The sequence below is a fragment of the Delphinus delphis genome, chromosome 18 (genome assembly GCF_949987515.2).
Source record: "Delphinus delphis chromosome 18, mDelDel1.2, whole genome shotgun sequence".
NCBI classification, from domain to species: Eukaryota; Metazoa; Chordata; class Mammalia; order Artiodactyla; family Delphinidae; genus Delphinus; species Delphinus delphis.
In genome coordinates, this window is record NC_082700.1 from 66206861 (window position 1) to 66278949 (window position 72089).

A 72089-nucleotide genomic window follows, 5' to 3' on the forward strand; every position below is an offset into this window, starting at 1 on the left:
AACAAAGCCAACCTTTTTTCTTTGTACCATGTTAACTATTAATACAAACATCTGTAAATAATACCATCACCTTAAATCTGTGTACAGTTACAGATTATAATAGTTTCATTTTATACCATGTAAACTGACCCTCATAATAAGTAGTGATACAGAAAGTACATGTGCTCACAACTACCAGGACAAGTAACTGTAGTTCTTTGGAGTCCTGGAGCAACTTAAAAAAAATTACAGAGTGTTCATTTGGGAGAACCTTACTTTATTTACATTCAGCACCCGATAAACCAGAAATGACAGGCGAGACCAAATTCTACCACAGCTGAGAGAAGCTTTCACAGAAGTTTTATAGGCCTGATTTCTCCAGCCTCCTCCCATTTCTAGAACATGCCCATCAACATGGAAGCCCATAAAGCCAAGAGCAGTAGCCAGAGAGGATTCTGATGCTCTCTCATTAAGGAGTCTTGCCTCCTGTAGTATTATATCATGATCAGACAGACAGTGCAGTGCCTTGTAACAAACTTCAAATATCCTAAACTACCTAGATTTCAGGTCCCAGTTGAGAGAAACTTGCAGTTTTCCATTTTTCCAACCTCACCCTTTTGTACAGGGAGTTGTAACCTAGCAAATATACCTCCAGAACTTAATAGAGGTCTCTTAAGCTAAAGAGAAAGGCATCAAGAGCTGGCTGTTTTCCCAGTTAATCCGCCCAAAGCAAAGGCAGCTAATCGGGAGTGAGCAGGATTAAAAAGTTTTCTGCGCCTCCATTTCATTTCCAATTATAATGTGATGTTAGAACTTTCGTGACTAGTAATATCATACCTTAACAACCATTATTATTCCATCTTATAGATGAGAAATTGAGCTTTAAAGACATTAAGTGCCTACTCAAGTTCACATAACTAGTAAGAAACTAAAGACCCAAATCCATTCAACCCAAGTTCAAGGTTCTTTACCTTATACCATCTAATCTGCTTTGGAAATAAATGTCTATTCTTGTGAACTGCCTTTATACAATATCTGAGCTATTTTCTTTTGGGAAGAGAACACTCATAAAACAAACAGGACTCTCTCCATGGGAAATCAGTTTCAAGTGCAATAAATTCCGAGAAGGCTGAGCATTACAGACTCTCCAAAAATGGCAGGCAGGCCTGCTGCTGAAAGGACAGTTCCCACCTAATAGGTTTTCTGGATACCAAAACTGGTCTCAATTGTCAGGATGTCTGTTATCCACCCCAAGTTTATAGGAATTTCTCCCATTAGGGAATCTCTTTATTCATTACCCTTAAAAATCTCCTCCTTCCCTTTTGATTAGATGCTTACAATATTAAAAATAAGGATGGGCTGTCACTGCATATTCTAGCAGTTGATGTCACCACTAATACTAACTTGTTTTGTCTCTAGCCTGAAATAATTTTATGCTTTTTTGCCTCATCAAAAAACAAGCTTCCTATTTAGACAAATCCATAGAATTATGTCAGAATTTCTATTATTTAAGAATTATTTAACAAATATATGTAATCTACACAGTCATTGCCTATAAAAACACATATTACAACAGGTGTTAGATCAGGCCATCCTCTGAGCAAGTGTGTAGGCAACTCATCTTACTTCACTGGTAACTAGTCACTAAAATGGGTGTTTTAGTATGTAATCCCCCAAATCTTAATAACCTTGGGTGAGGTAATAAAGCCTCCTCAAACGCCAGACATGCCCACTGCAAAAAAACAAAACAAACAAAAAAACCAAAATCTACCCCAAATTAATGTACATAATGGTCTGTCTTTGAAGAAATGTATTATAAGAATGACAAATTGTCACATCTAAGAAACATCAAATCTACCAAGCTAGGTCGGCAGACCTCTTATAGAGAACCCTATCACTGTCACAGATAAAACTTTCTAAGGGAGTTTTTTCCACGAATCAGTTAGAATCCTTTACAATATCTTGGTTGGCAATCACAATTTCATGTGGATCCCAGGCCTCAGCCCAGGGATTCTGGACACAGTGGCCTGGATTCTAACGTACAGGCAAGGTTTATCATTCATTCAAAAGCAAACGTTTTAAGTGGACCTTCAAAGACCAGAACCTCAACAGAATAATCAACAGGAAATTGAATTCCCTAAGTTAAATACTATGAGCGGCCAGAAGTGTAGTAGTCTCTGTGGCACTCAGAGCGGAAACTTCTCACTAGAAACTGTCTTTTTGAGGCAGAAATGAATTGTGTTATTTTCTCCACCGTCAACCTTAACCCAATGCGTTGGACATAGTAGGGGCTCAAGAGAAGTGCCCTTTGATTGGAACACTACTGCTCCCTCAGCCTTTGGCAGCTCCAGAAAAGGCAGATTGGGGTATTATCTATGCATTAGTCTACTTCAGTTGAAACGAGGTCTCTGAGCCCCTAAGGACGGATGTGAATCAAACATTTATTGAGAAATCAACGCAACAAGCCTGTGTTTCTTTAGGAAAGGCGGGGGGGTCTTAACTTTCCTCTATCATTGAAAGAATGGGACCCCAAAACAAGGAATTCAAAGGAATAGTCTAGGATCCTGGGGTGGGAAGAGGGGGAGGCAAGTGTGCTACGTGGCCACTGAGGACGACAGCGGGCTGGGAGTGGGTAGGCCTGGCGGGGGGGCCTGGGCCTGAGTAACCCCTCTTCCGGGTGAGTCACTGGTGAGCCTGGTGGGAGGAAGGGGCGGCCTGAGGCATAGCCCTTGGGGAGGTCGGAGGGTCTGACTGATGGAGGGATCTCTGGAGCTGGGGGTGGAATTAAAGTAGGAAGTGGATTTTGAAATCCACTCTGAGGTGGGGGGTCTAGGGCTCCAGGGGCCGGGGGACTGGGGCTGGGGGCGCTCCTCGGGTCGCAGGGAGGGGCTGCCGGGCAGCAGGGGAGGAGACTTGCCAGCCCGCGGCGCCGAAATCTCCCGCGCTCCGGAGCTGGCCCCTCCTCCCCAGCCGGGCCTCACGCCCCTCACCGCCGCCAGGCCCGCCAGCCGGCTCCTCCCGCTTTCCCCGCGACGCAAGCCGCGGCCACAGGAGCCACCACGTCCCCGCCCCGCCACCGCCCGCGCCAAGCCGGGCGGTCGGTCGCGCCCCGCCAGTGACGGCACTGCAGGGTGCGTGGCCAATCGGCTCGGCCCGCGAGCAGACGGTCTCGGCCCCGCCCCTCGCACCCAGGGCCAATGGGGCACCGGCGCTGGCGGCCCCGGTGGGGTGAGGGGTCGCGAGGCCCCGCCCTGTCCTCCCCTTTCCCCTTTGCCCCGCCCTTTCCCGCCCGGCCCCCCAGCCCCGTGTAGCTGCTGGTGCCGGTCCTCGCGCTGGGCCCGCCCCCGCCCCTCCCGCCGGCCCGCCAGCGCGCCTCACGGCTCCTGTCTCCCCTCCCTCCTTCTCTCTCTCACGCCTAGCGCAATGGCGGCCGGCGCGGCGGAGCAGCAACAGTTCTACCTACTCCTGGGAAACCTGCTCAGCCCCGACAATGTGGTCCGGAAACAGGCAGAGGTAACCGAGCTCGCCCCCTCCGGCCCCCGACTCCGCGCCCCGGCCGGCGCGCCGATCCTTCCCGCGACGCCGCCCGCTGGGCCTTGGCCGCTCAGCCGCGGCGGCGCAGGCCGGGCCGGGCGGGCGGCGGCCGCGCAGCCCACGTGTGAGTCGGCCGTCGGCTCCCAGCGGTGCCCCCCGGGCCCTTTCGGCCCTTGCAGCCGCGGCGCCAGTTGCCTCCCCGTCGCCGCTCGCGCACACGTGCGGCCGCTGCTGACAAGCTGCCCCCGCCCAGATGGGGAAGCCGGGCGGCGGGGTGGGGTGTGGGGTGTGGGGCGGGCCCCGGGGCTCCCCTCGCCCCTTTCCCGCTTTATCCCTCTGGGCGCCTCCCCCGGCCTTCCAGCTGCGGTCCCACCCTGCCCAGCGCTGTGGTCCCCCAAACCCTGGCTGCTCCCTGACCCGTCACCCCTGCTTCTCTCCTGCTCCTCACTCTTAACACACCGTCTGCCCCTCGCTTCCCCATCCTTTCCTATTGAAATGTGCCTTGCCTTCTCGCCTTCTTTCCACCTGTTTACATTTAGTCCTCTTTCTCGTTCTGGTTCCTAACATCAGAAGCCGGATTTCCCTCCCCCCTCCGCCCCCAGTTTTGTGAAGTTGCCGTTAGGATTTCTTTCTAAGCAGCTTGCACCGTTAGTTTGCCCATCCTTCGGATACATTTTGTTTGATCTCTAGAGATTTGTGGTCTCATAAATGGGATGTTCTGGGACTTCCGTTGTCTAACTGGGCCAATGCCATATATTTAAGCCTTTAATTTCACTAAATCTAGCCTGAATCTCTCTCTCTTTTTTTTTTTTAACAACCTCTGGCTCCTGACCTCCAAAATGTGGAGCTGTAGATAAAGTTTCAAGAGACAGTATTTCAAATGTCTCTGCAAGTTCATTTACCAGTGTAGCTGTAAGGCACACTTGGTTCTGTAGAAGACTGTTGTTATACTAAGCCCTGAGATGCGATTTGAGACACTTCAAGGGAAGGGCAGAAATTTTCCAGTTCCTGTAAAGTGCGTTATCAGACCCTATCCTCAAAGTTGATTATATATGGAGTTCTTTGCAACCATGTGATTGAAGATTTTTTATAAGAGTCAGTGAAGGATGTTCAGCCAGATACTCTTACGGATCAAAAATTTATTTGGTACATAGGTAATGAAATTGGGGGACAAATCCTCTTCTAGATTCACGAGCTTTTATAGTTATTTTTAAAATCACAACATCATTCTTACTTTAAATAGATGGAGGGTCTGCTGCTTATGCTTAGTGGTTTTATGATCCGTGAAGTAAATACACTGGAAGTTCAGTTATGAATGAAAAGCGCTTTAAACAACTATTAACTTTATCCTAATGACTTTCAATTCATTTCTTATACACATTCAGGGTAAAGGTTCAAACTGCAAATAGTTTGGGTTTCTTTTTGGCTGCGCAGCGCGGCTTGTGGGATCTTAGTTCCCCAGCCAGGGATTGAACCCCGGCCATGGCAGTGAAAGTGCTGAGTCCTAACCACTGGACTGCCGGGGAGTTCCCTGCAAATAGTTTTTTTATGCCATTCCCCAAAGGTAACCACTTTTAAGTGTCTTGTGAATCTTCCTTGCAAATATCCTTATAGGCGTGTATGTATACGTTGATTTTTTTTTACATGAATGGGCTTATAGTACGCATCCTGTTGTGCAGACTTGGAATTTTCACTCAGTATATTTCAATTGCCACATAAGAGGGTTTTTTTTTAAAGCAGCAATGGATGCTCAACCAACCACCTATGAATGGATGTTGAGGTTTCCATTGTCCTGCTCGTAAAAATAATTCTGTACATTGGAGTACATGTATATTATCTTTTCAGACTTTAACAGGTTTATTTGTAGAATATTTAAAAGTTGTATTTGTCCTTACCTTAGAAGTGATGTGCATTTTTAGTTGCATCAGCTTGCACTGCTATCAGAGGGATGTGATGAGCCTATAAAATATTTGTACTTAGAAGTGATGTGTATTTATTAGTTGCATCAGTTTTCACTGCTATCAGAGGGATGTGATGAGCCTATAAAAACATTTTAATGCTTTCTGCTAACTCTAGAGGTAATTTTTCACCAAAATAAGTTCTTAATCCCAACCCATGATAGAAATTCCCATGTGTTACAAAGCAGAACAGCATTGTAATTAGTAAGCTAGTTTAATTCTCCCTCTTCCCTCCAGTTGCTTAAGTCTCTATTGTCAAGCCTAGTGGGGAATCTCTCTTCTATTGAACTAAATACCAATGTCTGGTTTAGCTTGAATTCCGGTTGGTGCCTGTTGTAAATCTTTTATCACTCCCATCAATTTGGGGATGGTTAGCAGCATTCAGCACATTTTCTCATAAAGAACAATTGAAAATAAGTACTGTTATTCTTAGTCTTTTTATTCTGAGTGAAAACATTGTTACTATATTTTTACTTTCATTGTATATCCTGGGACTGTATTAATATGTAAACTAAGTACTATAATATAGAATTTTCTTAATTTGACAGAAAAAAAGGTAAATGTTTGAGGGGAAGCTCCCTAGCACCATGTAATATAGTACTAATCTGGCCTGTAAATAGAGCTCAGGAAAGCAAAATATTTGAAAAAGAAATGGCCGCACATAACAATACCTTAATACCACATTTTTCCCTTTTGCCGTACGAAATGAGCCCTTTATAAGTGATCAAACTAAATAAAATTGAGTATTACAGTCTGATATAGCAAATACAGAATTTTTTTTTTGAAGTAAAGAATTGGCAAGGGCTCAGTAAATATCTTTGTAATTTACTCAGTCAAAATAAAAATACTTAGTTGACACATAAATACCAAACTGTTGACTAAGGTGACTTGTTTTATATTCAAATATGAAGTCAAGTACAGTAAAAGACTTATTGTTATATATTGTTGAAATCATTGAATGGCTTCAAAACTTGAAAAAGTTATAAAACTTTTTCCATTGTATAAACCATTTGATAGGCTTTATATTTTATTTCTATTAAATCTTAAAGGATTTTTCTCTTTAACTTTACAAAAAAAAAATGAGGCGCCCCTGGTGGCTCAGTGGTTGAGAGTCCGCCTGCCGATGCAGGGGACACGGGTTCGTGCCCAGGTCCGGGAAGATCCCACATGCCGCAGAGCAGCTGGGCCCGTGAACCAGGGCCGCAGCGTGTCTGTCCGGAGCCTGTGCTCCTCCACGGGAGGGGCCGCAACGGTGAGAGACCCACGTACCACAAAAAAAGAAAAAAAATTTTTTTCTGGTATTTGAAGAAATGATTTAAATGCCCGTAAGTCTTAAAAATTTAATAATTAACATGAATACGTTGATAATTGACAGGTATTCCAGAGTTGAATGTCCATGGCATTCATGACTAGACATTTTTATATGACATAAACTTGAGTAATCACTAATCATGTGCATGGATTTTATATTCCCAGTTTTTTCCATTGACTTGTTCCTCATTGATTGTAGTACAGCACTTCATTAATGAGATTTGAATTGAAAGAGGTCAATGTATTGAAAATTTTACCTGATTTTTGAGGAACCAGGGTGTTTCCTAGGTAAAAGTTGTTTGTCCCATCTTTACATTTCCATATACATGGAGGCTTGCCATAAATATTTATGGAATGAGTGAGATGAGTGCATTTTGGCATTTTTCCTTTCTGGGGCTGGGGGGTGAACTCTGCTTTCCATTGTGGGATTGTGTATGGTGGTATCAAACGGAATGAACTTTTATTTGCAATAACACTGGTAGCATTCATTGAACCTGCCTGGGCTAGAGCTAGGAATATTCTTAGAAAAATTCTTTGCATTTGCTGTACTCTAGTGTGCCAGGTGCTGGAAATACCATGAGGAAGAGATACCATCTCTGTCTTTGTGGAACTCAGTCTATTTAGGCTAAGAGAAAGTTGTTCTTTTGACTTAATGGCTGTGTTCTTTTTGCCAGACTTTATCCTTGACTAGTGTCGTGGTGTAAATGTAATACTAGATCTGGATTGCCATGCTGGGACATATCAAATGGGGAGAACCCTCTCAGGAGTCAGATGTCATACTAAACTCTCCTTCCATTGACTTTTAATTTGTTGTGGAATAGAGTTTACTATTTGACTTACTCTTTATAACAAGTTTTCTGAGACTGGTATCTTAGTGAAGAGTTTCTTATCCCCAAAACTTGATTTAGACCACTGGAAATTTAAGTGTTAAACATATATAGCATCTACAGGGCATTAGGGGCTAAGCTAGTACAAGGAATAAAAAGACATTTTTATTATACTGTAAGAGACTTTGTTTAAATGAAAAAAAACTGCTGGTTTTTGAGTTGCTTTGATAAAGATTAAGTGAAAAATCTCAAGGTACAACCATTTTTGCAATCATCTTGTAGGTATCTTTACATAAATTATTATTTCTGGATAAGTAAATTCAGACCATCTTCTCAGCTGTGAAAACTTTTTGTCACAGTTTTCAGCATTATGTTCCTGTGTGCTTATGTACTAGAGGGGAACTTGAGGTCATCAGAAGATTTTGAATTGTCCTTTCCCCAAAATGTGTTCTTCCTCAGATTCAGATATGTTTGAGAAGTTTGAAAACTGTATAGCGCTGCCTAAATAGAACTGGTTGTTTAGTGGAGTCAGGCCCCAGAGGTGAAATCCAGAGAGAGCATTCAGTGTCAGGGAGATTTTGGGTACAGCTGGCCTCGGAAGAACAGAATTCTTTCTACTATTTATTGTCTGTGACCTTGAGCAAGTCATTTAACTTCTGAGCCTTTATTTTCTTATCTGTCAGTATCCCAGGGATACCACGGAGCACTAGGTAAATGGGAGATAGGGATTCTGAGAAGCACAGTTGTCCTTTCCTTGTCCTCATCACCTCTGTCTAGAGGGAAACTAGGTAGATTATAGAGGATGGTAGCAGAGCAGACAAGCTCTTTGAATTTAGACGGCTGAGAAATTAACATGTTATCTACATTATTAACCTTCAAGTGGATAGATGAGAATAGAATATTTACTAAGAGGCTTCTTGGAAAACAATTCCAAGTGTACTTAAAATAATGATTACTTTTCCACCTTAAAAGACTGACGTTAGAAATTGTATGCATGCACATGAATCTACACTTGAGTTTACTTTTGTAGACATCATATACTTCGGGCTTATTTTTGGATCCGCTCTATCTACCTTTCAATTGGCGTCAATTTTTTTTACTGTTAAACAATTTGCTCTCATTTTACGTTATTATTGGAGAAGGAAAGAAGTGTCCTGAGTCACAAAACCTAGATATCTAGATTTATTGAAATGATATTAAGTTTCCTGGCCAACTTTCTCCTGACCATATTCATTTGTTTACGTATATAATATGGTTTCGGTATAATCTTTGCTTGAAAGAAAATGTAGCATAAAGAAGTTGAATATTTGCCTTTTCTCTGACTTGCTTCATCTGAGGGTATTTCTCTGGTGGTTGTTAAGTAGTAACTTGAACCAATTCTACATCATTTGGTCTAAAAAATGTTGACAAGATAAGCAGTTTCCATGATGTAAGAGGATATTGAGTGAGCACTTCACAGCATGGTAGCTCAACGCTGGTCAAGTTTTTGGTTCTCTTAGGTCTTGAGTTCTGTTAATCACAGAAGAGCCTAAGGTAAGAAAATGTGCACATACATTAGAAAAATCTAGTTAAGAGACAAAGGTGGAAAGGAACTTGGTAAGTAACTTCTTCAGCATCCTCTTTCCTGACTTGTCTAAAGTATGTTCTTTTCACAGGAGAAAACTTTCACACCATACCTAGGTTGTTTGACTCCCCATGCATGGATCTTTCCTGCTCTTCCTTTCAGTTCTATTAATGGTGTACTCAGGACATTTTCTAACATGATATTCTAACCTTTACTGTTTTTCTTTTTCATGTAGGAAACCTATGAGAATATCCCAGGCCAGTCAAAGATCACATTCCTTTTACAAGCCATCAGAAATACAACAGCTGCTGAGGAGGTACTACTTTAATTCTTTGAATGTTACTTTCTTACAAACAGTCGTCAGAGTGGGTAATGAGAACTGTTGTTTACTGCATAGATATTACCAGAACTCTGAACTTAATTCTTTGCTAAAAGCTACTTTGGAGTTACAATTTTTTTGAAATACTCTGTATTAAAAATGAGAATTTCTTTTTTTCCATATAAGATGATTACATAAAAATTATTAAATGTAAGTTATTTTTTTGGTAGCTATAAAAATTTTTCTTCCTTGGAACAATTCATTCTAGAGGAGGAAATTGAATTCATTCAGTGTTTTAATGTATTGCCAAATGAAAAAATACTTTTTGTCTTTAAAACTTTTATGCATATAGCTATTTCTGGGTGGTGAAGAAAACGTGCTACAGATGTGTAAGGACAAAGACACACTTTGTTACAATCCTTTAAAAATCATGGTTTTCAGCAAATTACTATACTAAATTCAAATATATAGTTTGTTACTGCTTCTCTGCATTTAGCTGCTTTTTCTCAAAAGTAATATCCTTGTATATAGTTAATGTTAATTGAAAATCCTCTCTTATGGAAAAGGCATCAAAATACCCAAGTGCAGAAAACTTACTCCACCTACGAAACATTGCATTAGAATTTGTAAAGTGAGACTTCATTGCTAACAGTCACACTATGTGTAAAATGCTTATATTAACACATGATGGAAATGAAGTCACACTAAATCCTATATAATGTTACACCTGCCTTCTTTTAGTCAGTTTAAACTGGCAATTTAGTGTTTTCTGATAACACTTAGAAAACACTATAATAAAGTGCCCTAGTTTTTTTTGAAACAGGTGACAAAAGGCACTTCTTCACCTTTGTAACATACTCTTTTTCTTTAATTCAAAATAAATGTCAAATATGAGGATAAACATAGAAGTCACTTAAATCTTTAAAATAGTTGGCTATTTTAATTCTTGAAGATTGATGCAGGTTAGCTGCAAAACAAGTTTTAAAGCCAAGAATAATGTGAAAATTATTGAATTTTATTTCTAAAAACCTATTTTGAACCCTATTTAGATCCTGCTTTGACTTAGGAATTAGATGATTATGAACTAGCCTCAGCATCTTCATGATTCAGTGTATGTGTGAGAAGAATTGCACCAATTTTAACCACTGTTTAACCTCTCTGAATCCTTTGTAGAGCATAAATTAAAATTTTTTAAAAGTTTGCTATCAGCCAGAAGTGATTCAAATAAGATTTCTCAGTGTGAAGTAAATGGAGGGAAAAAATGGCAAATTTTATTTGTATGGTTTAATTCTTTTTGTTCTTGTTGGTCATAGTCTCAAAGTAATTATAGTGATAATGAGTACCTGCAGTCCAGAAAAAAAGAACATGAAAAATCGGGTTTAATATTTTCAATGGTTTATTGACTTTTTATGATAAAATTTTAGAATGGCATTTGTCTCAGCTTTTCTTTTGATACTCTGAATGAATATTACACAGAAAGTGCCAAATTTAAATACATTTTACAAATCTGAAAATGGGATAAGAATATACACATTGAGATTAGGGCTTTTTAGATATGGGGAACTTGTGATGTTTGTTTGCATGAATGAAGTATAAAGATAAATGGATTTTTTAAATTAATTTATTTTTGGCTGCGTTGGGTCTTTGTTGCTGTGCACAGGCTTTCTCTAGTTGTGGCGAGCGGGAGCTACTCTTCGTTGTGGTCCGTGGGCTTATTGCAGTGGCTTCTCTTGTTGTGGAGCACAGGCTCTAGGTACACGGACTTCAGTAGTTGTGGCGCACAGGCTCTAGAGCACAGGCTCAGTGGTTGTGGCGCATGGGCTTAGTTGCTCCACGGCATGTGGGATCTTCCTGGACCAGGGCTCGAACACGTGTCCCCTGCATTGGCAGGAGGATTCTTAACCACTGCGCCACCAGGGAAGTCCCAGATAAATGGATTTGATAGCGCTTTATCTAAGAGGCTAATGAAAGGGCGATGATACAGTAAGATTGGCCAGGCTGGGAGCATAAGATTAAGTAGGAAAGGTACTTTATTCACTAGAATGAGAGCCAGATGGGGAAGTAAGAAAAGAGCATTTTATAGGGTTTGCGATTTATATTAAGATTTGTTTTTCTCCAAAGAATATATTTAAAATAAGAATTAAAGACAGGTTTGTCATTGCTAAGATATGTGTTCCTATTCAAGATCTAATATGTTCAAGGCTTTTCCTCAGCTCTAAACAAATAGCTTTTGTGTGGCATTTTCTGTACAGTAGACTGATGTGATTAGGAAGATTTTTATGTATTTTACCTATTATTTGTTTTAAAACTCTTAACAAAATACTTCTGAAATGAATTGTAAAACTAGAATAGTAAAGTACATCAATGGCAGAGTGAATGTAGCTTGTTGGAAATTTTTTCTCCAGTAAGACACCAAGTTATTAACAATGTTACCTATATATAGGCTAGACAAATGGCTGCCGTTCTCCTAAGACGTCTTTTGTCCTCTGCGTTTGATGAAGTCTATCCAACTCTTCCCACTGATGTTCAGACTGCCATCAAGAGTGAACTACTAATGATTATTCAAATGGAAACACAGTCTAGCATGAGGAAAAAAATTTGTGATATTGCTGCAGAGCTGGCCAGGAATTTGATAGGTATGTGTGCAAATACGTTTATCATTATGTTATTGAACAAAATGAGTACATATATCTTTCTTTTTTTTTTTTTTTGCGGTATGCGGGCCTCTCACTGTTGTGACCTCCTCCGTTGCGGAGCACAGGCTCCGGACGTGCAGGCCCAGCGACCATGGCCCACGGGCCCAGCTGCTCCGCGGCATGTGGGAACCTCCTGGACCGGGGCACGAACCCATGTCCCCTGCATCGGCAGGCGGACTCTCAACCACTGAGCCACCAGGGAAGCCCTATTTTTTTTTTAAGTGGAATCTTGGAGGAAGACTCACAAGTACTTGAGTATCATTTATTCTGTTCGAAATGAGAGTGATTATGGATTCTGCATTTAAAGCCAAAAATAACAGATGTTTGTGAAATGCAGATGTAATTAATACTTACCTATTGATCTTCAAAACTATTTCTCTGTGTGGAGAAATAATTTTCTAGTTTTATTTTCTAGTTTTATTTTCCCCTTAATCTGTAGTTTTGAAAGCATAGTTTAACTTATAAACCTGCCAGTAGAAATAGAATTCAGTGGACTCCAGGCGGGTTTTTTTTTTTTTTTTTTTTGCGGTATGCGGGCCTCTCACTGTTGTGGCCTCTGCCGTTGTGGAGTACAGGCTCTGGACGCGCAGGCTCAGCGGCCATGGCTCAAGGGCCCAGCCGCTCCACGGCATGTGGGATCTTCCCGGACCGGGGCATGAACCCGTGTCCCCTGCATCGGCAGGCGGACTCTCAACCACTGCGCCACCAGGGAAGCCCTCCAGGTGGTTTTTTGCTGTTGAAGTTGTGTTTATGAATTAAGCACATGTGCTTATTATACTACTATAGTTCATTATTAAATACCCAGAAATATTTTTAGAGGATAAGGTAAATGAAAACACCTAAAAATGCATTTTATCTGCAGCCAGAACTCTTTTTGGTCTCACTAAAAACATTAATGATATAATTGGATATGCTGTGTTATTTTTTTTCACAGATTCATACATGTGATTTTAAACTTGGTTCATTTAGGTGGCATTTTTAAAGGTTGAAAAGAATACCTCACTGAGATAAGGCTAACTGGGAGAATTTTGCTAGTTGTGCTTAGTAAATTATGACACAATTTTTTAATCTCCACTACTAGTAATGCAGATGTTCAATTCAACTTACTGATACAACAAATTCTTAAAAACTAATAGGAAACATTAAATTTTTATATTTTAAGTAAGTTCTAAACCCACAGAACCTTGAATTTTTTTAACTAGGGAAGTTCTATTTTCAAGTTTTTTAAATGTGCAGATAGGAATTTTTATAGATTACATCATTTCTAACTCAAAATCACTTAATAATGGAAGCATTTCCAGAATGTTTCAAAGTGCTCTCTCCATAAATTTTTTTGTCAGCACACTACTCACTTCAGAGAAGTTCAGCAAATGGGGGGGAAATTTTTTTTTTTTTAATGCATAACTCATCTGTATTTTCTATAACTCTTAAGTTCTTTGTGACAGTAAAACCAGTGAGTCTCTTAACTTGTACAGTAGAATTTTGTGGTGGTTCATTTTTGTCACAAAGTATCACAAAAATCTATATTTTAAAATCTTGTTAAAACACAAACACATTGATAACATCCTATAGTACTTAAAACTGCACAGTGTGAGCACAGCTCTGGGATTCCCATTCCCATTCTCCAGTTTGCAAGTAATAAATATTTTGGTTTTAAGACTTGTTACCAAATATTGGCTTTGCCTGCTTTTTAAACTCTTTAATAACAAATAGTACGTATGAAAGATTCAACCAGTCCAGTAGTCAAAGTGTGCTTCCTTTTCTCCAGATCCCACTCCTGAGAAATAACCACTGCTGATGGTCTGTGCTTATGTAACCCAGATGCACACAATTGCTTTTACTAGCTTATAATGCCAGTTTATGGTGGAAGGACTTGATTTTATTGGAATTTTTGTAAAAACAGAACGGGTGACATTTTCTACAGCCACATATTTTGAATGAGCCTTACGAAATGAAAGGATTCACTCTTGATATTTTGAAGTTTTGATTTACACAGGTTATGCCTGGATTTCTTTCCTTTTAGATGAGGATGGCAACAACCAATGGCCTGAAGGTCTGAAGTTCCTTTTTGATTCAGTCAGCTCTCAAAATGTGGGACTGCGGGAAGCTGCCCTTCATATTTTCTGGTATACACATTGATCTAATTTGGGGGGGAAATTTAATGTTATGAGTGCCCAAAGCACATTTCAATTGATTATTTTAGTCTAGCTTAACTTTTTAGCCTTAAATAATGCCTTTAGATAAGCTTTGTATTTGTGTTGGAAGCAAAATTGAAAAGAACAAAGCTTTTCGTTTTCCATTATGATCCTTTTTTGTATACGGGGATTCTCTGCAATTTTATTTCTTTCCTTTGTCTTTTATGATTCTGAAAAAATTTCTGGGACAGTTTCTTCCTTAGGAGATTGACACAGTACCAGCTGTAGCTTTTAGAAAGCCACTTTAATAATGGCATCTGGAAGCAGAGAAAGAATGCTGGTGAATCCCCACTGTCTTCTGGGTCTTCTGTGACCAAGCTTTAGAAAAACATAATATTTTATTAACCTCATTTATAAGTAAATGATCTAAGTTTAGAATTAAATGATTAACTGCATTTTAAAAAGTTTGGCCTACTGTACAGTTCTACTGCATTTAAAATATACAGTTGAATTTATAACTTATCAAGACCATATACATTTTTTCTGAGATCTACCTTAAGACTAGATATTACACCATTTTCTATTTTAGTTGTGAAGTGTATCTTTATATCAGTAGTCCAAATTGGAGAATTAAGTAAAAGTATTCAGTTTAATTATTTACCACCTTTAAAGTAGAGCAGAACTTGGACTGCCTGGATCACCAAGGCTGGGAGTTGATTGTGCGCATGGTCATTACAGTTACCACCTGAACCCCTGTGCTTGCTCTTGTCCCATCCTGCACTTCAAGGTCAGCTTCCCCCTGAGACAGTGATAAGGATAAAGCAGAGAGCTGGGATGGGTGTGCACCTGGGTCGCCTCTACTCCCAGTCTGATTCCACTGTGTTTGTTTTCTGTTCACCTGACCCCAAAATAGGATTGCTTGGAAAATGGGTAGATGAAGTCCAGCCTTAAGGATTAATGTAAACTTTTAAGTCAGTTAGACACGTAATTAGATGTATAATGTAGTTTTTTTTTTAATAAATTTATTTTATTTTTGGCTGCGTTTGGTCTTCATTGCTGTGCACGAACTTTCTCTAGTTGTGGCGAGCGGGGGCTACTCTTTGTTGCGGTGTGCGGGCTTCTCATTGCAGTGGCTTCTCTTGTTGCAGAGCACAGGCTCTAGGCAAGTGGGCTTCAGTAGTTGTGGCTCGCAGGCTCTAGAGCACAGGCTCAGTAGTTGTGGCGCACAGGCTTAGTTGCTCCGCGGCATGTGGGATCTCACCGGACCAGGGCTCGAACCCATGTCCCCTGCACTGGCAGGTGGATTCTTAACCACTGCGCCACCAGGGAAGCCCCTATAATGTGGTTTTTAAAGCATGCCTTGGATCATTTTTTCAGGAACTTTCCTGGAATTTTTGGAAATCAACAGCAGCACTATTTAGACGTCATCAAACGGATGTTAGTTCAGTGTATGCAAGATCAGGAACATCCATCGGTAAATAATTTCAATTCCGTTAATATTAACACCTAATTTAATATAGCACCTAACTTGTGAAAGAAATCTATGTGTTTGGAGATCGTCTTTGCTTTTATACTTTAAAATATAACTACTAGTTTTACTGATAAAGAAAATTTTCATCTTGAGTAAGAAAACTTGAACTTGCATCTATTAAGAATTTCTCGTGTTTGGCATTTTTACTCTCTTCATTTTAGATCAGGACATTATCTGCTAGAGCTACCGCTGCATTTATACTTGCAAACGAACATAATGTTGCCCTGTTCAAACATTTTGCAGACTTGTTACCCGGATTCTTACAGGTAAGAAAACAGTTTAGAATAGGTGATAATTATATCCTTAGTGGTTTTCTGTTGCTTACATTCTCATCAGAGTTCTGTAATGCATTCATTTATTCAATAAATATTTGTTGCCTACTATGTGCCAGCTGGGGATACGGCAATGAACAAAACACGCAAATCTCTGTCCCCATTGAGTTAATATCTTTTGTCTTTGACAGACCTTTGGTCTCTTGGTTTCAGATTTTTTCTATAAGGCAAATGATATGAGCAATATCATTTGCCTTATAGAAAAGGTATATTTATGTTTATTATTTATGTTTAATTTATGTTTATTATTGAATATGTAATATTCAATAATATTTATGTTTATTATTGAATATGTAATCACATAGGTTATTTCCATTAGAACAACCAAATAACCTATGAAATGTAATGCCCATTTTTACATAAGAAGAAACTAAGGAGGAGAGGGTAAGAAACTTGCCCAAGGTCACAGTGTTGGTAAGTGGTGAAATCATGCACAATTGAAACCCCAATTGGACTGCAGTCCTTACTGTTAAATACAGGGCTTGTAACAGTTTGTCTTATAAAGTAAGTAGTTTATGGTTAGTTGACATTATTGGATTCCATTATTTTAAGGACATCTGCCTCAATCAGAAAGTGAAGTAAGCTTGGGTGAGTTAGAGTAGTTATGCTCAACCTAGTCAGCCCTCAAACCCCCTTTATAACAAGTATTTTATAACTTTCCATAGTCTTTCTTAAAATGAAATGCATAGTAGCAATTCATGTACACATACAAGTTTTTAAAATATCAATGTATGGCCTTAAGTGGATACAAAGAAGAAATAGAAAGTAATGTCTAATAAAATGGCATGCTTTTCCACATATAAATGCTAGGGCCTGACCACAACAAAGACACAGTAGACTGGGTGATTTCTAAGTGATCTATACAAATGCAGTAGCTAAAAATGTGGACTGATACAGAGGTATCATCGGTGGTTCGAACACCATGATTTCTGTTACTGTTGGTGATTTGAACTGGTGATTTCCAGAAATGGTGAAGTTCTGGACAAAACAAAATATGTATTCCTTCTCAATTTATACAGTATTTACATTTTGCGGGGGGTGGGGACATCATGGTACATTAAAACCAGGCAAAAAATAATTTGTGAGTTAGGTTCTAGGTTCAGATCATTATAAATGAGTTTTTCATTTATGTAAGTGTCTGGCATAATCATGCAAGATGCATGATAAGAAAGTCAGATGAGTTCTTCGTAAGCATTTGTGTCACAGATGTAGGACATATAGTACCCCTGGCCTTTGTATTTCCTCAATCTGTGACAACCAAGAAGCACCTCCTGAGAGGAATAGTGCCCCTGCTGAGGACCAGGTTAGAGAGGATTTAGGGGAGCTAAAACTAAAGGTTCATATGTGATAGAGTTATTACCAGAACTTAGTAGAAACTTTTTTCCCTGTGCTATTAAGCTGAAAAGATAGTTTAGGTCAATGACAAAACATTAACTGATGAAACATTCTATTGTTTTAGTAGTTGATTATCTACAAATCTTTTTGTAAAAATTTTATTTATTTATTTTTGGCTGCGTTGGGTCTTCATTGCTGCATGCGGGCTTTCTCTAGTTGCAGCAAGCGGGGGCTACTCTTCGTTGTGGTGCGCGGGCTTCTCATTGTGGTGGCTTCTCTTGTTGCAGAGCACGGGCTCTAGGCACACAGGCTCAGTAGTTGTGGCTCACGGGCTTAGTTACTTCGCGGCATGTGGGATCATCCCAGACCAGGGCTCGAACCCACGTCCCTTGCATTGGCAGGTGGATTCTTAACCACTGCGCCACCAGGGAAGTCCCTTATCTACAAGTCTTGAGTTACACATTATTTAAGTCTAATTTCAGATTTTCTTCCTCTGAATTTAGAATAAGGTAAAATGTTAGAACTTTTAGGAGTTGTGACTCTGAAATAGGCAAAGGTAGATACAAAATGCATACTTAAATTCCACAGTGACCAAACTTGACATCAAAGAGAAATAAATCGGGTGATATTGGACACTTTAAATGTATCATAGGATCTAGTATTTACTATATGTGTGGGTATTGGAAGGACAGAGAAAAAGGGATTCCTTCTGGTTATGAAAAAATTCTTTGCCAGTCTTAAGTGTTGTTGTGGTTATTATAGTTGCACTGGTTTTAATTTTTACTTAGGTTTCAATCTTTATGTGTTTATAGTTAACATTAGGCAAAAGGAAAATATATATGTGGTTGTAGGTAGAATATCTGCATAATGTTGATTGCTAAGTTATTACTCAGTGAAAAAGAATACTAGTATTTCTTTGTTGTCTGCCTCTTGATGTTCTGGCCAGTGAGGCATCATAAAGTGACTCTTGAACACAGACCTTATTTATTTCACCTTTTCTAGGCTGTAAATGACTCATGCTACCAGAATGATGATTCGGTCCTAAAATCCCTTGTTGAGATTGCGGACACTGTTCCAAAGTATTTACGTCCTCATTTGGAAGCAACTTTACAGCTAAGTCTGAAGGTAAATTAAATACTTAGGTAAATGTTCCGTTTCTTATTTTCCGTAAATAAACTACTAAATGTATACAAGTATGTCTTTTTTTGTAGTTGTGTGGAGACACCAGCCTCAATAATATGCAACGCCAGCTTGCCCTTGAAGTAATTGTGACCCTCTCTGAGACTGCAGCTGCTATGTTAAGAAAACATACCAATATTGTTGCACAGACTAGTAAGTCAAAAGTCTTTAAGTAGTTGGTGTTACAGTGGCAAAATTGTTGGATAAGTTTGCTGAGAGTTGTGCGAGTCCACAGATTCTATTGGTAGAAGGAATGTCCTTTCAAACTCAGGTGATTCTGGGGAAATGCACTTGTACTTCTTAACTGCATGGACCCAACATGATGGCCATGCTACAGCACCCTGAAACCTCAGAACAGCAGGCATGACTTATAATACCTGGAAGTAGATCGAAAGATATACAGGACCTCTATGGGGAAAATTGGATGACGCATAGAAAGACTAATAGCAGAAGCAAATATTAGTACTCCTCAAATTAACCTAAAAATTCAATATAATTTTAGCCAGAATCGCAATAGAATTGGTCATGATAAGATTGATTCTAAACTTTGTGTGGAAGAACATAGGGCCTGGAGTAGCCAAGACAATTTTGATGAATAAAGTACAGATCTTGCCTGTCAGCTATGACGATTTAGAGTTTGTCGATGGTGCAGGTAATAGATGAGTTGGATAGAACGAAAGGGTCCAGGAGCAGATCCACTCACATGGAGACAGAATGGACTTAAAAAGGTAATTCATCAAAGGTCGTAGGCACAACTGGTTATTTCTATGGGAAAAACATATCCCAACTTCAAATATTGTATGAAACCCAATTTTCGGTTGATTAAACATGAAATAATAGATACATTTTATAAGTAAAGCTTTTAATAGTAGAAAGTGATTTTTTTTTTAAGACTGAGTCAGAAACCATAGATACAAACATTACTAAATTTGTACTAAATTTGACCATCCAAATACATCATGAGTGAAATTAAAAGATAAGCCACAGACTGAGAGAAAGTAGTTCATTGCACACACATCAACAAAGTTTTGGTGTCCAGAAAACAGAAGCTGGGAACTTACTGGATTCCATTATTTTAAGGACATCTGCCCCCAATCAGAAAGTGAGGTAAGCTTGGGTGAGTTAGAGTAGTTATGCTCAACCTAGTCAGCCCTCAAACCCCCTTTTATAACAAGTATTTTATAACTTTCCATAGTCTTTCTTAAAATGAAATGCATAGTAACAGTTCGCAATAGTGGAATCTGAAATAGCTATTAAACACTGCTCAGTCTCCATAAATACAGATGTAATTAACTATCAAATACCAACTGTCAGAAAGTTTGACAATATCAAGTGTCGATGAAGGGTGTGGAGCAGAGAGAACTCACAGGAGCGCTTCACATCTTGCACAATATACAGACAGGCCTACTTTGACCTTCCCATAGGAATCAAGTCTATGCCGCCACTATGGAGAACAGTTCAGTGGGTTTTAGTAATATGAAAGATACTTGTAACAATTTCATGCCCTGAACTCACACTTGTCAAGGAGATATGTATAAGAATCTCATCAAAGCAAATTTTGTAATAGGAAAAAAATTAGGAACAACTGAAATGTCCACCAACAGGATAGTGTGTTTATATAATGAAATGCTATGAAGTAATGCAAATGGAATCCATGTGTGCTGAGAAAAAAGCAAATTGCCAAAGGATATATATAGTGATACCATTTATTATATAAAAGTAAAATCTTGGAATAGTACTATATGTTATACATAGAGGAAACTATATAGTTCAAGTGTAAAAACAGTTTGGTAATGAGAAACATTGATTTTATTATGGTGCTTGCTTCTGGTGAGGGAGGAAGAGGACGTAACAGGATTTGGAATATCTGACTTTTATCCTTAATGTTACTTCTTAAAAAGAACAAGATCTAAAGCCAGTGTGATAAAAAAGGTAAAAATGTAACAAACCAGATTTGGGGAGAACAGGCAAATAATTTTTTTGTTTTACTCTTAGAAGCAAAGCAAATCCTTTGTTTTTTACTTCTTAAAGTTGTTAGTACATGGTGATATTGACAAAATTAAAGAGACAGTCTTCGGGTATGAAATAATTATTTTCTTTAGTTCCTCAGATGTTAGCCATGATGGTGGACCTTGAAGAGGATGAGGACTGGGCAAATGCGGACGAACTAGAAGATGATGATTTTGACAGGTAGTCACACAGACTAGAAACTGTGAAGGTTCCTTGACCGGATAGAGCAAGGTCGGGTGGCAGTGAGGGCTTAGGGTTACAAGGCCTATCTCTTCCCCACACTGTATTCCGTAAATCCGAAGTTAAACTTTTAAGTTTGGAATATCGGACGTTTAGGCTTTCTCCATTGTGTGTTTTTCTGTACCAAATTTTGTAAATACTTATCTTTAATAAAGTAGCTATCTTTATTACCCTGTTTTACTCTAAATTTTCTTCAAGAATTTTTTAATAGTATCTTCTAAAATATATATAAAGAAGCTTTATTGTGATAAATGCCTTTATATGCATAGGCGTTAACTTAGAATAGTGTTTTCCCCAAATAATGCAATTTATGTTTAGGATAGAGAGGAGGCAGTGATGGTGAGATTCATACACTGGGTGACAGTAACACTCAAATTACTATTTTACTTGTTTTAACTTAGTAGGTACCCATGAATACAGATTCCTGTGGAAAAGTCGATCAGAATTTATATTCACTGTGAAGTAGTGATAATGGCTCCTTACATATATGAAACATAGCACGTCAGAGCAGCTATTTTAATTTGATTCTTTCAGTGGTCCTAAAGGGTATAGTATCATTATAGATGCAGAAATGGAGAGGGAGGATTCAGTGATTTGTCCAGGGTTGTCTAGCCACTCAGTAGACTGGGCTTAATACCACTTCCCTCACTCTTCCCAGTGAATCATACATACTGCCTTACCTCCTTTTCTTAAAAAGAACTGAAATAATTTCCCCAGAAGACTGGTAGTTGGTGTAAGCTACTATAACAGATATTAGATAGAATTAGACATTCGATTTACAGACTATATGGTGTCTTTTTGAAACTTAATCCTATTATTAAAAATGACTGACTTTTGGCCTAAATACTCTTTAGAAGTATGAAAATAATGCTTGACTGGAAATCATCAAATAGGGCTGAAGAGAAGACTGGGCTCCAATCAGGTTTTCTTGCCCTGGTTCAGTTACTGTTATGTGCTGCTACCTGGCTTAATTTGCCCTGTAAAAGGCACTTAACATTTATATGGTGCTATTTTTTTTCTGGACTGGGTGAATAAGATTTTATCTGTGAGTAAATAAGGCGTAAATATATTTTCAAGGTCAGTTTAAGTCTAAGAACCTGTTCTGAAGGTCATAGTTTCATCATTCTGGTCTTGCCTTCACACAGAACAGTTAAAGATTATGCACATGACAAACTCACTGCTTATCTTGCAGTTCTAAAACAGAATTAATGTGCGAAGGCTTTTATGCCCAAATTTTTCTTCAGTTTTCAGGGAAAAAAACTAGAATTTACTTTCACCAATGCATAGTTTTTTGCAATGCAAATTGCACCCCTTAAAGATGAATAAGCTCACAGTGAGGAAAAAATCACATACAGGCTCAGTACCTTTTTCAGTTTTCTATGTTCTCCCACTGATAAGTTTGAAGAATATATTTCCAGGAAATGATATACACAAGGCTCTCCTAAACACTCTGCTTACCCCTGAGTCTTGAAAGTGTCAGAAGCTAAGTTATAACCAGTGAGTGGTGTGTGGGGGGAGAGTAGGAAAAGGCTTGAAAGGTCAGATTCAGACATAAGACTTTTTTTTTTTTTTGCGGTATGCGGGCCTCTCACTGTCGTGGCCTCTCCCGTTGCGGAGCACAGATTCCAGACGTGCAGGCTCAGCGGCCATGGCTCACGGGCCCAGCCGCTCTGCGGCATGTGGGATCTTCCCAGACCGGGGCACGAACCCGTGTCCCCTGCATCGGCAGGCGGACTCTTAACCACTGCGCCACCAGGGAAGCCCCAGACATAAGACTTTTAAACCACAATGAGGCATGATAAAAATTTTATCCCCCCTCTTTTTTAAACTCTAGGGTTTTTTAACCCACAGCTTCACTACATATATTAGAAAGACCACTTGAATTAATTCTTCTTCAGTCTCAGTTTAATAACATGTTTAGAAATATGTCCGTGCAGTGTCCTATTCTTGTGTATTTTGCTTATGTCACGATTATATCATTTTGTTTGTGTGTAGCAATGCGGTTGCTGGTGAGAGTGCTTTAGACCGAATGGCTTGTGGACTTGGTGGAAAGCTCGTCCTGCCGATGATCAAGGAACATATTATGCAGATGCTTCAGAATCGTAAGCTGTTATCTCTTTCAAATGCTAGAATAGTGGAGTGTGGCTTTCCAAATCGTAAACTCTAACAAATGCTTAGACTGTGTCTAAAAGTCAGTCTTTGCCTTTTTATATTCTATGTTTAACCTAATTCTCATATTGATAAAATCCTATTCAGTCATCTTTAGAACCACTCAGTCTTACAGTAAAGAATATTTTTTCCTCAATACTGCAAATATTATTCAATTCTCCTTCCCCAGAATGGGCTACAGTATATGGGAAAAAATTAAAAATTCTAAGGAAAATTGACAGATTTACTCCCTAGCCAGAAATATCTAAATTTGAATTTAAATAAAACACCATTATTTGGATGTTTATGAAGTATGCATGTATTTGATTCACAGTCTTCCTTCATCTAATATCTTTTATTTTTTAAAAAAATACCTACTTCTAGAGGAGAAGCTACTTCTGTATTTCTCCTTTTATATTCCTAGCAAATATTTGGTCATTTGTTAGCCTTGTACCTGTAATTTGTATCAGTAACAAAAGTTGTTGTTTTTGTCCTTTTAATTACAAAGTTAATGTGCTTGATGTTTTTTAAAAATTCAGATACAACTGAAAGTCCCTTAACTTAGATTCGGGGTGGCCACTGTTAACAGTCCTCTGAGACTTGAGTCTCTGACCTCATTTATGCACATGTACAGTTGTGTTTAACATGAATATAGCATACAGATCCCATGCTTCCGCTCCCCAGTGTATCATATCACCACACGATGGCTTCCCTTTCGTTTAACAGCCACATAGCATTCCACAATTCCCCATTAAACGGTAATAGTTCTGTTGATAACAAATAATGCTGCTGCATACACTCTTCTACAGAAATCCTGGCTTACATGTACGAACATGTGTATCTGTAGCATGTATTACAAGAGACAGGCTTGAGGGTCAAACCATTGATTTGGGATCTTAAAGTAGTGAAATGGAATCACAGAATACCAGCTTCACATGAAAGTGAATTTTTGAGAACTCCAGCCCTTAGCCTTTACCTAGGTCCTCCTTATCCTGTAAGATTCTTATTTATCCTAAGAAGGCATGGTCCAAAACCGTTATCCTTTTTTTTGTTGTTGTTGTTGTTGTTTTGCTGTACGCGGGCCTCTCACTGTTGTGGCCTCTCCCATTGCGGAGCACAGGCTCCAGACGCGCAGGCTCAGCGGCCACGGCTCACGGGCCCAGCCGCTCCGCGGCATGTGGGATCTTCCCAGACCGGGGCACGAACCCGTGTCCCCTGCATCAGCAGGCGGACTCTCAACCACTGCGCCACCAGGGAAGCCCCCGTTATCCCTTTTTAATGATGTGATTTTACATCTGGGTCTTGAATAATAGTTTTTCCTTTTTTTACTCCCTAAATTTTGAGGGTTTTTTCCCCAAATGGATAGAGACAGTCAACATCACAGGTTGCTCAACCTATTAAAGCTACTGGACAGAATCTAGCTTTTCCGTTTTTAAGATGAAGAAAGTAAAGCCCAGAGACATGAAAGGTTACACACGGTCACCCAGCTATCAGTGTTTCACCGCTGCTTAATGCCATTCTTCAAATATGTTGTGGAACTGCTTGTGATTTGTAGTTAAAGAATTTAAGTTCCTGCTACAGCATAACTAGCTGGCTGCAGAAGCCTTCCCATGTATGGCAATGAACTCTCAATAAAGATTTGTTACTGTTAAATGTATGGCTTTGAGCACGTCTGGACCTTTGTTTCCTTCCTTGTCTGTTAAAAAATTAAAAAAAATAAGAAAGTGATGCTTGCCCTACACCCACGTTTGGAGTTAGGATCCAAAGGTGTATTTAATACTTCATGTGAAAAGGGCTTTAAAACGATGCATATTTTCCAGTAACTTACTATATACTCCACTTTATTTTAAAAACGTTTTATTGTTTTTTCTTTAAATAGTAAACACCAATTTTTTTATTTTTTATTTATTTTATTTATTTATTTTTGGCTTTATTTTATTTATATTTGGGTCTTCGTTGCTGCACGCAGGCTTTCTCTAGTTGTGGTGAGAGGGGGCTACTCGTCGTTGCGGTATGTGGGCTTCTTATTGCGGTGGCTTCTCTTGTTGCAGAGCACAGGCTCTAGGTGCGCGGGCTCAGTATTGTGGCTCACGGGCTCCAGAGCGCAGGCTCAGTAGTTATGGCGCACAGGCTTAGTTGCTCCATGACATGTGGAATCTTCCCGGACCAGGCCTTGAACCCGTGTCCCCTGCATTGGCAGTCAGATTCTTTTTTTTTTTCTTTTTAATATCTTTATTAGAGTATAATTGCTTTACAGTGATGTGTCAGTTTCTGCTTTATAACAAAGTGAATCAGTTATACATATACGTATGTCCCCATATCTCTTCCCTCTTGCATCTCCCTCCCTCCCACCCTCCCTATCCCACGCCTCTGGTCACAAAGCACCGAGCTGATCTCCCTGTGCTATGCGGCTGCTTCCCACTAGCTAGCTATTTTATGTTTGGTAGTGTATATATGTCCATGCCACTCTCTCACTTTGTCCCAGCTTACCCTTCCCCCTCCCCGTATCCTCAAGTCCATTCTCTAGTAGGTCTGCATCTTTATTCCCATCTTGCCCCTAGGTTCTTCTGACCATTTTCTTTTTTTTTTTTAGATTCCATATATATGTGTTAGCATACGGTATTTGTTTTTCTCTTTCTGACTTACTTCACTCTCTATGACTGTCTCTAGGTCCATCCACCTCACTACAAGTAACTCAGTTTCGTTCCTTTTTATGGCTGAGTAATATTCCATTGAATATATGTGCCACATCTTCTTTATCCACTCATCTGTTGATGGACACTTAGGTTGCTTCCATGTCCTGGCTATTGTAAATAGAGCTGCAATGAACATTTTGGTACATGACTGTTTTTGAATTATGGTTTTCCCAGGGTATATGCCCAGTAGTGGGATTGCTGGGTCATATGGTAGTTCTATTTTTAGTTTTTTAAGGAACCTCCATACTGTTCTCCATAGTGGCTGTATCAATTGGCATTCCCACCAACAGTGCAAGAGGGTTCCCTTTTCTCCACACCCTCTCCAGCATTTATTGTTTGTAGGTTTTTTGATAATGGCCATTCTGACTGGTGTGAGATGATATCTCATTGTAGTTTTGATTTGCATTTCTCTAATGATTAATGATGTTGAGCATTCTTTCATGTGTTTGTTGGCAATCTGTATGTCTTCTTTGGAGAAATGTCTATTTAGGTCTTCTGCCCATTTTTTGATTGAGTTGTTTGTTATTTTGATATTGAGCTGCATGAGTTGCTTGTATGTTTTGGAGATTAATCCTTTATCAGTTGCTTCATTTGCAAATATTTTCTCCCATTCTGAGGGTTGTCTTTTTGTCTTGTTTATGGTTTCCTTTGCTGTGCAAAAGCTTTGAAGTTTCATTAGGTCCTATTTGTTTATTTTTGTTTTTATTTCCATTTCTGTAGGAGGTGGGTCAAAAAGGATCTTGCTGTGATTTATGTCATAGAGTGTTCTGCCTATGTTTTCTTCTAAGAGTTTATGGTGTCTGGCCTTACATTTAGGTCTTGGCAGGCGGATTCTTAACCACTACGCCACGAGGGAAGCCCCCAGTTTTTTTTTAATCTTAAAATTCAAAGGAGGAAAACCATTTTCAAATCCCAGTACCATCCGATTACATTTGCTGAACATACTTCTAGGAACTCTGCACATTTCTTTACTATTTATTTTTGTGTGTTTTTTAAATTTAATTTAATTTGTTTGGTTGCACTGAGTCTTAGTTGCGGCTTGCTGGCTCCTTAGTCGCGGCTGGCAGGCTCCTTATTTGTGGCATGCGAACTCTTATAGTTGCGGTATGCACGTGAGATCTAGTTCCCTGACCAGGGATCAAACCCAGACCCCCTGCATTGGAAGCGTGCAGTCTTAACCACTGCACCACCAGGGAAGTCCCTTGTGTGTTTTTTAACTGAGTTATAACTGACATAACATTATATTGGTTTCAGATGTGTAGCGTAATGATTCAGTATTTGTATACATTGCAAAATGATCATGGCAATAAGTCTATTTACTCCTCTTTAAAATAATGTGTCCAGTATGCAAGGATTAGTATCAGATATTGGTTTCTTAGGATTATTATTCCTCAGTTGAGAAATTTGGCTTAATGGTATATTGAGTAATTGAAATACAGTTAAAGCATATATATAATGTTATCATAAATAATAATAATAAAGTTTTAATGTTTAACAGAAAAAATTAGTTTTTCAGAGGAATGAGTTACAACAGACTTCATCTTTACATGGGTTTTGGGCTCCCCAAAGGAAAGGGAAAAATTAAATCTAATGTCCAATTTAGGATTTTTCTGCAACTTAGTTAACCCTTATACCAGCAGTTCTCAAACTTTCATTCTCAGGATCCTCTTACACTGAGGATCCCAGGGTGCTTTTGTTTTGGGTTTTTTGTTTTTGTTCTTTTCATCTGAACATTTGCTCCCCTTTATAATACGGTGAGAGCATTTTTTTTTTATTGGAGTATAGTTGATTTACAATGTTGTGTTAGTTCCAGGTGTACAGCAAAGTGAATCAGTTATACATATACATATATCTACTTTTTCTTAGATTCTTTTGCCATATAGGTCATTACAGAGTGTTGAGCAGAGTTCCCTGTGCTATACATATACAGTAAGTTCTCATTGGTTATCTATTTCATATATAGTAGTGTCAATCCCAATCTCCCAATTTATCCCTCCCTCTACCCACCATATTGCCTTTTAACTTTCAGAGTAGAAATGCTTGTGTGACATAACCACTGTGACAATGAAGTAATCCAGTCAGGACTTTTTCTATTTTTCTGGTTAATAAACATTTATAAAAGTATTTTGTTACTCTTTTCCAAATAAGGAGAACTTCCTTATACTTCTGACTACCAGAATGACATGTTTGTAGTGTCTAATTGCTGTTCCTTCCTGTGTAATTCTGTTCTGTAGCTGACTGGAAGTATCGGCATGCAGGATTAATGGCCTTATCTGCCATTGGGGAAGGATGCCACCAGCAAATGGAAGGAATTCTAAATGAGATAGTAAATTTTGTTTTGCTTTTTCTTCAAGATCCTGTAAGTACCAGTAAATATTTGATTCATAATTATTGCCTTAGTTTCACATGGGACCCTATTGCCTTTACTAATACAAAGGCACCTATTCCAGCATCCCAGAGTGAGGTATGCAGCCTGTAATGCCGTGGGACAGATGGCTACAGATTTTGCACCTGGTTTCCAAAAGAAATTCCATGAGAAGGTAAGTAATGAGTCTGCAGACACTCAAACTCTAAGAAGAGGGATGGCATTTGAAAATGTCTATGTGTGTGACTTCATTTCACAGGTGATTGCAGCTCTGCTGCAGACCATGGAAGACCAGGGCAATCAGCGTGTACAGGCCCATGCCGCTGCCGCTCTCATTAACTTCACCGAAGACTGTCCCAAGTCACTACTTATTCCATATTTAGATAATTTGGTGAAACATCTGCATTCCATCATGGTCCTTAAACTTCAAGAGGTAAGTTTCGAGATCTTTAAGCTCCCTATTTATAAAGATTAATTTAATTTGATAGATAAGACCTGGAGAAAGAAGAACTTTTCAGAATGGCCATAAAGAATAGAAAGTTAGGAAGATATTCCAGGCTGTTCTTAGTATAATTCAGGCTTGACCAGAGAATGGGCTGCTCAGTATTAGACTTGGGAAAGATATGGACTAAAGGGTAGGTAAAAGCAACATGTGAATTGCCTGGAAAACAAGCCAGAGTTATTTTTGAACTCTGTAAATTATTTATGTAAATTTGGAATTACATAAATTAATTGCTGCAAGAAACCATGAAAACGTGATTGTAGGAAATTAGTACAGTTGCAACATGAGGCATAAACATAAATGGGGAAGATTTAAGGCAAGACCATCATACGATTATTATTCAGCGAGTTTGGATGGTAATATTGGAAATTGGAAGGAAAAGTGATTCTGAAAGATGCTTCTCAGGAAGCATTAGCTGTTTCTCTCTGCCACTTTGAATTTTAAAAGATGAAAGAGAAAGAAGCAAAAAATGTTGACCACTCTCCTAACCTGGGTGAGAGAAATAGAGAATATGTAAAAAAGAATATCCTTTTTGTTTTAAATATGTTGAATTCTTAAAATAAGGCCTGGCCATCCAAATAGAAGACAGTTTATAGTTTCAGTTTAAGTAAGAGGCAACCTAAAAACAAGTGAATGTTGTCAGTGTAGCATCATGAGAGAGAGAAGATTCAGGTAAGAAAGGCAAAGATTGAAGCCCAGTTTGTCGTCAAATATAATGAAAATAAATTTCTACTCTAAAGTGAAATGAATAAAAATGACATGCAAAATAAAAGCCGTTTAACTATTATATTCAGCAGACATAAAGTTACTGTCAAATCGCTATATTAATACTCAGTTTCTATACTTTAGTTCATGATGAACTGGTAGCAGTTGGTAGACCACACTGTGCCTAGCACTGGTCTAAAGGAGAACAGGGAGGAAGAGAGGAAATAATGTCTCAGAAGGCAAAGAAGGGGCTTTAAAGCAAAGGATGCGTGCTCAGTGTCCAATGACAGCAAACTAAGAACATGATACAGGAACGTGTGTGTATCTGAAAACACACAGAGGTAGACAAGTTGAAGGCAGATCGGTTAGGTTAGTTAAATCAGGAATTGATGGATCAGATGTGACATTACTAGTAGATTTGGGTAAAGGGCTGAAGTGTGAAGGGTGCCTCTGTATAATCCTCCCTCCCCTCGTGGGTCCAATATGTGAGATACAGACTGAAGGAAGGAGTTGCTAAGATGGGCTGGGGAGGAGGTTAAAGTATGTGAGCAAGAGCAATGCAAAGAGAGAGTAGCCGAGGAAGAAGGACATTCCAGGGAGATCAGAGGCCAGTCATGACATGAAACAGAGCAGATGCTGAGATGCAGATGCTGAGATGAAACAGAGCAGATGCTGAGATGCAGAAGAAGGACATTCCAGGGAGATCAGAGGCCAGTCATGACATGAAACAGAGCAGATGCTGAGATGCAGAAGAAACATGCAGCATGCTGAGATGCTGAGATGCAGAGATGCAGAAAGATGCTGACCTTTTAAAGGTGTGTTGGGGCTTGTGGTACAAGGAGAAAGAGCTCTGCCGAGAGCGGCTGTGGTTGACGAGCGGCGTGAGGAACATCTGGAGTAGTCCAGGAGCACTGTGTTAAGGAGAGAACATCACACATAAATACAAATAGTTCAGCGCCGTTCTTATATTTGCTTTAAGACCTACAGTCTCCAGTGTGGCTGCCAGAGGGTGGGCTCAGCTTGCGGTTTCAGAAAAGCCCTCGGGAACTTTCAGGGAGTGTTTCTTCCATGTTCTCATTTGTGTGGTTGTTGTGTGTCTTCCTTCTAGTTGATTCAGAAAGGCACCAAGTTAGTTTTGGAACAAGTTGTGACGTCTATCGCATCAGTTGCAGATACTGCAGAAGAAAAATTTGTCCCCTACTATGACTTATTTATGCCATCACTGAAGCACATTGTTGAGAATGCAGTTCAAAAGGAGCTCAGACTTCTCAGAGGAAAAACTATTGAATGCATCAGCCTCATTGGTCTGGCTGTTGGGAAGGAAAAAGTACGTGATTTGTAGTACGTCGAATTTTTTGTTTGAATTTGGCTACGGAGGCACTGAGGGTACCAGAGGGTTTTTTCCTTCTGATAAATGGTTTTCTGGATACTTGTTTTTTCCCATCATCTTACTCTCATATTACTTTAATTTTATATATAAATAAATGTTTCCTTCATTTTTTCATCGCTAATATTAAGGTTTCTTAACTCAGTTATGCTCTTGAAACCTTCTCTTATGGGTACAGTCTGTCTCTATGGAGGCTTGTGGAATTCAAGGCCCATATGTTTAGTTTCGCCCACTTGAACATGTGCTTGGGAACATTCCAGTTGCTTTTCTGTTAATCCAAAAAGCATTGAGTGTCCCAAGAGAAATTTATATGCATGTAGTTCTTCAGAAAATAATTAGCAAGGACGGTGGGCCAGTGTGTTTTTCTTCTTAGCTGACGTCTCAGACCTGTCAAAGCTAATTCAGAAGAAGCTCCTCTGTCATCAGCCCCTCATGTTCTGATTCTCAGAGCTTTCAATATAGAACCTTTCTCTCTGATTTCCTCCAAAACCAGCATTATTATCTTATAAACTGTTCTCTGGGAGACACTGAGAAACTAACCAATAAAACATTTTTATGTTCTGTTCTCTGCATTTTGGCTTTCAAACTATTTTTGAAACAGTTTATACAATGGAGATTGCCAGAACTACACAGAGAGTTAAATGAAAATCATATAGTTCTGTGGAGCAACCCAAAATTGTCTTTCTGGATTTGGATTATCTTTTTACTGCTGGAAATACATAGGCCATGGACCAAAACTTGATGCCACTAGAACTATCTTTATACTGCAATTCATTTTGACCTTCACTGGAAAACGTATTTTTCTAGAAAAAGCACTAAGTCCATTGCAATATAGATGAAAAAATTTCAATATAATACTTTTATCTGAGGGGTTATAACCCGTGTGGGAAATGTAATAGATTTGGGGGGAAAGTTGTATTATTACATAAGAAACAAAAATTGGGTGGCAGTAGTGCCTTTCTGATGTGATATACATGAGTAATATTAGTGTCTTTTTTCCCCAAATATTTCCTTCCAGTTCATGCAAGACGCATCAGATGTGATGCAGCTATTATTGAAGACGCAGACAGACTTCAGTGATATGGAAGATGATGACCCTCAGGTAAAGCAGCCCTCACATGCGCTTGCATCCTTTTGGTCGATAGCTCAGGGTTAAATGTATTAAAAAAAGAAATCGAGTAATAGGTTTCTTGTGATAATATCAACCCGTGGTTTCAGAGACATTCTTCACTGATTTTCCTTCTACTTGGCACACCATTTTTCCCTCGGTCCATTCCAGGCTGCTCCTCTTCTGACTAGTTTTTGGTTCCGTTGGGGTTCTGTCATGCCAGGCTCTCTTACCTCTTCACTCTCCTTGAGCAGCGTCATCCATAGGCACAGCTCCGGTTTTCCTTCATATGGTTGTGGCTTCAGGTCTGTCGCCGAATTCAGGGTTCATTTGTCCAGCCCCTCACTAGACATCACCATGTGGATGTCTCCTGGCCCTTTGCATGCCAGATGACTTCCCTCCCCTGTCAAAAGCAAAAGAAATACAGAAACCCAGTAGTTTTAGAGCATGTCATGCTCTTTTCTCTGCCTGTGAACAAGCCCTCGTTGAGCTTAGAAAGAACCCTACCCACTCAGCCTGGCTAACTTCTGCGCGTAGTTCACGGCTGGTACCAGTCTTAGTGGTGGGTACTGAGGACCCTGTAGTAAGAACATCGTGAATGTTTGTCACAATCTTCATGATAGTCACAGTGCCTACTGCACCATGAGCATTCAATTAGTAATTGTTGGCTTAAATTTTAACTTTACACAGCCACTCTGCAGTTGTTTTCCATACTTAAAAATGCTTTTTCCAAACACTTAAAAATTTGTTTTGTTTTTTAAATTAGGAGTGGGGAGTGCATTTGCACATGCAGGCATGTGAAATAGACAAATATATAGATGGTTGCTGGAGGGTAAAAATCACTTTTGGGGCCATGGGGATGAATTAGAACCAGATTCTCTGTAGGTAGATTAAGTCTTTGTAAAGACAGTAGTAGTAGAAGAGGTGTCTTAAATGTGGACAACCCCTTACACAGAAAACTTAAACAGCTAGGAGAAAGGGGTATTTAGTGTTTAATGAATGGAACTTTAGTCAGTAGACAAAGTAAGGTAAGTTCCTGCCTTCAAGAAAATTAGTGCTTAGGGGTTGATATGTTTAAGTGGGCTTTGTTAAATGATTCAGATGCTGTTAGAGAAAACTATATATTTTGAAATATATAGTTTCTTGAAAGTAGGAACAAATAAGACAGGGTCCTGGGCTCTTTTGCCTCAGCTGTTGTCTGTATCCTAGTGTAGAAGTTCACAGTGATTTCCATGGTTTCTGAACATTTTAAGTATGTGACCTTAGAAAATGCACTTATTGCTTAAAGAGCCATGAATGTAAAAACATCATTTCCATGAAACAGGGAAGGGGCTTTCTTTATGTCTTATTTATCCACTTTTTATTAAAAATCACTTTTAATTTAATTTTAAATTTTTCTCCCCAGATCTCTTACATGATCTCAGCATGGGCCAGAATGTGCAAAATCCTTGGGAAGGAATTTCAGCAGTACCTTCCAGTGGTCATGGGACCGCTACTGAAGACGGCTTCGATTAAGCCTGAAGTGGCCCTTTTAGATAGTAGGTGTCTGCATGCGGACATGGCAGTTGTAGAATTTCTCTTTGTTACCATTTTTAACATGGATTTTCTTCCTTCTTCGTTAATAGCCCAAGACATGGAGAACATGAGTGATGATGATGGTTGGGAATTTGTGAACCTTGGAGATCAGCAAAGTTTTGGTATTAAAACTGCAGGACTGGAAGAAAAGTCAACTGCTTGTCAGATGCTGGTAATTATGTTTACTGAACTTTGTTTTACAGCTTCTCATAATGAATACATATAATGTATATGTATATATTTCATTATATATATACTTATGTATATTATATATATATATTTCATAGGAGTGCTTTTCACGGATGCTGAAGAAGTTATGCCAGGAATGTATTCTTTAATAAATATAGAAACCTTTAGACCCAACATTTCCACTTATGGATTTCCATCCTAAAGAAATGTGGATAAAACCTTTCATTACCAGTGCTGTTCTTAATAACAACAACAACAAAAATGAATAGCCCAAATAACTATTGTTAGGAAGATGATCAGTAATTACCGTGCCCTGGAGTATTACATAGCCATTACAAAGCTACCTGAGGGGGAAGGATTTTTGCCTGTTTTGTGTTTAGTATATAGTAAGTGGCTAAGGAATATTTTTGAATGAACAGAAATCTGCTCACAGTATTAAAGATAAAGTTGGTATGATTTCATTGTATTTAAAAAAATAGACATGGTAGGAAAATCAAAATGTTTACGGTGATTATTTCTTGTGGTATTATGGGGTCTATGTATATTCTCTTTGAGTTTCCTTTTTTAAACCTTCATGAGCATGTGTTGTAGACAGTGAGAGTTTTTTGTTTTTGTTTTTTTACAAATAGAATTAAGAGATTTTGGTAACATTGTAAATCAACTAAACTTCAATAAAAAAAGTATTTTAAAAAGAGATTATGGTATATTATAAATCTAGCAGTTAAGTAAGCCTAAATAAAAGTTAATGGCTAAAAAAAAAAAAAAAAAAAAAGTTAATGGCTTAAATTTTATTTTGTATTAGTATTGTGTTTTCTAATTCATTTGAACATATATCTCTTGAACTTATTCTTACCAGTACTTAATTACCTATAATTTATAAACAATTTGGATTTTCTGTAGTATCGCTCAACTTGAGAACAAATATAAATGTAACATCTTCTACAAAATTACCAACTCTTTTCATGTAGTGAAAGAGAATAAAGAAACAATTACATTAAGACAACAGTTTTTTGTTTCATCTGTTGAAATGATTTTTTTAAAATTCAGAATAGCATAAGCCCGTTTGCTGCAGATTTATAGAAGTGATGTGATTACATTTTCAGGTTTTTGGGGGTTTTTTTTAATTTTAGGTTGCCTTAATTAAGTGGCATCTTTTGTTTGAAGTATTTTCAGAGTGCTGAAACTTTTGCTAAATTCTCCCCCTACAAAATAAGAATATGAAATATTCCCCCCTTCGAATGACAATATATACTACAGTCATTTCATGGTCCTTTCCCATTTTACAATTCCCTTTAGTTAAAAGACTAATTTCACAGTCCTGCAGACAGCTCTAAATGTAGTTAGCTCTAGTTAGGATATAACATTCTGTGGTCCTCATGGTTTTGCAGTTTGTTAATAAATATTAATACATCAAAATTAACATGGGTCTTGTTTTCTCTTCAAATACTTTGGTTTCAGGTTTGCTATGCTAAGGAATTAAAAGAAGGCTTTGTGGAGTACACGGAACAGGTTGTGAAACTCATGGTCCCTCTACTGAAATTTTATTTCCATGATGATATCCTATAATTTTTGAACAGAAAACATTTCTAGATTTACTTAAATTGTAGGCTGTTGAAGTATTAGACTTTGTGCTAACCGAAGTAAGCGTACATCACCAGTATTCTGTTTGCACTGACAGTGGTTTCAGGTTATAAACTTGGTTCTTTGCAAGTGCCTTTGTTTCATTTGTGCCGAAAACATGAAAAAGAAAATGTCAACTATCCTCTAGTTGACAGTTCTCTGTGGAGCACTGAAGGGCTTTAAGGATTGTTATTTTATTAGCAAATGTTTATGGTTGTGTATAATTGCTGCTTTTCCCAAATATCTTTTGGTGATGTTAAGCAAGACCTTCTAACAAGTTAGAGACCAACTTAATAGTACTTAACTTTCTATATAGCTCATTTCAAATGTGGATAATACCTCTGGAGAGAAATGTCTCTTGGTAAATCTGTGTGAAACAGTTTTCCTCCTCAATATAATGGTAGTTGTAATTAATATGTATAGGTAGGTTTTTATGCCATTTCGTGTGCGCATACACACACTTTCGTAAATGAGTTAAAAAAAATGACAGCCCAATGGAACGGTAGAGCCTGGACCCAAAACTGCCTGGCTCCAGAGCCACTTTGTTGTAGTTCTTCATGCAGTATCCTGCAGCGGCATCCTTTACAGAAGATGGCTTTTGCCCAGCAGACTTCCCATAATGCCTGAAGACAGACCAGAATTATTTTTAAGAAGAAGTCTCAAGACCTTATTTTAGAAATGATGTTAGATAGGGAGAGGCAACTCATCTTTATCGAAAACTGAAGAGGCTGATTCAGGAAGAGATCCTCAGTAGTTTTCTTTAGTAAAGTCATTGCTTCAGTTGCATTTGTTAGAAGCATGCATTACCTCAAATTTGGGGATAGGTACATTCTGAGACATACTGTGAGAGTCCCAGGTCCTTCCTCAGTCATTTTTATGATGAGGGGTTACATTTGAGCCTTCATTCCTGTTATATTGTAGGTGACAGAAAAGACAGGAGGTATGACTTGGGGACAGGGAGACTTCTGTTTTTATACGCAGGTTATGTTTAACACAAGCTCTTGGAGAGCAGTCTTAGATAAACAGAAGTTGCCTAGCACTCCACAATCTTGAGGATAGTGATTACACTAAATGTAATCTAAGGATAGTGAGTACGTTTCCTTAACAATAAAACGTGTTCGAGTGGCAGCAGCAGAATCCATGCCTCTTCTCCTGGAATGTGCAAGAGTTCGTGGTCCTGAGTATCTCACACAGATGTGGCATTTTATGTGTGATGCTCTAATCAAGGCCATTGGCACAGAACCAGATTCAGATGTCCTCTCAGAAATAATGCACTCTTTTGCAAAGGTAAATATTTTTCTCTTCAAAAATATGTATAAGATTGTGTGTCCATTTATTAGTCTTGCTAATAAATAAATGGGGGGATTTATTTTTATGTTGTAACAGAAATTTTTCTTTTTCTATCAAAAATGTTTAATATTTTGGTGCTTTCACTCTTTTTGTTTTTCTTTCTTTTCAAGAGTAGCTCTTCTTGTATTCTGGTCTTCATTAGTTTCCATCATCATTACCTGGTAATCCAACTACAGAAACTTGGCTGTCATCATCCAAGTCATGTCTAGTTTCTGTCCTGTTCTCTCTCCCCTAAATTCCCTTCTGTTTTTTGCCGTATCTCTTCTTTTTGCTGTTGAAAGAGCCTCACTTGGTCTATTCCACAAGCCATTCCTTCTTTTGCTCATAGTTCATTCGCCTTTCCTCAAGCATTGACTTGCTCTTTGAGTCACTCCCCTTCCCATATTCTTGGTCATCTCCATTGCTCACAGCTCCATAGCTTGCTCCACAGTTTGGTTTAAAAATTCTTTATTTGTCCCCATTTACGCTCCTGAAGTTCAGATTTTCTCTTATTTTTCCAAAGACCGCATGCTTCCATGTCTTTGCCTGTATCATTCCCTCCGCCTATAATAGCCTTTCTCCAGCGCCATCTTTGTACAGAGTATGCATGTAGTAACTGAGCTCCTTAGAAGCTGGTCTTTTCCATCTTTGAATCCGCAGCATCCACCGTAATTCCCGGCACTTAAGACGTGCTCAGGACATGTTTAAAGGAAAAATATTTTTTAAATTCTTCTCTTTAAAATACTGGCATCGTAGCAAATACAAACCAAGTGGATTTACTCATTTAATCATTAATCTTCCAGGGTACTGAGTTATGTTAATTTTTCTCACACCTCCATCTGATTTTTTTTTTTTTTTTTGGCTGCGTTGGGTCATTGTTGCTGCTTCTCATTGCAGTGGCTTCTCTTGTTGCGGAGCACGTGCTCTAGGTGCACGGGCTTCAGTAGCTGTGGCTCGCGGGCTCTAGAGCGCAGGCTCAGTAGTTGTGGCGCACCGGCTTAGTTGCTCCGCGGCTTGTGGGATCTTCCCAGACCAGGGCTCGAACCCGGTCACCTGTATTGGCAGGTGGATTCTTAACCACTGTCCCTCCCTCTGATTCTTAATGGAGTTTAACTTTTGACTCCAAAAACACTTAAATCTTATGAATTGCTTTCCTTCCTCAACCTCGTTTTAGTGCATTGAAGTCATGGGAGATGGATGCCTTAATAATGAACACTTTGAAGAGTTGGGAGGTATATTGAAAGCTAAACTTGAAGAACATTTTAAAAATCAAGAATTGCGACAAGGTAAGTTTTCCATGCTTTTATTTCTGAATGTAATCCTTGACCATTTTGGCGACCATTTAAAGACATTTATTTGGGTGTGTTTTAGTTAAAAGACAAGATGAAGACTATGATGAACAGGTGGAAGAATCACTACAAGATGAGGTAAATTATTCCATTTAGAACTTAATTTACACGACCATTTGCATCTGGAGGATAATGCTTAAGTTTCTGATTCATCTGACTTCTCATAAGATGTACTTCTTATTAATCTTTAGTAGAAAAATCTGACATGTATTTCATTGATTAATTTAGAGAATAAGTCATTTGAAATTAGCTGATTTGTGTTTTGGACGCTTTGTGTGCATTTTGTTGCAATGGCCTCACATATGAAAGCACCTTGGAGCTCACCTCGTATTTTCTTCTGCTCTCACTACAATCTTGTGTATTTGGTGGTGCTTTCGCCATTTAAAGATGAGTGAACTCAAACTCAGATGTTGAATGACTGCCTACAGCCGCACTGTCAACAATCTCATGCTTAAGGCCAGATCTTTGTATAACGCCAGCTGTCTTTCCACTGGACCACAGAATTGTGCAAATTTCCCCATAAATAATATGCATGCAGTGGTTGACACAATTCTTCACATTGTTAGTTCTCTCACCATCAAACCACTTGATGCCATCAAACATATTTCAGCTGTGTGTTTAGGGTCTGTCACGTGGCATGTGGCCATCTGGTGGACCGGTGCTGACATGTGCCGGCCATCCCAGTCCTCTGCAGGGTGCTCACACGCTGACACACACATTGTTCCCAGGGACGTAAATAACTCACCCCACATCTCCCCACCGTCCTGCTCCCAAACCAGAAACATGCTTGCAGAAAACAAAAAAATAGTAAAGTAAAATCACTTTTGTTTCAGATCTTTGAGATTTGGGTTAATTTTTCAACTGTATATTTTGAATATATTCCAAGAAAAGTATTTGCAATAAGTGCAATATTTACCACACTCCTTCCTTTCTTTCCATAGCCAGACAAGAGACATCACTGGGGTGACCTCAGTCTCTGGACTCTTGCTATATGCCCTTAAGAAAGTGAAGAGAAATTTAATTTTGTACTTTTCTTATGTTTTGTATAATAAATGTTACTGTTAATAATAGTAGGGATACTTTTTAAATACATATGGGTATGTATGTGTTTGTTTTTTTTAGGATGATAATGATGTTTATATTCTGACCAAAGTGTCAGACATTTTACACTCAATATTCAGTAGCTACAAGGAAAAAGTGTTACCATGGTTTGAACAGCTGCTTCCGTTAATTGTCAACCTAATTGTAAGTGTTACCTCTTTTTGACAATTATTTTAGATAGTTGACCTGGAACTCTTTCCTTACAGCATTTGAAAACTTACACTTTCAAGTCAGAATGGATCATAGAAATCATGGTTTCCACTGTACCTCTTTAATTTACCAAGTTTATTGCATTGCCCTGGATATTTTCTCCTTCAGTATATGCTTGAAGTTTACTAATTAGGTTTTCCATAGTTCAACTAATTTATAATACAGTCTGAAGGCATAGAACTGATTTTTTTTATTTCAGATTATCTATACCCTGCTGAATTAACAAATGGAAAAAAAATGGTTGCAGGTTTTTGTTTTTGTTTTTCAGTAGACACAAGAAAATTCTGTTTTGATCCCTACTATGTACCACCAGCAATCAGATTCTGGATGATAGCCTTATATATTCAATTTTTAAAATGTATTATAAATTATAAGCAGTCATCAGATATTTATGGGGTTTTTTGGATTTCAATTTTGTGTTTTATGATATTTAGTACTGCAGTATCTTTTTTAAATGATTTAGGCCCATATGACATCCTGTTGAATCAGTACTGTAAAGTTAAATCTTTGCAGCTTTTACTACTGTTGTGTTTTTTAAATATAGCATTGCCATTATCTCTTTTGTAAAGTAAATGTATATACATAGCTGCTGCTGTCAGTTCTTCCTGGTACTTGGTAATGTCAGATTGTGGAATTCTATAACAAATCACCCAAGTCTTTTAAACCTATACTTTATTAAATCTATGTAGTAGTTTGAGGGTTGTTATTCACAAGAACTGATTGTTACTGTGTTCTTTCTCATTACCTATATCAGGAATATCCATGTAAGATGACAGCCTATAGTGAATAAGTGTTTCTTTACGATCTCTTTTTGTTGTTGTTCCATTAGTTCATGTCTTTTATTAACTAATACACAGTGACTTCTGGTTTGTTGAAACCATATGTCAGACAACATTTGCCACAGTAATGTCTGTCAAAGTGGCTGGCCGTAAAAACTCCAGCACCACATTCATCTGAATAGTCAAAGCTTAAAGGAGTATCTCTTTTGTAGTGTCTACATAGACCGTGGCCAGATAGACAGTGGGGCTTGTGCATCTTTGATGATGTCATAGAACACTGTAGTCCAGCCTCATTTAAATATGCAGAATATTTCATAAGGCCAATGCTCCAATACACATGTGACAGCAGCCCAGAAGTCAGGCAAGCAGCTGCGTATGGCCTGGGAGTCATGGCACAGTACGGCGGAGACAACTATCGTCCTTTTTGTACAGGTACTTTTGTTTGTTACGTTATGTGCATCTCATCCCAGGCATCCCTGTTATCCCTGCCTTGCTTCCCCCCACCCCCGCACACCGCCCACCCCGGCAAACATACACTGCTTCATTCTCTTTTCCTTTTTCAAACACCTTACTGTAGCACTTAGGAGTTTACCGCCCTCGTGCTCGTAGAAATGGAAGTGAAATCTGAGTGGGGCCATAGCCTCCTCACCTCAGTCCCAGGGTACAGTCCACTTGGGGCTTGGAGGGCATACTTTTAAAACATGTTGGCGTCCCTGTAAGTTCAGCACGGGAATATAGCTGGGCGGCTTTCAGAAGCTGCGGTACACCGAGGTGATCAGGAATGTGAATCCGGAGGCTGCTAACCTCCTGGGCCTACAGATTAGTGGGGTGCAGGTGCTCCTGAGCACGCCAGGGCAACCCCCCTTTCCCCGTGTCTGGTTCTGTAGTCACAAAAACAAACATTTCTTGCACTTGAACATTGCCTCACTATAATTCATACCTGGACCAGAGATAAGGAATATTTATGAGCATTTGCATGAAAGTGTGAGACTTTAAATGACTTTTTTTCAAATGCTTATTTTAGAAGCACTTCCACTGCTGGTAAGAGTTATTCAGTCTGCTGATTCTAAGACCAAAGAAAATATCAATGCTACAGAGAACTGCATCTCGGCAGTAGGGAAAATTATGAAGTTCAAGCCTGATTGTGTGAACGTTGAAGAAGTTCTCCCACATTGGCTGTCTTGGCTTCCACTACATGAGGATAAAGAAGAAGCTGTTCAGACTTTCAATTATCTTTGCGACCTGATTGAAAGGTAAGAAATGGGACAGGTAGGCCTTATTTCCTTCCCTTCACGTAACACAGTGCTTCCTGTGCACAGCTTCCAGGTGTATAGGTTATAATAATGCTGTCTTTATAAATCAGGTTAAGAAGCCGTATCACAGTTAAGAGTGCCGTATAAACACATCTAATTTTGAGTTATTCTTTATGGAACTCAGTTCAACAGATCATTATAGAATGTGATGTTCAAGGAAGGTTCTGTTCTGTCTCCCACCCCACTCATTCATTCATCCATTCACTCACTAGCTTTACTGAGGTATAATTGACATACCATTCATTAGTAGAATGGGATCAAAGAACATTGTTAGTACTATTTTTTGACCCTCTGAAATACTAGTGTTTTTCTTTGGATTAAAAAATCAGTGGTACAAGGGAAATATACCAGACGGGCAGTCAGGATCTGGCCCCAGACCTCTGTCATTAATAGTATTATTTTATGCCTGTGAGTATAGCTAAGAATTGCAGCAACTTTGGAGGTTATAGAAGCTATCAAATCAAAGGCATGTTCATTGGTGGTCTGTTTTTCTAAGTCCAAGTTCCCCTAGGTACTGGATCTGGGCTCTGGCACTATTAATTACTCCTTTTAGTTCATAAATAAATCCAACGGCTACAACCACTCATCTCCTGGAGTTTGTAGAAACAGGCCAATGGCTATATTCCCTCATGCCTGTTTAAGTTCTCATTCACACAAATACTGGGAGTCTTCACAGGTAGGACATCATCATTAAGGAATGTAGCAGCCATCCTGGAGACCCCTACCTGCGCCTGCCTCTGCAGTGGCCACTTCTCCATCACGCTGTTCAATCACCTCCCTTGGAGATGACTACTCTGGAATTTTCTTAATGAAAAACGCTGGGATTCTAATTAGATTCACTGTTAGGTTTCTTTCCATTAAACTTGACTGGAGCTTATTTCCCGGCTTACATTTAGAATGCCTGTATTATCTTTTTGAACTTCAGATTTATTTTAGAAACCATTCTGCAGTGTCTAAATAAAAATTGTGTTAAGGAACTGTTCTTAGTAATATCTTGGGTTTTTTTTTTTAACGTATATATATATAATTTACATGGGAAGAAACTGAAAAGCTAATAAGTAAAATTAGCTGGTTTTCCTCCTACTGAATCTAAAAGGCAGTTGATTTTAGTGAGTACATAATCATTGTATAAAGACATAATAACAAAATTCAGTGTTGGAGGAAAGGTGTAGAAAAGTATGAGTGCTTCAGTGATTTCCTATTACAATTTTCATTTACAGTGGTTGTCTTCTCTTTCTTTTTTCAGTAATCACCCAATCGTTCTTGGCCCTAACAATACCAATCTGCCCAAAATATTCAGTATAATTGCAGAAGGAGAAATGCATGAGGCAATTAAACATGAAGATCCCTGTGCCAAACGTCTGGCTAATGTAGTTCGCCAAGTACAGGTAAGCTGGTTTGGTTAAACTGGGGAAGAAGAACTAAAAAATTACTTGGTTTTGGCTTTTTTTTCATATTCTTCTCTATTAGAGGAAGGAAGTAGAAATCCAACTAGCTAAGGAAATTTCATTTTTATATTCTCTTGTCATCAAGCCTCAAATGGATTATACTTATTATAATCTACCCATATATTCTCACTATTTATTAAAACTAAAACCTGTATCTTAAATCTGAGACTAGCACATACTCATTGTGTAGTTTTTCTGCATATCTGTGAAGAAAAAAACATGAGATTTTAATAGTAATAAAACTGTCAGCTACCAATGACTTTTCCTACCTAAATTCATGTGTATAGATTACCTGAACGTGTCAGCTAAAGTGTAGCTTTATCAATGCAAAAATGAGAAAACTTACTGTAAATGAAATGAACTTTATAGAAATGAAAAGATTTCTTGCTTTTACAATGATGTTCATCAAGCTAATCTACTGGAAAGAAGGTATTTTGGCATTATTTCAGTCTACCTAATGATGATTATTAAGATACTTCCCAGTGACCATTTTCGCCGAATCTAAATGTGTGACAATGTTCTTTCCCTAGACTTCTGGAGGACTGTGGACTGAATGCATAGCACAGCTCAGTCCCGAGCAGCAGGCAGCCATACAGGAGCTCCTGAACTCTGCCTGAAGGGCCTTAATATCACCACCAGAAAACTAACTCCAAATAAACGTTTACCCTTTTGTTTAGGTTTCTTTGTTTTGTTTTTGAGCAAAAGAGAACGGTAGAGTTGTGTGTAGGCCATTCTTCTGCAAAGCCACAACAGCAGGAAGAGAAGCCCTGGGTTTCAGGATGGTGTTTAAGTGGATTTCTCCCACACCACTGAGGAAGTCCCATGAGCCCTGCAGTAGCACTGAAGAGTATTTTTCTATTGGTATAACCCACCCATGTGAAGGTGAAAGGGAAATTAAATTTTCTCACTAGATATAAGGAGATTTAAGACAAAACAGCTTTAAGATCAGTTCCTCAACATTAGATGTGTGTTGAAACAAGTTGCTGTACACCTAGTGTTAATTCTATTAATTGGAGTGTGAGTCTTTCTGTACGGTAGAAAGAAGCCTTTTACCCAGCAAACTAGTAGATCCAAAAATTGAAAAAAAGCTGAAGACAAAAACAACAAGCATGAAGATGTTATTTTATGTCACTTTCGATTCTTTTCCCCAAAAGGCTTATGCAGTGACTCAGTTTGGAAAGCTTTTCAGCTTCCAGCCCTTGAATGTGAAGTGTCGTTGGCATGTCTGGCAGTAGTCTCATTCACTCCTCAATAAACAACGTTGAAATACGAAAGAAGTTTGTGTAAAAATTTAGTACTGTCTGGCTTTGATTCATTTAATGTTTTTAATATAAGAATAATCTAGTATTTTTTAAAGGAATAAGGATGGCTCTGAATTTTGTTTCCCCCTGATATTTTCCTCGTGCAATTCAAAGTTAAAAGCATCTAGTTTTTACCATCTTCCACTTTAATTTAAACTAAGTTATGATACACCCACTCTGTTCACAATTGGTGTGCAGACTTCAGTCGTTTTAAAGCTAGCATTGTTCCTGTTAGAAAAAAAGACTTGGCTTAGTATTTTTATTGCAAATTGTAATTGCTGTGGAGCCACATGCAACTTTTAATTTTATGATAAGTATTATGGCTAAAATTATTTACTGATAAATTCAGTAAAATGTGTGAATGTGTTTCTCTTTATGTATTAACCTCATAGCAGTAAATGACTTGCTGTTGTTTCTTTAAATAATTTTTCTAAGAGGTCTTATTAGATTTCTGTTGAAACTCCAGTGTTAACATTTTTATAGTTTGTACTGAATTTAACCGTGATACAAAAATGAATTTTATGCCTAGATCAGAATTTAAAATTAAAGGTTTTTTCTTTAAATGATTTGCATTACTTTATTAAAACTAGGGCTTCCCTGGTGGCGCAGTGGTTGAGAGTCCGCCTGCCGATGCAGGGGACGCGGGTTCGTGCCCCGGTCCGGGAAGAACCCACATGCCGCATAGCGGCTGGGCCCGTGAACCATGGCCACTGAGCCTGCGTGTCTGGAGCCTGTGCTCCGCAACGGGAGAGGCCACAACAGTGAGAGGCCCGCGTACCGCAAAGAAAAAAGAAAAAAAAAAAAAACTAAATCTGAAATGGAATGGAAAGTAGAATAAATTATATTAAGATGGTTTGGTTGGGGGCAAATACCCCTCACATATATTTTGTTTCCGGCCCAGAAGCTTTGGTATCTCGCAGGACAAACACCATGTTGAGTGACTTCTCTAGTAAGATCATTGCTTTCAGTGGGTACCTGTGTGACGCTCAACGTGTGTGGGGAAATTTGAACCTGCTTTATATTCTGTCTTCCTGTCGGAGTAAAAATGTGGTAGTTCGACCCCTCTGTACTTCCTGAGATAGAATGCTGTTTGGAAATCCCATTCGTGTGCTGATGCCAAACAACTGGAGCAATTCAGGTTTGCTTTTTTAAAATTGATTACACTACTTAAAATGTTAAAAATGTGGTGTGCTCACCTAAGTTGAGATGGAAGTATGGTCAGAAGATGGGTGCATAGTTTTCGGAGAGTCTAGCGTTTGCAGAGCACTGTCCTAAGCACTTACGGCATATGGCAAAGAACCTCGTAGCTTCAAGTTCAAACATTAGTGGGGAAAGTCAGAAGATGTACCCATCAGAGGGGTCTGAGGTCCCTGAAAGAATCAATTGCAGACTGACTACATCCTTCTGGATAGAAGTAGGTAAACAAGTAATTGGAGTTGAATCAAGTTAATCAGGGAAGGTCAGTTTTAAAGACTGGATGTGACATGATCCTGAAACTCGTAACTGATTGTAACACGAACTAACAATTCTTTGGGATTATCTGGGGCGATACCTCATTTTGTCTATACGAGATGAAAATTCATGTTTTTTTCCTTTTGTACCAAATTTAGTGGCCTTGCATGTCAGCCAGTAATTATATATTTATGAATCCGAGCTATTTCTGGAGGAAAAAAACGTGTGTGGCCCTTACATTTTCTGGATATTTTGTGACATAGAGGGTTACGTTATGTGCACAAGTGTCAGAAGTTTTTAGCATAACTCATTTGGAATATTTTTTTAACGCTAAATCTAAAGAAAAGCAAAATTGTCTTAAAGCTAGTTTGACATTTCTGTAATGAGAGGCAACTTTATCGTAACTCTGTAGCTGTAGTTTGACTAACAAAACCATCAGTAAATGCATAAGCAAATAAACATTCTCCATGTACCTGGTCCCATAATAGCTAGCTAAAGAGCTAGCTAAATGATTTACTTAGTACCGCATCATTCTGCCGACGAGTATTGCATCAAACAGTCTGGCTCTGAGCTTGTACCATGGAAATCACTTTGTACCTCTCATCTCTCTGCCTCAAAGGAGTGATAGCCAAAATCTGCCATCTTTCATCTTCTTAGTCCCAGAAGTATGAAGGTTTAGAAGAAAGTGAATTACCTGCAAGGAGTGGGCTTGGATTATTACTTCCAACACTTGAACTTCTGACCAGGTGACGGGGAGGTGGGCGGTTAACTCTAAAACCATCCTGGAGTGGCTCTCCCCCCACTTTTTTTTTTCTCACACAATCTGGAATCCTGACAGTCAGTTGCTAGACAATACTTGGGCATATTATATTTTCTGTGTATGTTGTATATTTGAGTGGATGAACGCAAACACTTTGAAGATAAATTATAGCTCAGTTATTCATTTCTAAGAAATGAACCCCAAAGCAGTGTGATAAGTTCTTATGTAAAACTCCACAAAAAAATGGTTTTTTTCAAATTCCAGTTAGAGTAGCAGAATATAATTCTGAAATGTGTGTCGGTGATTCCTTGTATGGTTCTTGATCTTATACATGTCTGTCCTTTTAACTAGCATTCAGATTGTAATGGAAATCAAGTCCGGTGCCATTTGCTATAGATTAAAAATTAGTTCCCCTGCTTCTCTTAGAGGTTTTGTAACAAATAGGTACAGAGTGTAAGTTTTGAGTTACAACCTGACAGCAATCCTGTGGTCTTAAGGTACATCGTGAAAGAAAGTGATGTTGAATGGTTAAGAGCAGGGGTCAGCAAACTTCTGTAAAGGACTGGGTGGTAAATATTTTAGGCTTTGCCCCTAGGATCTTCATCACAACTACTTAGCTGCTTTTTTAGACAATACTCAACAAACGGGTGTGGCTGTGTCCCAGGAGACTACAGAGACAGGCTGGCACCTGATGAAAACCTTTGCTCGGGTTCCAAAATCTCACTGTACACGTTCTGAGACTTTGGACAGGTTAACTTAACCTCTGTACCTCAGTTGCCTTCTTTTTAAAATGGGAATAATAATAGTACCCACATTATAGAGGATTTAAATGAATTTAGAAGTCAGGCATGGTGTTAGCTATCATCGCTTACGTTCTCTTAATTTTTCAAAATCAAGTATTTTTTTTTTTGCAAATTCTCTGAAGAGCCTCGGTGTTGAGAGGAAGCCTAGGAAGTTGTGAAAAGTATCAGCAGCTTTGCCGAGTCTGCGGAGTTGTACCATGAGTGTATTTGGCCGGTGGAAACGCAATTTTACTTGCTCGGCACCAAGGGACTGGTGTTGGAACATCCTCATCTGCACATGGCCCGGCCCCTAAATGCACCCATTACTTCATCTGCACCACGACCTGAAAAAGCAGCAGTTTGTCCCTGACCGGGGAAGAAGTTCCGTTGGACTCACCGTGAGCGCTGGTGGCTCTGTCCCCCAGACTCAGGGTCACCAGGGACTCGTCCTCACAGTGACTGGCAGGGGAGGCCCCGTGGTAGCCATCCAGGGGGACGAGCACTGGGGAGCCCGGCCCCACTGCTCACCATTCTGGACCCTTTGCAAGCCCCTCAGCCTCCCTGTGCCTCCGTTCTCACCTGTAAGGCAGTCCATCAACAGGACCTCCCGCACAGGGTGGCTGTGAGGTTTGAGGTGATAATATCCGTGAAGCCCCTAGATCAGTGCCTGGCGGTGTCAGTTTGCTATTATGAATACACACGTTTGAAGAGATGGAATTAAGTTTGGTTTACAGCTGATGAACAACGTCATAAAATACTCCAGGGACAATGGGTGCAGCACTCATACCCAACAAGACAGGTACTCCGGTCAAGAGTTTTATTGAATTAAGCTGTGTAACAAAAACTGATGGCTTGAGGGCGAATGCTGAGCAAAACGCACGGGTGGTCTGCCTTCACGTAGGGACACATCAGAATTCAGAGCAATGGAAGTAGAGGGTGTGGAGTGTGTAATAGAAGGAATCAGGGAAATAACGTTCATCAGTGCAAATAGGATGTGTATCCAGTGGCCTCAATCTAGGCATTCTAGCAGACTGCACCAGACACTCAAAATCTGGCCTCTCCTGGTCACTGAAAAGCCCACCCTGAGTGGAGGTCGTCTCTGCAGACTTGCCACCATGACTGGGGCTCTGTCACAGGGATGGCACAGAGGCGAGCATTTGGGACGAGCGTGTAGCATGTGCTGCCTTGGTGGGCGAAGGTGCCAGCGGAGCAGAAAGGAAGGCTGGGCTCCAAGCCCTCTCCCCACGCCCACCTCTGGTTCCTGCCAGGGAGGGTACTGCTGCTAAGTCATTATTGGGTTGGCAGTGGAGAGAGAATGTACTAAGTTGTAGCACATTAACTTGGCCCCAATCCCTGAATGCAGTTACCCACTTTTTTTACCTCCTCGTAGGGCAGCTAGTGGCTGCTGCTTTCCACTCAATTTCACTCTCACGGATTTTCTCTAACCCTCACCCCTTGGAGGAAAACTATGTAGTTTTAAACCACCATTGAAATGAAGTAGAGCCCCCGTATGACCAGGAAATAGTGGAAGAATTTATAGGGTTATGACCCTATTTCATTTTCTTATGAAGAAACACACTGAAAGTTTTATTATTAAAGGGCCAGAAAAGATGGTTCTCTTTTAGGAAAAATATGGCCCATCAATGTTTTTAGTGTTTGTGAATTGGGTCTCACGGGGAAAGGTTACCACTACTATAAATGATCAATAAGCCATAAGACGGAAGCTCTTCCTGAAACTGCGGTTTCAAGAAGAAAGTAAGGATAAAATAGCAACACAAATTTGGAGACATAATGGACTGAAATAACATCGTTTCTTAAGAGAGCAGTAGCGAAGGAGCATAAGGCAGAAGGAAGGTTGCATTTGAGGATACTAACTCACTTTTTTGTGTCCCAAAAGGGATTGCTCCTTGCTCCCCTCCAAAGTGGAAACTTCAGGGTCTCTGTCAGCAGAGGCAGTGAGTGAGGGGCCCCTCCCTGGCCTTCAGAGATGCCACTCACCCTGCAGCCACTTGCTCTGCCCAGACAGCCTGCCCAGCTGCAGTGCAGCGGCCGCCTCCTAGAAGTCATTCCCGAAGGCCTGCAAAGCTGGGGGGACGGCCAGACAGGCCTGATTCTACCCAAGCATCTGACTCTGGCCACCGTTCCCTTCAGCCCCAACTTCCTTCCCACCTGATAAGGGAGCCCTGGACCCACAGGCTTCCTGCCTGAAAACTGCAGCCTCCACCTGCAGGTAAGGCCTGTTTCCCTATACGTCCGCTTCTGCTTTATTACACAGTGTAAGGAGAGCATTCACTTCTTACCTAGTCCTGTTTCATTGCAAACGTCCCGTCTTGGCCTTTGAGCTATCCGGAATAGATTACGTTATTTCCAAATAGTTTCTTTTGGATGCTCCAAAGGCTTCCTCTGATTTGTCTGTGGTGGAGGGCGGTGGTGAGGATTGCTTGGAATGATGTAACCAGAGTGCAGCGTGCTCAGGGGACTTCCACTCTCTCTAGGGAGCATATGCAGGTAGTGGCTATTACTGTGACAGCTACACCCAGGCCCTGGGGACCAGCCCCCAATCATGCAAACGTTCCAGAAACCAACCAAAATTGAGAACCTACTCATAATCTGAGCTTCCTGCGTCTGAACTCTTTGCTGGAAATACTGTAATTATTTATGAAAAAAAACCTTGACATATTTTCTCAGATCATGTGTTAGGAGCAAATGGGTAAGTAAGGGATGCTCTCTCCCTTTATTTCTCACACGTGACAAAATTTATGGGTATTGTGAGGAAAAGTCCAAATTCTGGAGAGTCTTCAATTTTTTTTTTAAATTACTTAACTCTACACAAAGGGCCACCTGTACCTGGTTCAAAATTCAAGGTTTATAAAACATTATTCAGTGAAAAGTCTCTTCCCACGCTTGCTCCTCAGCCACCTCTGCCCAGCTCGCCTCACAAGGAGAACTTTGCAGAGTTGGTCCCACCAGAACATTTTTGCTTAATGCAATTCATAACCTTCTGGAAGGAAATTAGCATTTCTGATGAAATGCAGGTGTATTTTTCTATGGATATGAGTCGGGTTAAGAACTACTCTGAGGGCTTCCCTGGTGGCACAGTGGTTAAGAATCCGCCTGCCAATGCACGGGACATGGGTTCGAGCCCTGGTCCGGGAGAATCCCACATGCCGGGGAGCAACTAAGCCTGTGCACCACAACTACTGAGCCTGCGCTCTAGAGCCCGCAAGCCACAACTACTGAGCCCACGTGCCACAACTACTGAAGCCCGTGCGCCTAGAGCCCGTGCTCCACAACAAGAGAAGCCACCGCAATGAGAAGCCTTCGCACTGCAACAAAGAGTAGCCCCTACTCGCCGCGACTAGAGAAAGCCCAGGGGCAGCAATGAAGACCCAGCACAGCCAAAAATAAATAATTTATAAAAACTTTTTTAAAACGACTCTGAGAAACTACCCACCCTCCTAGGTAACCCAACCTGAATTCTTTAACGGGACATTTGGATTATCCCTTTTTTCCCCAATAAGTCAATAGTGATTAACCTAATATTTATTTATTTATTTATTTTGCCTTTAAATACCTCTGCTGTGAAAGAAATCCTTGAAATTGGCCAGCTCGAGGTCTGTGCCCTTGCAGTTTATAATAAAATTCCAACATAACTACATTGTCTGAAAATGATTTTTTTAAATATTCTCAAAAGGAAAAATTATGTTTTTATGCTTCCAGGGTTATAAATGTTCAAATGCCTTTTTGGAATAAAAGTAACATCATTTTGGCTAGGAATTAATTCTCAATATCCAACTCTATTAAAGATGGAGGTTAAATATCTCTTGCCCTTTCCAATAAATGGGATATATAAATTGATATGCACAGTTCTTGGTACCATCAAAATGTTAAAACTAGATCATTATATTGATTTAGGACCCCATTTCATCTTAAGCTAAGTGACCTCAGGCTAAATATCCTTTTATTATTAAATCAGCACAAAAAGTTCCACTCTCTAGGGAGCATATTTTCAAGTATGCATTTTTATAAATTAATTATCCTGTCATTTCATTTTATTTTTTAAAATTTAATAACTTTTTTTTAATGTATGTATCTTTGTGGTTGCCTGCTATTTTTCTATAAAAAAGTCAGAGTTGACTTTTTAAATTATAATGTAAACAGAGGCACAGTTGCTTTGTGGCAAGTATGCAGATGGTACTCATGAATGAAGTTCAGGAAACACTTGCTGAGGTTTGTAACGCAGTCACATAGGTTCGAGAAGTTTTGTTCTACTTGGTTAGGAGAAATACAATGCAGTAATTATCCTGTCAGGTCAGATGAACAAAACTCAGCAAGAAAAATATGGCTCAGCCAGTGAGACCTTTGGAGGCATGAACCAGACAAAGACACCAGAACTGGACAGGTTTGGGGTGGGGGTGGGGAGTTACTTTTTATTCTAAAATAATTTCCAATTTATAGGAGAGTGTAAAAAAAAAAGTGTAAAAAAAAAGGACAAAAATCTCCCATGTATCTTTTGTCTATATTTTAAAATATTGTGACATTTTCTCTCTGAATCCTTTGCGAGTGACAAAGACTGAGCTCTCTTCCTTCACCTACACCTCGACTTTTCAGACTGCCATGTTTGTCTCTACATTGTCCAGTTATAGCAAGAATCCTGCTAAGTCTGTCTAGCCACCCTGTAAACAGCGACATACAGTTTTTGTCTTTCTCTGACTTATTTCACCAAGCATAATACACTCTAGGTCCATCTATATTGTTGTAAATGGCAGAATTTCATTCTTTTTTATGGCTGTGTAATATTCCAGTTTCTATATATGTGTACTATGTCTTCTTTATCCATTCATCTGTTGATAAATACATGGGTTGCTTCTGTATCTTGGCTATTGTAAATAATGCTACTATGAACATTGGATGTACTTATCTTTTCAAATTAGTGTTTTCATTTTCTTTGGATGTAAATCCAGGAATGGGATTGCTATATGGTAGTTCTACTTTTAGTATTTCGAGGACCCTCTATACTATTTTCCACAGTGACTGCACTGATTTACATCCCCACCAACAGTGTACAAGGGTTCCCTTTTCTCCACATCCGCACCAACTTTTGTTATTTGTCAACTTTTTTTTTTTTTTTTTTTTTTTTTGCGGTACGCAGGCCTCTCACTGTTGTGGTGTCTCCCATTGCGGAGCACAGGCTCCGGACGCGCAGGCTCAGTGGCCATGGCTCACGGGCCCAGCCTCTCCGCGGCATGTGGGATCTTCCCGGACCGGGGCACGAACCCTGCATCGGCAGGTGGACTCTCAACCACTGCGCAACCAGGGAAGCCCTTGTCGACTTTTTGATGAGGAAAAAGCGGGGACTTTGCAGTCAGATCAGCCTGGATTTGAATTGCATGTATCCTCTTTATTAGTTGTGTGGATTTGGAAAATGTACTTGGCATCATAACCTCTCTACCTCAGTTTGCTCACTGGGAGATGGGAAAATACCTGCTCTGCTGGATCTCTGTGAGAATTCAGTGAGGTCAGGCATGCAGAAGTTCTGGCGAAGGATGGGTGCCAGGTCAGCTCTCTCCCCATCCCTCCCACAGACATGTTATGCCTACAGAACCAGAGGGGGGCCTGTTCACAGTACTGTTTACAAATAACAATACCTGAAAGTTGACCTTTTACGATGTCTAGTAAATTCTTATATCTCAGAACAGAAATTGAGTCGATAGGCTGATGGTGGACACAGTAAAATTATAATCAGAATGGAATTTATTGTGACAGATTTATACTGCAGGTATCTTAAAACCTAAAAACATCTGGAAAAAAAAGGTTTTGCTGGGAATTCCGTGGCAGTCCAGTGGTTAGGACTCTGCGCTTTCACTGCCGAACATGTGGGTTCAGTCCCTGGTCAGGGAGCTATGATCCCGCAAGCCGTGCAGCGCGGCCAAAAACTGAAAAAAGGTTTTCCTCTTTTACCTTAAAATGTGCACAAAATATATTTTTTAATATTTTAAGGATACATCATCCCTGAATTTTGCTAAATGGGAAGTAAACAGTCACCCCATGAAATAAGTGGAAGATAAGATTACTGTTTTTTAATAATTGATACTATCAATAGTTTGCCCTGGGAGCAGCCTGTGTATGGTTTTTATATATTCTATTTTGGGTGGCATTTGGGGTTATTTAAAATTTTGTCTCCCTGGAGAAAAACTGTGAGAACCTTGAGGGGGCAGCAGAGGAGCGTCATTGCTTTAAAGAGTTTAGAGAACAATGACTTTGAATTTCATCATTTTTCATCATAGAAAAAATACTAACCTGTATGGAAGCTGATTCTAAAGACTATAGCAATTACATTAGAAACACTTCAATGCTGAGGCCTTCTTTTCAGTCAGGTGGATAATATGGCTTCACTGGTCAGGATTACACTCTCATCCTGTCATGGTCAACTTTCAGCATAAATAAGCAAGAAATGCAGGTTATCATGAATTAGAGCCCTCTGGGCAGAAAAGGCAGCAAGTGATTCTCAAGTGGAATGATTCTCTCCTGGACCAATTATTAGTGAGTTTCTATTATCTTTTCTGATCCTCCTCCATTCCTGGGACACATAATCTACTTAATAACACACACTTGGTAAGGCTTAAGTCCTGAGCTATTATTTTGAAAATTTTCCACAGTGGAGGACTTCAAAAAAAAACCAAAAACATTCTATACATTCAATGCCTGCTAAATGCCAACCAGTGATTTGATCTTCAATAAATATATGATGGAGAATTAATTGCTGTTTGATATCTAGCATTATTTTTTTACAGCAGTATTTAGCACCCAGGTTCTATGCATTCCCTTCAGAATTACAGCCTGGTACAATATGGTTAAGCAAATGAGGTAGAAGAATTTGGAGAACCCATGAGCGGTTAATGATCAAATGAATAACACAGTAGAATTAAGCAATTCATTGAGGAAAAATGTTAGAAAATATGAAAAATAACATGTTTCCCTAAAATACAGGTTAAGCTAGCTCTGTGTACTTAACACATTTCTGAAAAGGAATATGTATACGATATGGTGAATACTTTTTACATTGTTATAAATTTGGCATATGCCTATGGAGAAAACAGTAGCCTTTGTATATGATAAAAACACATAATTTTGACAGTACTGAATTTGTTAAATTATGTCTTTTGTCATTAGTGGTCAGTATGAATACATTTAGTTCTCCCACACTAATCAGGCAATATGAACATTCGATGTATTAATTTTTGTATATAATCAAAGCTTGTGTGTATTAAAATATGTGGTTAATGATGGTGAACATCTTTTCATGGGCTTAGTTACCATCCGTGATTCCTGTTTGGTGAAATATCTATTCATATCTTTTGCCCATTTCACAATTAGATTGCTAGTCTGGGTTTTGTTTTGTTTTTTTCTGTAACGATCTGAGAATTCATTGTACATTACAGATATAAGGTCTTTGTCAGATATGTGATTTGCTAATATGTTTTCCCAGTTGGTAGCTTATCTTTTCAGGGTCTTTTGTAGCACAAAACAGGACAGTATCTGTATGCTGAAAATCACATGTTGAGTAAATAAATCAAAGAAGATCTGGATAAATGGAGAGATACATTGTACTCTTGGATTGGAAGACTCAATATCATAAAGATGCCCATTTTCCCCCGGTTGATCTATAGATTCAACACAGTTCCTATCAAAATCTCAGCAAAAAAAATTTGTTTGTAGCTGTAGACAATCTGATTCTAAAATTTATATGGAATGGCAAAGGAACTAGAGTGGCTAAAACAATTTTTAAAAGGAAGAATTAAGTGGGAGGAAATACTCTACCTGATGTTAAGACATACTGTAGGACTATAGTAGCCAACACAGCGTAGTCCTGGAAGGGGGTAGACACGTAGATCGATGGTGCAGAAAAGGGAACCCAGAAATAGATCAATGCACTGTGTCCAATTAATTTGGGGGAAAGGTACAAGTCAATTTAATGGAGAAAGGATAATTTTCAACAAATGATGCTGGAAAATTGGACATCCATAGGCAAAAAGTGAAGTTTGACCTAAACTTCATGCTGGATACAAAAATTAATTCAAAAATGGATCATGAATTTAAATGTAAAACTATCACACTTTCAGAAGAAAATGTAGGAAAAAGTCTTTAGGACCTAGCGCTAGGCAGAGTTCTTACACAAGATACCCAAAGCACAAACCGTAGGCGAAAAATGTAATAAACTGCATCTCGTCAAAATCTGTGTGCCCATCTCCTTTGAGGAACCATTCTTCCTCCCTCTCTAGATATGGGAGCTGCTGTTTTCTTCAATGATCCCACCACTATGGGCCCCTAAGCTGGACCAGTTGAAATACTCCTGGTCATGGGAATTGGTGGGAAGCATGAATATGACATAAACCAGGTCAGTCAGAATCCCCCTGAGGTTTTTCTTTTTGTGGCCTGGGGCAGTGAGCCCCCTTCTCTAACCATGGGCTGTGAAGGTAGGAGCCCAGGAGGGGTCAGTGGCCACGTGAGACAGCAGGTGTGCAGTGGAAAAGAAGGACATCAGCTTGCCAAGGAAAGCAGTGATTGGCCTTGCCTGTCCTTCCACCCAGGTGCTAGCCCTGGCTGTCCGCACCCCTCCTCCCCAGGACTGAGGGGAGGAATATCCCAGCATGCCTGTAACACATGCACAGTACACTGCTTGAGAAGCTCTGCCCTAGCCAGTAAATCCCCCTTTCTTTCATAGGTTGTTTGGGTTGGGTTCCTGTCACTTGAAATGGAAGAAATTCTGACTACTTTGGGGGCAAGCTAGTTTGTGGACCTAGGACTGTCTGTTTTCAAGGGCTGTGCTTTTTACCACCATGTGACATATTGCCCCTAACATGGGTGCCCCAATGTCGTTGAAATTACACTTCTTAGAGATACTTTTTCCGTGTTTTGGAAATTCTCCCTTTTGGGAGAATTTCCAAAACTCTCCAGTTTCTGAGAGTTTCATGACGAAACTCTCAGGGTTTCATCATCGATACATCTATCACGGTTTCCACTATCTTTTCAACTACGGTGAACGCTCTTGTTAGTAAAGAGTATTGAGATTCAACTAATAATTGTTGATTGTCTATACCGTGCCAGCAAGTAAGCTTTCTCGAGTTTTTTCATATAATCAGTTATTCCTGACGAGGAAACTGAGGATCCATGAAAGTAAGGAACTGGCCCAAGGCCCAGGGTAATTTTCATCCCACGGATATGCCTGTGTTCCCTGTGAACACTGCCCTTAATGAGCTCTAAGAATTTATGGTCTCTCTAGTGCCTTTCCTTTTATTTTTTTTTAATTAAAAAATCCTATTGGAATCCTCATATATTGCTGATGGGAATGCAAAATGGTTCAACCACTGAGGAAAATCATTTTATGATTTCTCAAAAAGTCAAACATAGACTAACCATATGGGGGACTTCCCTGGAGGCACAGTGGTCAAGAATCCGCCTGCCAACGCAGGGGACATGGGTTCGATCCCCAGTCCAGGAAGATCCCACATGCCACAGAACAACGAAGACCACAAGCCACAACTACTGAAGCCCCCACACCTAGAGCCTGTGCTCCGCAACAAGAGAAGCCACTGCAATGAGAAGCCCACACACTGCAACGAAGAGTAACCCCTGCTCACCACAACTAGAGAAAGCCCGCGCACAGCAACGAAGACCCAATGCAGCCAAAAATAAATTAAATAAATAATTTTTTTTAAAAAAGGCTCACCAAGGAATGGATGGGCGGGCTCATTTAAAAAAAAAAAAAGAATAACCATATGACTCAGAAATTCCACTCCTAGGTATATACCCAAAAGAGTTGAATGCAGGTGTTCAAACAAATACATGTACATGCATGTTCATAGCAACGCTATTCACAGTAGCCAAAACGTGGAAACATCCCAAATGTCCATCAATGGACCAATGGATACGCCATATCCATACAAGGGAATATTATTCAGCCATGGAAAGGAGTGGAGTATTGATACATGCTACAACATGGATGGACCTCAGAAACATTAAGCTAAGCGAAAGAAGCCAGACACAAAAATCCACATATTATATAATTTCATCTATATGAAATATCTAACACAGGTAAATCCATAGTAACAGAATGCAGATTGGGCGTTGCCAGGGGCAAGAAGGAGGGGAAGAATAGAAACGGCTGAGTGCATGTAGTTTTATTTTCCGGTGATGGACATGTTTGGGAGCTAGATTGAAGTGTTGCACGATATTGGGAATGTGCTAAGTGCCACTGAATTTTTCACTTTCAGTTGTTTAATCTTATGTGAATATCACCTGAAGGAAATGTTTAAAATTCTCATACACACATGCGTATCATTGCACCAAAAAGCTTGAGATGCATAAATGTCATCATACTATATACTGTGATGGTTAATTTTACGTGTCAACTTGACTGGGCCAAGCAATGCCCAGACAGCTGGTAAACCAATTTCTGGGTGCGTCTGTGAGGGTGTCTCTGGAAGAGATGAGCATTCGAATTGGTGGACTGAGTAGAGAAGATGGCCCTCCCCAATGCAGGTGGCATCATCCAATCCACTGAGGGCCTGAACAGAACAAAAAGGCAGGAAAAGTGAGACTTTGCTCTGCTGAGCTGGGATGCCCGTCTTCTCCCACCCTTGGACACTGGCGCTGCCGATTCTCAGGCCTTCAGACTTGGACTGAATTACACCAGCACCTTTCCTAGGTCTACAGGTTGCAGACAGCAGATCGTGGCCCCACCTTCCATAATGCCATGAGCCAATTCTGCTATTAATAAGGTAAGTAATCCTATTGATTCTGTTTCTCTAGAGACCACAGACAAACACATATACAGGCCCTGTCTTTGTGTTTTGCTTTGTTTGGTGCAGACTTTCTTTTCTTTTCCCCCTTGCCTTCTCTCCTTTCTCCTCCTCCCTGTATCCTCATATCTGTTGTCCCTCCCCACCCACCGTTAACCCATGTTAACACTGTGTTTCTCTACAACGTACAAGACATTTACACTCGTATACAGAGACATACACAAGGGGTTTTATTTGTTTTATAAAATGGGATCATACTCTTCATGCCTTTACGTTTTGCTTTTTTTCACCAGAAATTCCTACTGAAATAGATTTACTTCCTACTGAAATAAATTCCTACTGAAATATTCCTACTGGTATAACTCTAACATTTTTTTAATGGCTACTTACTGTCCTAACAAAAACTGAAAGAAGACTCCCATTCAATCTACAATATGTACTATACTTCCTTATTTAATTCTCCTGTCTTGGTTCCTCCAAAGTCCTCTAATTCCGTCCTCCATCTGCAAAGAAAGGACTGAAAACCCAAGATCAATGAATCATGTGCTTTTAAATTGTTTTTCCAGTCGTGCTGATGGACGTACCCACACCGCCTCTCGCAGACCCACTTGGGATCAGCGACGTGCATTTTTAGGATGGCTGAAGTCGAAGTGCAGTTTGTAACTCTGTTAGGAGCAAAGTTAACTGGTCCACGTGGGGACTGAACCCCAAACCAAGGCCTCATTCCAGCTGTGCCTGAGCCGTGGAGACAGCCGGTACCCAGACAATTAGCTTTGCAGGAAGACTCTCTCTTCAAGTGGGTCCTTACTGACCAAAACCACCTTTTGAAGCAAATAAAACAAGGTCATATTGGTTTTCTTCCTTGAAATGGAGTCGTTTTCCTCAGCTTCCTCCAATATAAGATTTAATAATGAGCTAGTTTCAGAGGTTCATCACACGGTGGTAAAAAGCAAGAAATCAGCCCGTATGTTCTTCATTCAGCTTGCCGACAGCTGCAGCTATTTTCAGTCGTCTACAGACAAGGGCGAGGGCAGGGACACTCTTCTTACGTTTACGGAGCTTATCCGCCAGAGAAGGATGTTCGCACAATGTTTTTCGTCCCGGAAGGTGCCAGCCATTGTGACCGCTCTGCGAATGAATGAATGCTCTTCCTTGAGTGGTCTTCCCTAATGAAGACGGACCCTGCCCTGGGTAAGTCTGGAATCCTCCAGCGCGAGATAAAAATGAGAGCTGGTGCCCGGCTGTAAAGTCCCGGTGGCCTCTGATGTTTACACAGGCCTCTCCTAGTGGATGGAAAATATGATTTTGCTATTTACCAAAGGAAGGAAAGTAACTACAGTTTTTTAGCAGGGGGAAGTTCCAGATTTTTGTGGCACTTAGAAGTTATACAGTTCGGGGGTGGGGGAGCTTTTTTAAAAAAAAGAATACAAAAATATATTGCTTTTGCAAATTTTACAAAAATTGATGAGCAAGGGAACACACCACTACGGGCCTCGGAAGAAGCTCATGCTAATAAGGAAACCTGAAGCTTAAGCTCTATTTGCTTTCGAGTGAATCCACCCCTGCTTTTGAGGACCCACCCTGTGTTCTCTCATTGACCCCTCCCAACAATCTTGTGAGGTACGTGTTCTTACCTCACAGGTGTCCAGAATGCTAAAGAAAAGTAACCACTTTTTTCCTTCTTTATATTTTTTTGTAGTATTTGAATTTTCTGTATAATATGTATTTTGTTATCATAAACAGTGAAATCATTTTCATTTCGGAAAAATATGAGAAAGAAAAAAACATGCCCTCAGCCTTTGTGTATTGGGTTTAATGCTATTTCACCAGCATGCCCCAGAAAGCCTGATGTTCCGTATGTCTTCAGTAATATTTGTCATATATCCAAGCCCAGACTAAGTTTGCTTGGAGGTTCACATTATTTGCATACCCAGGTTGTCAGTATCAGGCAAGGGGAAAGGGCAGACCGCCTCATGGATGCCAGGTCTGCAGCCAACAAAGACCATGATCCCAGGGAAATCAGGAAGGCTCTTTGCCCCCAAATTCTCAACCCCATCTCCTTCACCATCATCACCCCTGCAAAAAGAAGCCCTTGTTCTTATGTCTCTTAAGGGTTGATATTCCTTTAATAACAGGTAGCATTATTCTGTCTCAGAATTAAGGCTTTATCATTCCTCTGGGAGTGTGACATGAATCCCTCCCCTTACTGCTGCTGACTCCTAAGAACGGTTTTGGGAGAAGGTGCTGTTCTAAGGGTGCAGAGTGGGCTCTACAGAACTGACTTCCAGGGAAAAGAGAGCACCATCTCCACCAGAATCAATAAAATCTGATGTGCTGTGGAGAGGAAAGAGGTAATAAGTTCTCAAGATACTGGGCTGGGAATCTCTGTTGTCTACCTATGTCTGTGTCCATCAGGAGGATTTTAAACCTTCCTCACTTAGTGTTTGCACACACCTGTTCTGATCACTTATTCACTGCACTGGTGAAGAAGGGACTTCCCCACCCTGCATAGTGTGTGACTGCTGAACACACAACGCCAACCCTGGACAGATGAGACGGACCGCAGTTTATTAGTCACACACTCACAGCCCAGGGTAGGAGGGCACCACACGCCATGCAGGACCACACAGGGGTTGTACTTGGGAGCTGAGGGAGGCCGACTTTGCAGTAACAAGAGGGTGAGGTGCCCCTTGGTTCCCACAGGAGAATGTGATTGGCTTGTTTGAATAAAGGGAGGAGCTTGTTTGAATAAAGGGATGTGATTGGCTTCTTGGATAAAGGGAGGCTTTCCCACTGGGTTGGGGGCGTATTCCGCAAGAGAAGAACTTATGATCCAGCCTTTGGGGCCCCGTGAGTCTCAAAGATACCAAGGCAGCATATGGAATTTCAGGCCTTACAATGCAATAGCTTGTTAAATTTATTCCTGAGTATTTTCTCTTATTTTTTACTGTCATAAATGGGCTTTTTCTCCACCATTATATTCTGTAACTAAACAATATTTTTAAAAAGTTAATACAGGCAGCAGAGTGAGGCTGGTGCCACTCAGAGACATGAAGACAAGAAAGCCTCAATTTTACAACTGAAACATCAGGGAAGATATTTACAGAGCAATTTAGGACCAAGCATTACCATCTGAGGTCAGTTACCCTGTCAAGCTATTGTGCTTTGAGAGTAGAAAAGCAACATTTGTAAATCCTCAAGAACAGAAAAGGCCACCATTAAAAACCATTCATTTCAAGGACCATTAAAAATGGACAGTTTAATTTGCATCTCAAAGAAAAGAGAAAAGATACATTTGTCCCTATGACTAATGAGGAAAATTTGACGGTGCAGATTATTATCTTTTGTCTTAATGGAAAATACAATATGTAACAATAAGGTATTAAAAAAGGGACTATAAAGGTTTTAAAGCAACGATATTAATGATTTAACAAAGATAGAAGACAGCGAAACTAAGTGTTCCTCAAAAGGAACTTCAAACTATTTTTTTAAATCCATAAGTAGCAAGAGTAATGTTTCATTCATTTCTTTATTCAACAACCATTTACTGAGCGCCTACTATGAGCCAGGATCCATTCAAAAGCTGGCATTCAGAGGTGAAGTTTGCAGTCCTGGCCCTCAAATCACCCTCAGGCTTACAAAGGAAGATGGCCAAGCAAACAAGGTTGTACCAGGTGCCACAGGGCACTATTCAAGCTACATAAGGAGGAGAGGAAGGGGCACCTGCCCCAGACTAAGAAAGAAAAGGCTTCTCAGCAGAGGGGACACCTAACCCTAAGTTTCTAGAGTAGAGAGGAGTTATCCAGGCAAATTAAGAGGGAAATTCCAGGCAGAGGGAAGAGAATCTACAGTCAGGGACATAGAATATGAAGCAGGTGTGGCTGCAGCTTACAGCAGAGGAGGGTGTACCTGGACAGGTAGGCAGGGTTTGGATAAGAAGTTTCATGTATTCCACGTGAAGAATCTGAATCTAGTTCTGAAGACAATGGGGAGTGTTGAAGGATCTTAAGGAGGAGAGTAATAGGATCAGACACACAGTTTTGGAAAACAACTCTGGCTTCATTGAGAGGAACAGACTGTAGGCCAGGAGGGCGATTAGGAAGATAAGGTGGCAATCCAGAAGGAAAACTCTGAGGGCCTGGAGGCAGTGGGCTTAGAAGAGAGAAAATGAGATACATATGAGATAAGGAGAGAGAATCAGCAGGTCATCGACTGGACTTGAAAGGGGGGCGGCACGGCAGGTAAGGCTGTCCCCAAGCTTCTGACTTGGATGGCGGGGCTTTTAAGCAGCAAAGAAGATGGTGAGTTCTATTTGTCACGTGCTGAATTTAGAAAGATCAGAAGCACTAAAAAGTTCATTAGACCGAAAGTTCTCCAATTTTATGTGTATGAGAATCACCTGGCGACCTTGTTCAGCTGCAGATTCTGTTTCTGTAAGTCTGCGATGGTACCCGAGATTTCTTTTTTTTTTTTTTTTTGCGGCTTAAAACAGAAGTTTATTCTCTTCCAGTTCTGGGGGCTAGACATCCACAATGCAAGTGTTGACATAGCAGTGCTCCTTCTGAAGGCTCTAGGGAAGAATCCCCACCCTGCACGTTGCTAGCTTCCGGTGGTTGCAGGCAATCCTTGGCGTTGCCTGGCTCGTGGCTGCACCACTCGAGTCTCTGCCATCATCTTCACATAGAGACACACAGGGAGAGAGCTGTATCCAAATTTCTCTAGTCTTATAAGGATACCAGTCATTGGATTAGGACCCATTCTCAACCCGGTTTGACTTCATCTTAACTTGATTAAGATGAATCAAGGGACCCTATTTCCAAATAAGGCCACATTCACAGGTTCCCAGTGGATGTGAGTTTTAAGGAAACATTATCCAAGCCAGTACAAGGCCTCTCGCAGCCAGTTTTGCCCTCCTGAAGGAAGCCAGCCTGAGGATGAAGTTAGCACAAGGAGCCATACAGAGTCAAGGTGATCTCAAAGTAAATGATGTCATTAACCTCTGGAGAAAACTGCCTAAAGTTTATTTTACTTTGGATAATTAAACCAGGAAATTTCTCTTTTTATTTAAGTCACTTTGTGTTGAACTTTCTTTTGAGAGTTTCAAAAAGACTTCTGAGAACTTGATACGAATTTTGTTGAGAGAAGGGCAAAGGTCATGCTATATAACAGGGAATGGCAGGAGGAAAAAATCATGAGGATAAAATGAAAGGAGTGTTGGAGTGAAGGTTTGGTACTCGAGATTCTGACAGGCTCCCAGGTGATGCTGGACCACGAGCCACACTTAAGAGGAGCAAGGATTTCCACTATGAGGCCGATTCGATAATTATGTCTTGATCTCACACGAGAGAAATAAGGAAATACCTATTTTAGGATATCTGAAATTTAACAACACAAATACAATGAGGTTAACAATAAACTCAAAGATGGATGACTTCTGGAGAAATGCTTTGTCAAGTGCACAGGGCAGGAGGTGAGACCAGAAGCACCAGGTAAGAGACAGCCCGACACAGGCTCTGAAGACGACAGGAAAGGGAGCAAGAGAACAGCGTGCTGGGAGGAAGGCCACCTGGTCCGCCCCCGTGCCCCCCAACCCGGTGAGCAGGCTAGTGGTCTTGGTGGGCCGGGAGGGGACGTGGGGCGTGTGCGCATGTAGTGGGTTTGGGCGGGCTGTGGGCTCGAGGCACCGCGGGGTTCTGCATCCAGGCAGGCAGTGCAGGGCCAAATGCCGAGCCAGCCACAAGGACGAAGTGGACAAAGGGCCAGCTGACATCGGGTTACAGAAGAAGTAAAACACACGATGAAATGTAGTGCCGCCTGACAGGTACAACGTGGTCCAATGCCTTTCAAAAGGAAGAGCCACCGACTGAATTTAAAAACCGAATCCAAGCATTTGATGGATTTGGGATGATGTCCAAAGACTCACTTAAAAAAAAAATGGCCAATTAAAATGAATGCCTGTGCCGACGGAAGAAAGGCAGTTTGAATAATGAGCTCTGACCAAACAGACTTCAGGCAAAAGCCAGAGGAAATAGCCACGTTGGCACATTAAAGTGATAGGCACAATAAGTAATGAAAACACAGCAACATTCATTGGGTGCCACACATTTCCTAACAACATAATATGTAAATGAAAAGGTGACAGTTACCCAAGAAGAAATAAATAAATGAAACCCTATGAGGGTTCCATAGTGCCTTGCTTCAGAATATGGCCGATCACATACAGGAAAGAATGGTTCTAAAAAATCACAGCTGAACAGCATCGTTAATAAGGTAGGATTAACAGTTTCAGATGAAAAATTAGAGAATCTACCTTTTAAAAATGTATGAGTCTCTCTCACACTCCAAATAACTATATATTAGAGAAGTTTCAAGTAAGTAAAAAGAATGTACAGACAGCACATATGTTGATAAAATTAGAAATATAATAGCAAACACTTGGATGGTGTTTATTATGTGACAGGCATTGTTCCGTGTGTGTGTGTGTGTGTGTGTATGCGTATGCATGTGTTTACAAATATTAACTTAATTTTCATTAAATGAAATCTTATAAAGTAGGTTTCATTATTATCCTCATTTTACAGATGAGAAAACTGGAGAGAAGTTAAGTAACTGGCCAAAGGCCTTACTAGGACGTGACAGTCACTCCACTGTAGACACACAGGTAGCTGCCCAGCTTACAATTCTTTATTCTGTGACCCCCATGACCCTCTGGGGCCATGTCTGTGCTGTTCTTCCCACTAGACCTGGAAGTAGACCCGTGACCCTCAATGAGCCAATCAGACTTTCTCTTCCAGCTACTTAAACCTGATGCAGAGAGATCCGGAGGTTTGACTTGATTTCCCAGCTGACCCCAGTAAAGCAAGGTTGCGGGGGGCCCTAGAGGCTGCAGGCCCGGCTGGGCTGCCAGGCACCTGCATCTGAGAGCTGGCTGTTCATCTCTTTACTATTAAGAGCTGTCCCAGGATCCTTCTAGTACTTTCTGCCTTTGCATAAGTTACCCAGCAAGCAGAAGAGCCTTACTGAGTACACCACAGCATTTAAAAACACACCCCACAATAGCATTGAAGTCACAGAGAAAATTCACAAAAATTAATACCATCATATTTTAAAAACACAAACTCTGCCCACCAAAATTCATGAGTGCAAAATGTTATTTAGAAGAAAATGCATTTCTCTAAATATATTGATAAGAAGGCAAACGGAAGATGTGAAATAGATCTCATAAGGGATTTAGAAAAGGAACAAAGTAATTAAGCATTGCTCAACAGAATAGCACTGAACAAACGAGAAACTCAAAAAAAAGAAAAGGAACTTCCCTGGTGGCACAGTGGTTAAGGACCTGCCTGCCAATGCAGGGGACACGGGTTCGAGCCCTGGTCCGGGAGGATCCCACATGCCGCGGAGCAACTAAGCCCGTGCTCCACAACTACCAAGCCTGAGTGCCACAACTATTGAAGCCCGTGAGCCTACAGCCCGTGCCCTGTAACAAGAGAAGCCACCGCAGTGAGAAGCCCACGCACAGCAGCAAAGACCCAATGCAGCCAAAAATAAATAAATAAAATTTAAAAAAAAGAAAAACTTAAAACAAACCAATGACTATTTCTCACTATTATTTCTAACCAAAATAATAAACCATTGAATCAACTTTAAAAAGATTTGGGAGAGGCAGAAGAAAATTAAGAAAGTTCGAAAGCTATTAATTCTACAGGAGGAGGGAATTGGCAGTAAAATAGGACCAGCCCTATGTAATATAAATTCACGGGCTTAGTTGTGGTTATAGGCTTAAATTACACATTTATTAAATCTATGTATGGCTCAGCCACTCTATCTTTGCCTCGTACCAGCTAATCTCTTTGGTTTTCTTTTTCTTTTTTTTTTAAGTGCCGGATTAAAGACACCTGCCAGGAGTTACAAATCAGAATGCTCCAGCCTGAGAGGATGGCAACAGCTCGGCAAGGGGTCAGAGCCAGGCGCCTGGAGCGTCTGCAGGACACAGGAGCTTCCCTCAGGGTCCTCCGAGGTGAGTGGGCACTTAGGTTAGTGGCCTTACCACAGCCCATACCCCCGTCCTGAGCCGTCCACAGGGACCCTCGCTGCTGCTCCCTTGTGAGGTGAAGCCTGCACCCCATTCTCCATATTCGAATTCCGCCACCATTCCCTTGGTGCTGGTACTCCTGGGGTGTCTGCTAAAGGCAGAAATCCCCAAACCACCACCCTGGCCCTGGCTTAGGGGAACCTAAAAGCACCTCACCCTCCCTTCTGCCTCTCCCAAACCTTTCATTCCAGCCCATCACCTCCCAAAGCCAAGGGCTTTCACAGCCAAAAACGGAGGTGGGGATTCTCCTCTGGGCGCTGATGCTTCTGCTTTTGGCTCAGCACACCCCAAACCATTAATGAACTGAAGCAATGAGAGGCAGGCTCTTGCTTCCTTGGAAGAGTGAGGAGAGAAAATACAGCAGCAAGAGACAGGCACAAATTAAAATCTATCCTGACACGGCCGCTGTGGCTTCTGGGGAGGATTCCTAGGCTCCTTGAGTGAGAACTGGCTGTGGTTTGAGCCTGTGGGTTCTGGCTCCTTTGGGCCTCCACCAAAGAGTATGTGGAAAGAAGGGAGAGGATGAGGCCACAGAGAGAGGAGCTGAAGCCTTGACAGCATGGCTGCTGTTCTTGCAGGGTCTCTGTAAGAGGGAAAATACAATTTTAAGAGGCTAGGAAATATCATCGTACTTGTAGAAAGAGAAACCTATTTTTTCTATTTTCTGAAGAAAATGAGTATATTCCAAAGAATGTCAGTGTAACAGCTAACCGTAACAATAGCTAAAGATCTAGAGCTCTATGGATTTTCTCTGAGCATATTATTTTTGAAATTGTTAGGAAGAAATTATTGCCAAAAAACAGTTACTAAAATACAGTCATTCATTCATAAGTCTTATTCCTGGAGATCTGCCCAATGTTTTAGATATTTGTTATGAAACACCCGTTCCTGGGATTCATCAGATTAATAATCCAAGACAGTCAGATTTCATGGCTTTTGGAATTGCAAAATATAGAAACACTTTAGGATCTAAAAATATATCTCAAAATGTGCAGTTATAAAGCATCGTGAGCGCTGTGCTAATTTAGTTAGACTAAGAAATTATCTGGAAGGAATAACACACCAGCTAGCTGATACATTAATATTTAGTAATTTATAACCATAATTACTATAATAAAATGATGATAATAACAAAAAATATTTTCTAATAGCCAGTAGACTAAGTGCTAACTCATGGCCTGTCCTTCTCTAAGCACTGGATAGGTATTAACGTATTAAATCCTAACAAAAAGGGAGGTCTTTTTATTTAACTAATTAAAAAAATTGTTTTTCAGCTTTACTCAGGTTTAATTGACACACATAATTGTAAGTATTTAAAGTGTACATATTGTGATTTTTAATACGATTTTTAAAGGTTACTTTCCATTTACAGTTATTACAAAATATTGGCTCTATTCCCCGTATTGTATCAATGCAGTACATCCCTGTAGCCTATATTACACTCAATAGTTTGTGCTTCCCACCTCCTCACCCCACGTTCCCCTTCCCCACTGGTAACTACTGGCTTGTTCTCTATATCTGTGAGTCTGCTTCTTTTTTGTTATATTCACTCACTTGTATTTTTTTAGATTAAAAGAGAGTTATTATTACTACCCCTTTTTTCTGAGATGAAAATTGAAATCCGGGAAAGTTAAGACACTTGCCCAAAGTCTCACAGTTACTGCACGGTGAAGCTGGGACTTGAACACAAGAATTATAGCTCTTGGGCTTCCCTGGTGGCACAGTGGTTGAGAGTCCGCCTGCCGATGCAGGGGACACGGGTTCGTGCCCCGGTCCGGGAAGATCCCACATGGCTGGGCCCGTGAGCCATGGCCGCTGAGCCTGCGCGTCGGGAGCCTGTGCTCCACAACGAGAGAGGCCACAACAGTGAGAGGCCCGTGTACCGCAGAAAACAAACAAACAACAACAAAAAAAAAAAACAAGAAAAAAAACCAAGTCATGTATAAGTGGACCCAGGCAGGTCAAACCCCTGTTGTTCAAGGGTCAACTGTAATTTACTCTTACCAAGTTCACATAATGCTACAAATTATACAAATTTTGGTTTTCATTCGCACTGTGTATAAAATTTCAGATGCCATATTTCTCTTAGGTACTTTTTTTTAATTTTTACTATGCGTAGGTTTTGGAGGGGTTTTTTTTAGGTTTTTTCCCTTTTTAAATTTGTTAAATTTTTTTATTTTATTGAAGTATAGTTGATTCACAATGTTGTGTTAGTTTCAGGTGTACAGCACAGTGATTCAGTTATAAATATTCTTTTTCAGATTCTTTTCCTTTACAGATTATTACAAAATATTGAGTATAGTTCCCTGTGCTATACACTAGGTCCTTGTTGGTTATCTGTTTTATATACAGCAGTGTGTATATGTTAATCCCAACTTCCTAATTTATCCTCCCCCCTTCCCCTTTGGTAATCATAAGTTTGTTTTCTATGTCTGTGGGTCTATTTCTGTTTTGTAAATAAGTTCATTTGTATCTTTTTTTTTTAGATTCCACATATAAGGGATATCATGTGATATTTGTCTTTCTCTGGCTTACTTCACTTAGTATGATAATCCATGTTGCTGCAAATGGCATGGTTTCATTCTTTTTTATGGCTGAGTGATATTCCATTCTATATATGTACCACATCTTTTTTTAATAAATTTATTTATTTAATTTATTTATTTTTGGTAAATTGGGTCTTCGTTGCTGTGCACAGGCTTTCTCTAGTTGCAGTGAGTGGGGCTGCTCTTCATTGTGGTGCGTGGGCTTCTCATTGCACTGGCTTCTCTTGCTGTGGAGCACAGGCTCTAGGTTTGTGGGCTTCTGTTGCTGTGGCACGTGGGCTCAGTAGTTGTGGCTCACGGGCTCTAGAGCACAGGCTCAGTAGTTGTGGCACACTGGCTTAGTTGGTCCACGGCATGTGGGATCTTCCCAGACCAGGGCTTGAACCTGTGTCCCCTGCATTGGCAGCTGGACTCCCAACCACTGTGCCACCAGGGAAGTCCCCACATCTACTTTATCCATTCCTCTGTCGATGGACATTTAGGTTGCTTCCACGCCTTGGCTATTGTAAATAGTGCTGCAATGAACATTGGGGTGCGTGTATCTTTTAGAATTAGAGTTTTCTCCAGATATATATGCCCAGGAGTGGGATTGCAGGATCATTTGGTAACTCTGTTTTTCTTCGACTGAGTGCACAGCTTTGAGAGTGATGCATGTGGAGTGGTGGGAGGGGGCTAGGACACACCCACCTAGCCAGCCAGATCAGTCAGATCAACCCTGTGATCAGTGGGGTGACAGATGTTACAGCGAGATCACCCTCACATCCTACATTCTCTTTAAAAAAACAAAACAAAACTTATTTTCATAGTCTACTATATTCCATCACATGGATTTTCATACTTAGCCTTTACCCAGTAAGTAAACACCATTATTTCCATTTTTCCAATTTTCCTATTAAGTAAGGCAAAAAACTCCGCTATACATATATCTTTGACCACATCTCTGGCTGTTTGCTAAAGATGGAATTTTAGAAGGTGGTCATTGGACAAAGGCAATGAGCTCCTAAGCTCTTAAGACATACACTTAAATCACTTTACAGAAGTGTTATCCCAATTGAGAGCTCCACCAGCACCATTTAAGGGGGTCAGTTTTAACACACTGATACTTTCAAACAGCTTTATTGAGATGTAATTCACATGCATAATAAGATTCACAGAATTTATAACCATCACCGTTATTGAATTTTATTATACTTTCATCACTCCCAAAAGAAATCCCATACCATTAGTCATCACTGTTCACTCTCCCCTCCCCTCCTCAGCCCTAGGAAACAACTAATCTACTTTCTATGTCACTGGATTTGTCTATTCATGTAAATGGGATCATACGCTATGTGGCCTTCTGTGTCTGGCTTCTTTGACTTAGCACAGTGTTTACAAGTTTCATCCCTGTTGCAGCATGTGTCAGTACTTCTTTCCTCTTTATGGTAGAATAATATTCCATTATGTGGATATACCACATTTTACTTATTCATTCCTCAGTTGATTCCTCGGTTGATAGACATGTTGATATTTTCAATTGATTTTTTTAATAATAATTTTTTAAAAGTCAGGATTATTGAGGAATAATTGACATACAGTAAATTCACCCTATTTAGTTTTGTGAGTTTTGACAAATATATATCGTTCTGGAACTACCACCACCTAAAGAAGCCCCCCTGTGCTCAGTACCCTCCCCCATCCCCAGTCCCTGGCAACCACTGACCTGTTCTCTGTTCCTAGAGTTTGCTTTTTCCAGAATGTCCTATAAATGAACTCATACATTATGTAGCCTCTTGAGACTGGCTACTTTCACTTAGGCTAATGCTTTTGAAAAACTTGACCAGTTGTCCTCAGTCCTAGGTATTTTCTTTTTTTTTTAAATTTTATTTATTATATTATTTATTTATTTATTTTTGGCTGTGTTGGGTCTTCGTTTCTGTGCGACGGCTTTCTCTAGTTGCGGCGAGCGGGGGCCACTCCTCATCGCGGTATGCGGGCCTCTCACTATCGTGGCCTCTCTTGTTGCAGAGCACAGGCTCCAGACGCGCAGGCTCAGTAGTTGTGGCACATGGGCTCAGTAGTTGTGGCTCACAGGCTCTAGGGTGCAGGCTCAGTAGTTGTGGCACACGGGCTTCAGTAGTTGTGGCTCGCAGGCTCTAGAGCGCACGCTCAGTAGTTGTGGCACACGGGCTTAGTTGCTCCGCGGCATGTGGGATCTTCCCAGACCAGGACTCGAACCCATGTCCCCTGCATTGGCAGGTGGATTCTCAACCACTGCGCCACTGGGGAAGCTTGTCCTAGGTATTTTCTGACATCCCTTTAGTAATGTTATAAAAAACCCTGTCTCCCATCTCCTTGTTACCCTACTTGAGGATTTCTGGGCTCAGTACCCTCTGAGACCCTTCCCAGTATTATTAGCATGTTATAACTCACAATGTATGACTCATAAAGCCCACTGCAGTTTGCTCACTGACTGGTGTGCAAATACTGATAAGAAAAGTGTTTCCAAACTGAAGTCCAAGTAACCCACGGGAAATAAAACCTGATATGTGAGAGTGACGTGTCCATTCTGCTTGTCTGTTCATAAACTCCTCTATCTTTTTCTATTTTTTACAGTTTTGCTTTCAGTTAGCTTTAATTTTACTTAAAGTGATGCATGAACAGCGTTCCGTGTGCAGATGAATAGAACTATTGAGCTTGTTATGAAAAACAATAGTCCCCCCAAGCCCACGATCAACTTCTCACTCTCCAGGGGCCACTGTTTTAGTTCTTTAACTGATTATTTTTATTTTTATTCATCTCTTTACGTAACACACTTACATTGATATTTCTTTTTCAACCGCAAGCAGTACCTATTGACTTCCTGCTGTGGAATATGAAGATTTAACCCTTTCTTACTCACACCCCTGTGCCCCTATCCCCCGAATATAGCAATAGAATAATTTGCATTAGAACAATGTTCAGTGTTACATTCCTAGGACTATGTAAATGCCATTGACACATGAGCTATATAATATATTCTGATTATTTTCCTTTTCTATACATTTTTCTTGTTTTAACTGGAGTTAATAATGATCATTTTTTAATATCCTGAGTTTTCTATATTCTTATTCCCAAACTCTCCCCAGTTTATATATATCTTCTCTTATCATTTCTGTATGCATTAGGTTTCTTTCTTTCTCTCGTCCCCTCTCCCTGCCTCTTTCTTTCCTTCCTTCTTCCCTTCCCTTCCTTCCCTTTTAAAAGAAATCTCACAAAGGGACTTCTAACATGCTCCCAAAGAGACTGGTTGATCTCTGAACCAGCTGTACAAGTTGCCATCTTAAGATTTCTTTTCACCATCATGCTGAGAATTCCCTCATTTTTCTCTTGTGTTGGAACCCCATGTTTTACTATTTTTGGGTTAACTATTGTTTTAGTAGAATGTATCTCTCAGTAGCTACCTGGAAGGTAAATGCTTTTGAGAGCTAAAAATGTCTCGATTCTGTCCTCCTACTTGGCTGGTATGAGGGTAGATATCATCTTGCCCTAGAATTCTGATGGTATTTCTTCATGATCTCAAACTTCCAGTGCGGCTACTCCTGAGAAGTCTGCTCTT

General features: G+C 40.0%; 1 protein-coding gene across 1 annotated transcript; it reads left to right on the plus strand.

Moving 5' to 3' along the window:
* Window positions 1–3346: 3346 nt before the first annotated feature.
* Window positions 3347–44611, plus strand: IPO5 (importin 5). Its single transcript, XM_059995748.1, has 26 exons — window positions 3347–3492; window positions 9409–9489; window positions 11936–12128; window positions 14212–14314; window positions 15701–15797; window positions 16016–16120; window positions 18524–18646; window positions 18733–18853; window positions 20803–20890; window positions 22946–23052; window positions 28029–28153; window positions 28245–28334; window positions 28419–28592; window positions 30475–30693; window positions 31772–31855; window positions 33267–33399; window positions 33487–33608; window positions 35084–35180; window positions 36360–36532; window positions 37749–37860; window positions 37946–38001; window positions 39046–39168; window positions 40226–40445; window positions 41038–41266; window positions 42573–42714; window positions 43305–44611. The coding sequence occupies exons 1-26, from the start codon at window positions 3403–3405 to the stop codon at window positions 43389–43391; spliced, it is 3294 nt and encodes a 1097-aa protein (XP_059851731.1). The 5' UTR covers window positions 3347–3402; the 3' UTR covers window positions 43392–44611.
* Window positions 44612–72089: the final 27478 nt, after the last annotated feature.

Excerpts from the sequence above, each read along its gene's own strand:
- IPO5 (XM_059995748.1), top strand. The coding sequence starts at position 3,403 with ATGGCGGCCGGCGCGGCGGAGCAGCAACAGTTCTACCTACTCCTGGGA. Across the intron at positions 15,798-16,015 it reads AAGATCAGGAACATCCATCG|ATCAGGACATTATCTGCTAG; the intron begins GTAAATAATTTC and ends TCTTCATTTTAG. Across the intron at positions 41,267-42,572 it reads CTTTGCGACCTGATTGAAAG|TAATCACCCAATCGTTCTTG; the intron begins GTAAGAAATGGG and ends TTCTTTTTTCAG.